This window comes from Centroberyx affinis, unplaced genomic scaffold (genome assembly GCF_046629955.1).
Source record: "Centroberyx affinis isolate AG114_WGS23_722 - 3 ecotype Tasmania unplaced genomic scaffold, CSIRO-AGI_Caff_v1 ptg005091l_1, whole genome shotgun sequence".
Lineage (NCBI taxonomy): Eukaryota > Metazoa > Chordata > Actinopteri > Beryciformes > Berycidae > Centroberyx > Centroberyx affinis.
The window spans coordinates 52,501-108,715 of record NW_027282520.1 but is presented as its reverse complement, the minus strand read 5'-3'; the positions used below and the strand labels follow the sequence as shown (position 1 = coordinate 108,715).

General features: G+C 41.0%; 2 protein-coding genes and 1 pseudogene across 2 annotated transcripts in view; all 3 read left to right on the top strand.

The window, feature by feature from the left end:
- The first annotated feature begins 3,251 nt into the window (after window positions 1-3,251).
- On the top strand, window positions 3,252-14,260 carry LOC139666707 (myosin heavy chain, fast skeletal muscle-like; annotated as a pseudogene).
- An 8,589-nt stretch (window positions 14,261-22,849) lies between these two features.
- On the top strand, window positions 22,850-28,866 carry LOC139666713 (vimentin-like). Its single transcript, XM_071546027.1, has 9 exons — window positions 22,850-23,402; window positions 23,863-23,923; window positions 25,940-26,035; window positions 26,430-26,591; window positions 27,034-27,159; window positions 27,510-27,730; window positions 28,111-28,154; window positions 28,250-28,335; window positions 28,449-28,866. Exons 1-9 carry the CDS (start codon window positions 22,870-22,872, stop codon window positions 28,488-28,490), a joined length of 1,371 nt encoding a protein of 456 aa, XP_071402128.1. The 5' UTR covers window positions 22,850-22,869; the 3' UTR covers window positions 28,491-28,866.
- A 2,205-nt stretch (window positions 28,867-31,071) lies between these two features.
- Window positions 31,072-56,215, top strand: part of pde1cb (phosphodiesterase 1C, calmodulin-dependent b) — a gene marked incomplete at its 3' end in the record, with an annotated part of 73,265 nt that continues 48,121 nt past the window's right edge. Inside the window, exons 1-4 of the mRNA XM_071546003.1 lie at window positions 31,072-31,321; window positions 33,222-33,230; window positions 43,272-43,322; window positions 43,748-43,913. Of these exons, the coding sequence (XP_071402104.1) occupies window positions 31,072-31,321; window positions 33,222-33,230; window positions 43,272-43,322; window positions 43,748-43,913 (476 nt within the window). The remainder of the gene's footprint in view (window positions 31,322-33,221; window positions 33,231-43,271; window positions 43,323-43,747; window positions 43,914-56,215) is intronic.

Below are 56,215 nucleotides of genomic sequence, written 5' to 3'. Positions count from 1 at the left end.
AACATCTGTCTTTGAGTGTCATGATGAGTAAGCAGGCTTCATGTCTGAGCTTTAACACTCTTTATTTGGCTATGTCCAGTCTCCTTGTTGGGTGTCCAGATCAGGTTTCGTTGCGGTACACTCAGTCAAAGTCCAGCAGGACTTGGATGTACAATTGTTGAGAAGATACAGACTTTATGTTCTTTTAAAAAAAACTATTGCTGACAAAAAAAATGGTGAATTTACATACAACAGAATTGATGATTTTGTTCCCTGCTCAAGTCACATGAGATCATGATTTATTTAGGTTACTTAATTTTAAGTAAAATAATGTTTAGTTTTATAGTGTATGCTATGGTCAGTGCTTATATTACAATGTTATTTTCATTAAAAATTGCAAGAGTGAAAAGAAAACACTGAAAAAAGGACACTGCAATGAATATCGTACGAACATGATCAATACTGGTGGATGTAGGATATGCTGAAAATCTGAAATTGTGGCTTGCAGCGAGAAAGATATTGAAGACAAGTCAAACTGTCAGGTCTGGTTCACAGGTCACATGGCTGTGCCATATTTTACAACTGGTAGGAAAATAGTCACTGTTAATGTGACAGATCATAATTCATGATAGATGAAGTGGAGCTGCTGATGATTGAATTATTGCTAACTGACAGCTATTTATAACAAAAAATAAAACTCAAATTATATGAGGACAAGGTGTTGACCTGACCTTGTTTCCACTGATGGAGTCATAAACCCAGCCAGTTAGGGTCCACTTGAAATACGATCCAGTATATTATCCCCAGTGAATAGGTGACATTACCACAGCTTAAATGCCAATAAAACTATCAGCACTCCAGAGCAATTGTTGGCAAAAAATAAACATCTTAGGAAGTATGTTTTTCAACATCAGTGACAATGTATCCTCCAGTGGATCCATACCTCAACACAGACCATGGGCAGTGGCTATATGAGGACAAGAGTGTAGTGGCCTCAAACTGTGATAAGTCATTAGTAGTAATGTCTGGTATATATAACAAATGTGTGCATCCCATTTAATATTCAGAGTTCATCTGTCTCTGATGTTAATACAAATATTTGATGTAAGACTTCATATCAGCTTTAATTGCAAGTGGCTTTTGAAACCATTAACCACAATGCAGTTCAACCACCAAATCTGATGGATTCCCAATCCATTAAGTACAATCTGTAAAGTCAGCTATTCTAAACAAAATATTAAACCATGAAAACATGCAAGCCATCTGTTAACCTATTAACCTTGCTGTCTCTGGTACTTGGAAAACTCCCCCAAGTTGAAATGTGATCCCTTAAGTCCTATGGGGCTGTAAAAGCAAAGTGTAAATCCTCTCAACACTGTAAAATAAATGGGACCTCCATGACTTTGATAAAGTACTATCTTAGAGGAAGAAATGTTGCAGTTATATTCAGATCTATTACTGATACCTAGTGACTGAATGAAAAATGAGCCTCAGAAATAGTGAAAGCCTTAATTATCTATCTATCTATCTATCTATCTATCTATCTATCTATCTGTCTGTCTGTCTGTCTGTCTGTCTGTCTGTCTGTCTGTCTGTCTGTCTGTCTGTCTGTCTGTCTGTCTGCCTGCCTGCCTGCCTGTCTGTCTGTCTATCCACCCTAAATCAAATCCAACAATTGATATAATATCATGAGATTCAAAATATCTGACTAGCTTCAAAGACGTGATAATGATCATGCCAAACTGTGACATGAAAAAAGGCAGACAAAGCTCTAATTTGCATAAGAAAGTTTTTGCCTTTTTTAGCGCTTGCCACTTATAGCATGTGCTTGTTTGGCACATGGAGCCCAGTATATAAGGAGTCCCTACAAAAGCTCACCGCATTGGAGGTGAGGTCTTTTTCCACTGAAGGTAAGGATAGCCTAGAATCATTGCCTTGGACTTTTCTGTGCTAAGGGACACTATGGGGAAATCTGGTTTCTTTCATTCTCCAATTATGCCTGCCTGCATTGTCTTTTTCTCCAAGTAGAGAGAATTGAATTAAAGGTCCCATATCATTTAGGTTTCATGATTTTGTGTCAAATATACTATGGCGCAGGATAAGAATAATGTTCATCATTATGTTTTGCAAATACATGTTGTTTAGTTAAAAGGGTATTTATTTAATGCATTTGAAGACTTAAGTCCTCACAGGCAGAACGGTCACAATACTGTACTGTGCTTGGCCGAAAAATACCAGCTCGTCTAATTCAAATGAGGCAAACCTGATGAGTGGGGGCTTTGCAGTTCAAATGCTTTCCTGATTGGAAATATGTTAGCAATTACTGAGGAGATATTATATTGTGAGGGGAGCCAATCAAGAAGACAAGTTTAGTTGTGATGTGTTATGAGTTAGTCTGAAACTGCCTGTAAAAAAGAATGGATTGTGGAAAATGCAATAACTTTGAATTTAACCACTCAAAATTAAATTTTAACAATGTGTTCATTAAACAGCTTTAATCATGCAGCATAGAGGTAAATCTGAATTCCTATAGTCTGCTTTAAAGGACTAACAAAGAACTTGAAGAATACTTTGTTACTCTCCTTCAAAAACCAAGTGGTTATTGATCGAAATCTCTTATCTGACAGCATTATGACACCCGAATTTCCCCTAGGGGATCAATAAAGTGAAATCTTAATCTTAATCTCTTATTATTTGCAGTGTCCGTTGATCAACTCCTGGATTTCCTACTTAGGTAAGATCTGTTGTACATTAACCTTATTTACGTAATAGCCACCATCATAGTTTTGTATCCCAACTGAAGAGAAAATCACATCTCTCTCGGTGTGAGAACCACCATGTCTGGCAGGCAGATTTTACCTTCGAATTAAGATTTGAAGGTAAAATTCAACTTGTGTATGCTTGGTGTAAATAACCCCATGCAATCAGAGTCAAGAGGCAAAGCAAAATTCTTAGAAAATGTATTCATGTGATTCTGACTCATCAAATCCAAATGCAAGCTGGAGGCGTAAATAGAACTCTTACCAACAGAATGACAATCTATATTCATGTGTATGTGTGTGTGTGTGTGTGTGTGTGTCTGTGTCTGTAGTCGTTTGTGTGTGAGTGCGTGTGTGTGTGTATGTGTGTGCGTGTGTGTTTAGATGAGGTAGAAGAGGGTTAAATAGACTATAGAGATGCATAGGTCATACAATGTTCAATAAGAATAAAGAACTTGTAGCCCATGCCAAATGCTTTTTTTTCTTTAGGAAAAACAGCAGTCAACTGCCACCATGAGTACGGACGCGGAAATGGCCATTTATGGCAAGGCCGCCATCTACCTCCGTAAGCCAGAGAAGGAGAGGATTGAGGCTCAGAACAGGCCTTTTGATGCCAAGACTGCCTGCTTTGTGGCCGATGCCAAGGAGTTGTACGTCAAGGGCACAATCCTGAGCAGGGAGGCTGGCAAAGTCACCGTCAAAATCACAGAATCCCAAGAGGTATTAGCTACAGCCGTGAGAAATTACAAGAGCGAACGTTGAAATTTAGCTAAACTGTAACTAAGCCATTACTATGATTTAAATTTTCCAGACTGTAACAGTCAAGGATGATGACGTCACCCCAATGAACCCTCCCAAGTACGACAAGATTGAGGACATGGCAATGATGACCCACCTCAACGAAGCCTCTGTGCTGTATAACCTCAAAGAGCGTTATGCAGCATGGATGATCTACGTCAGACATTTTTAAACAACTAAATACAGTACATGATGTAAAACATTTGTATTATGTTGATGACAGCTAGTAGTTAGTGTAACTATTCCTGTTCCAGACCTACTCTGGCCTGTTCTGTGCCACTGTGAACCCCTACAAGTGGCTCCCAGTATATGATGCTGAGGTTGTGTCTGCCTACAGAGGCAAGAAGCGTATGGAAGCCCCACCCCACATCTTCTCTGTCTCTGACAATGCCTACCAGAACATGCTCACAGGTAAGGGCTTCTCTTAGTTTAATAACATTTGAAATTCATAACTATATTGATACGTGGACTAAAATACTTTTTGAATATATTCTACAGATAGGGAGAACCAGTCTGTCCTGATCACGTAAGTAATGTGTTGTGCCTCTATTTGTTGAATGTGTTTTCTCATTTCAAACATTGCATTTGACATTTGTGTTTTTCAATATTTGGTATATACTGTAATTCTACAGTGGAGAATCTGGTGCCGGAAAGACTGTGAACACCAAGCGTGTCATCCAGTACTTTGCAACAATTGCTGTGGGTGGAGACAAAAAGAAGGAGGCCCAGAGTGCCAGCAAAATACAGGTGGGAATTAACTGCATTCTGAGCAGTTTAGCAAGAAACATGAAACAAGGCAAGATAACGAGTATGACACATTGATCTTATAGCAATACTGTTCCTCATAGGGCTCTTTGGAGGATCAGATCATTGCTGCTAACCCTCTGCTGGAGGCCTATGGTAATGCCAAGACCGTGAGAAATGACAACTCCTCCCGTTTTGTAAGTCTAATGTAAAGTGTAATAAAAATTCCAATTTGACAGTCTTGAGAAACTATTCCAAATAATAGTTCTATGCAACTGAGGATTTCACTGAAGAAGTTGTCTCTTACAGGGTAAATTCATCAGAATTCACTTTGGCACCTCTGGAAAACTGGCCAGTGCTGATATTGAAACTTGTGAGTAAAATGTAGCAAGTCTTGATGGCTCGAAGTTGTTTTTTAACAACTCTTGTATTAAATGTTGTAACTGATATCTTTCACTATTTATGTAAGATCTGCTGGAGAAGTCTAGAGTGACATTCCAGCTTCCAGATGAGAGAGGCTACCACATCTTCTATCAGATGATGACCAACCACAAGCCCGAACTGATTGGTAAGTCATAGAAATTCTATGTGATTTAGTGCATGATACACTGAGGAAATATGGCACTGAGAAGAAATTCCTTAACATGGCTGATTTCTCAACAGAGATGACACTCATCACCACCAACCCCTACGATTTCCCCATGATCAGCCAGGGTCAGATCACTGTGGCCAGTATTAATGATGTGGAAGAGTTGATTGCCACTGATGTAAGTAATTAGACATGACCAAAAGACATAAATATATCTATCATGCATTGCCATCTCTCACTGTAAAATAATCCTCTCTAGACAGCCATTGATATCCTGGGCTTCAACGCTGATGAAAAGATGGGCATCTACAAGTTGACTGGATGTGTGATCCACCATGGCAACATGAAGTTCAAGCAGAAGCAGCGTGAGGAGCAGGCTGAGCCTGATGGCACTGAGGGTAAATAAACCTGCTTCTGACATAAATGCTCAAACAAATCATCAATTGTATCTATTGTGTAAGCAAAATGTGGTAATGATTATTGCAACGTTATGCATCACTAAATTACAAACACATTATTGTAGTTTTGTAACACATATGAAATGTCACATACTGTAATTCCATATATATTTTTTACAGTGGCTGACAAAGTGGGCTACCTGCTGGGCCTGAACTCTGCTGACATGCTGAAGGCTCTTTGCTACCCAGAGTAAAGGTCGGCAATGAGTTTGTGACCAAGGGCCAGACTGTGCCACAGGTAAACGCTTACAACATGAAATTCACTATGAAATGTGTCACTGTGAGTCAGAATCAGTCAGAGTGAATTATTTATGCAACTGTCTGCTTGTTTTCCTGTAGGTCTCCAACTCAATCATGGCTTTGGCCAAATCCATCTATGAGAGAATGTTCTTGTGGATGGTCATTCGTATCAACCAGATGTTGGATACCAAGCAGCAGAGAAACTTCTTCATTGGTGTGCTGGACATTGCTGGTTTTGAGATATTTGATGTGAGTATTGTACTTGAGTTTTGATGTGGAAGATTTACAATTTCTTCCCCATGGAATATTAAGTGTGCGATTAGGCCTACACCTGACATGCATTCTACATCAATTTCAACAGTACAACAGCATGGAACAGCTGTGCATCAACTTCACCAATGAGAAACTGCAACAGTTCTTCAACCACCACATGTTTGTACTGGAACAAGAGGAGTACAAGAAGGAAGGCATTGACTGGGAGTTCATTGATTTTGGTATGGACTTGGCTGCCTGCATTGAGCTTATTGAGAAGGTAAGTGCAATACACAATGAAAAAGAAAGAAAAGGAAAAAAGAAAATTCCCATTGTTTTACTATTGGGTCTCTGGAGAGCAAAAGTGAAGCTAGAAATCTGGGTGTAATCATAGACGGCGATCTAAATTTTAAGAGCCATATCAATCAACTCACAAGATCAGCCTTCTACCATCTAAAAAACATTTCAAAACTGAGGGGCTTTCTATCAAAATCAGACTCTGAGAAATTAATTCATGCATTTATAACAAGTAGACTAGACTATTGTAATGGTCTTTTCACCGGCCTCCCAAAATCAGCTGTGCGGTGACTACAGTTAATTCAAAATGCAGCTGCACGCGTTCTCACCGGAACTAAAAAGTCTGAACACATTACGCCGGTTCTTAGATCCCTGCATTGGCTCCCTGTCAAAACTAGAATCGATTTTAAAATTCTACTACTTGTTTACAAAGCTCTAAATGGCCTTGCACCTCAGTATATAACAGACATGCTAATTAGATACAAACCAGCAAGAACTCTCAGGTCCACAGGCAGCGGTCTTTTAACCGTCCCTCGTACTAACTCCAAAGCAGGGGATGCTGCCTTTTGTATTTATGCCCCAAGTAGATGGAACGCCCTGCCTGAGGACCTGAGAGAGGCCCCCACACTGAACACCTTTAAAACCAGGTTAAAAACCTTTCTTTTCACAACAATCTATGGCTAAGTTCTTAATGTGTATGTGTGTGTGTGTGTGTGTGTGTGTGTGTGTGTGTGTGTGTGTGTGTGTGTGAGTCTGTGTGTGTGTGTTTTGTATATTTTGACATTGGCATATTCTGCACTGATTCTTGTGTAACTGCACTAACACTTGTTGATGCATATTGCATATGCATACTGTATTGTCTTTTTATGTAAAGCACATTGTGTTGCCCTGTGTATGAAATGTGCTGTATAAATAAATTTGACTTGACTTGACTTGACTATTGTTCAAAATATTGTTCAATATTTCCTTTCAACAGCCCATGGGTATCTTCTCCATCCTTGAAGAGGAGTGCATGTTCCCCAAGGCCTCAGACACTTCATTCAAGAACAAGCTGTATGATCAACATCTTGGAAAGTGCAATGCTTTCCAGAAGCCCAAGCCTGCCAAGGGCAAGGCTGAGGCCCACTTCTCCCTGGTGCACTATGCCGGTACTGTGGATTACAACGTCGTTGGCTGGCTGGACAAGAACAAGGATCCATTGAATGAGTCTGTTGTGCAACTGTACCAAAAGTCCTCAGTGAAATTGCTGGCTCTTCTGTATGCCAATGTTGGTGGTGGAGAAGGTATCTCTCAAGAGGCAAAGCACTTGAATATTACCTTTATTGTTGTTTACTTAACATCGTACTCTTGATGTACACCACAATGCAAAGATTAAAACTTTTACCCTTTCAGCTGAGGCTAGCTCTGGTGGCAAGGGAGGCAAGAAGAAGGGAGGTTCCATGCAGACTGTGTCCTCTCAGTTCAGAGTAAGAAACTTAAACTGAATTCAGTGTCGAAGATATATACATATAGGTTAATATAAATTGTATGGAATTGGGATTACAGTGTGCTAATTTGCATCTTCTGTTCATTTAGGATAATTTGGGCAAGCTGATGACCAATTTAAGGAGCACTCATCCTCACTTTGTGCGTTGTCTGATTCCCAATGAGTCCAAGATTCCAGGTGAAGTGTTTGTTTAATATAAAATAATACAATATATAAATTATAAGTGTGTGTAGAGTGGTACATTGATAAGAGATGGAGAATGTTCCTGATTATTGTTTATCTTTTCTGCAGGTAATATGGATAACCACCTGGGTATTCACCAGCTCAGGTGTAACGGTGTGCTGGAAGGTATCAGAATCTGCAGGAAGGGTTTCCCCAGCAGAATCCAGTATGGTGACTTCAAGCAGAGGTACTGCGTTGCATGAAAATAAAATGTCATCAAATTGTAAGTGATTCTTTAAAATACATTATAATGCTATAATACTAAAATGACAAAATATGCAGGTACAAGGTACTGAATGCCAGCGTCATCCCAGAGGGACAGTTCATTGACAACAAGAAGGCTTCCGAGAAGCTCTTGGGCTCAATTGATGTGGACCACACTCAGTATAGATTTGGACACACTAAAGTAAGAAGATATAAGTACTATTTTTTTCTTCTGCAAGTAAATTTGTGAGTATATTTCCATTTGTGGAATTATTGATTTCAACTAAGTAAATCCATTTTGTCAGGTGTTCTTCAAAGCTGGTCTGCTGGGTACTCTTGAGGAAATGAGAGATGAGAAACTTGCAGCCCTGGTGACCATGACTCAGGCTATGTGCCGTGGATACCTCATGAGGAAGGAGTTTGTCGCGATGACGGCACAGAGGCAAGTATATTTCTTTTGTAGAAATAAAGAACAGCAATGGCTCCAAATGTTCATTTAAGAATTTAAATGTGCCTTTTCTTTTTTTCTCTAGAGATGCTGTTTACACTGTCCAGTACAATATCCGCTCATTCATGAATGTCAAGCACTGGCCATGGATGAAGGTATACTACAAAATCAAGCCTCTCCTGAAGAGCGCTGAAACTGAGAAGGAGCTGGCTCAGATGAAGGAAGACTATTCAAAATGCAAAGAAGTTCTGACCAAGACAGAGGCCAAGAAGAAAGAACTTGAAGAGAAGATGGTTTCTCTGCTCCAGGAGAAGAATGATCTGCAGTTGCAAGTGGCTTCTGTGAGTGGCCTCAAAATTAAGCTGACCATGTTGAGCAGCCAAGCTTTGTTCAAACCGACCCTTTTAAATTCTAGTCAAGATCCCAAGTTTTCCAAAGATACCAAATATGTCATGCTGAATTACAGGTACATAGTATATATGTATAAAATTATGCATTTAGATTTTTTCCATTTGACATAATGGTGTAGTCATAAAAAATGGCATCTTGGGTTTGAATATTTCATTGAATATAAGTATGCTATAGCTTCAATGAAGAGTTGGAACAAGCAAATACAGAATATATATATATATATATTTGACATTGTCGTACAGCATGAAAAATTTAAGCATTGAAGCTACGTATGAGAAAAACTTAAGGGGAAAACCAGGGTTCAAGGGGTATATTATAACAAAGTGAGTATAAAGGAATATAAGAACTATTGATAATTTTCAAGGACAAAGATATTTCTTGTACCACATTTCTGAAAATGTCTAATTTAATTTAAAACTTCAGGGGTCAGAAAATCTTTCTGATGCTGAGGAGAGATGTGAGGGACTGATCAAGAGTAAGATTCAACTGGAGGCCAAGCTTAAGGAGACAACTGAGAGGCTGGAGGATGAAGAGGAAATGAATGCTGAGCTAACTGCTAAAAAGAGGAAACTAGAAGATGAGTGTTCTGAGCTGAAGAAGGATATTGATGACTTGGAACTCACCTTGGCCAAAGTGGAGAAGGAGAAACATGCCACTGAGAATAAGGTTGGAATTCAGTCAAACAATAACAACTAAAGGCAATTGAGCCTATTCAATGAAATGATACATGACATTTTTATTACCCAAACCCTAGGTGAAGAATCTGACAGAGGAGATGGCCTCTCAGGATGAGAGCATTACCAAGCTGACCAAGGAGAAGAAGGCTCTCCAGGAGGCTCACCAGCAGACACTGGATGACCTGCAGGCAGAGGAGGACAAAGTCAACACTCTGACCAAGGCCAAGACTAAGCTTGAGCAGCAAGTGGACGATGTAAGTTTCAGTCATCATTGTACATATACGCTTAAATTCCTATTGAGACTATTTAATAATTTCTACCATGGATATTTAGCTTGAAGGTTCTCTGGAGCAAGAGAAGAAGCTCCGTATGGATCTTGAGAGAACCAAGAGAAAGCTTGAGGGAGACCTGAAAATGGCCCAGGAGAGCATCATGGATCTGGAGAATGACAAGCAGCAATCTGATGAGAAACTGAAGAAGTAAGATCAAATCATGGAAACAATGCAAAAACAACTTTGAAAACAAATGTTTTCAATTTCCTCAACATCCTTTTATTGGATGGATGAGCAGTCTTTGGGTGCTCAGCTTCAGAAGAAGATTAAGGAACTCCAGGTGTGTGTGATGTTTTGTGATGGTTTGTTTGATCTCTTGAATCTTGTTCATGGCATTAACATTTCTCAGTGACGCATGGACAAGTATGTATAACCTCTTTCTTTCTCAATAATAGGCTCGTATTGAGGAACTAGAAGAGGAGATTGAGGCTGAGCGTGCTGCCAGAGCCAAGGTTGAGAAGCAGAGGGCTGATCTTTCGAGGGAACTTGAGGAGATCAGTGAGAGGCTGGAGGAGGCTGGTGGTGCCACTGCTGCTCAGATTGAGATGAACAAGAAGCGGGAGGCAGAATTCCAGAAGCTGCGCCGTGATCTGGAGGAGTCCACCCTGCAGCATGAGGCTACTGCTGCTGCTCTCCGTAAGAAGCAGGCCGACAGTGTGGCTGAGCTTGGAGAGCACATTGACAACCTTCAACGTGTCAAGCAGAAGCTGGAGAAGGAGAAGAGTGAATATAAAATGGAGATTGACGATCTCTCTAGCAACATGGAGGCTGTAGCCAAGGCAAAGGTGAGACAAAAATAGTTGAAATAGCAAATGTTATCCTGTTTTCATATCAAGTCATATTTCAGTATAAAAACATTTGTTTGCGATGAACAGGGCAACCTTGAGAAGATGTGTCGCACCCTTGAGGACCAACTCAGTGAAATCAAGACCAAGAATGATGAGAATCTGCATCAAATTAATGACATCAGCGCTCAGAAAGCAAGACTCCTGACTGAAAATGGTACAGATACTTGAGATTTTGTAATGAAAACTGTGCATTAAATAGGAAGTGAAACATTTGCTTAAGAGTGAACAATGCTTTGAAGATAATGATCCTTGATGTATAAGATATTGCATCCTTGACTTTCCAAATTAAGTGAATTTGTAATGCTATAGGTGAGTTTGGTCGCCAGCTGGAGGAGAAGGAAGCCCTCGTTTCCCAGCTTACTAGAGGAAAACACGCCTTCACTCAGCAGATTGAGGAGCTGAAGAGGCAGATTGAAGAGGAGGTTAAGGCAAAGAATGCCCTGGCCCATGGTCTGCAGTCTGTACGCCACGACTGTGACCTGCTAAGGGAGCAGTTTGAGGAGGAGCAGGAGGCCAAGGCTGAGCTGCAGCGTGGAATGTCTAAGGCCAACAGTGAGGTGGCTCAGTGGAGAACCAAGTATGAAACTGATGCCATCCAGCGTACTGAGGAACTTGAGGAGGCCAAGTATGTACTTGATGTAGCTACAAAGAAAGTTGTGCTCAGTATACCAATCTTCCATTTTTATATCTTGAAATTCTGAATTGCCAAACAGGAAGAAGCTTGCCCAGCGTCTCCAGGAGGCTGAGGAGCAGATTGAGGCTGTCAACTCCAAGTGTGCCTCTCTTGAGAAAACCAAGCAGAGACTCCAGGGTGAGGTGGAGGACCTCATGATTGATGTTGAGAGAGCCAATGGCATGGCCGCCAACCTTGACAAGAAGCAGAGGAACTTTGACAAGGTTTGAAAATCAAAACAATATTAATATTAACAATCTACTTTCATTTATAGAATCTTAATCTGAAACTTTTCACAATTTTTCAATTCAGGTTCTGGCTGAGTGGAAGAAGAAGTATGAGGAGGGACAGGCTGAGCTGGAGGGCGCTCAGAAGGAGGCCCGCACCATCAGCACTGAGCTCTTCAAGATGAAGAACTCTTATGAGGAGGCTCTGGATCAGCTAGAGACCCTGAAGAGGGAGAACAAGAACCTGCAGCGTAAGTCATCAGTTTCAGCAAGAAATCATAGGAAATATATTTAAGTTTGCAGGTTTGTGTACTTTATCATTTCACATGTTAATGTTTTCATTTCAATAGAGGAGATCTCCGACTTGACTGAACAGATTGGTGAGACTGGTAAGAGCATCCATGAGTTGGAGAAGGCCAAGAAAACAGTGGAGACTGAGAAGGCTGAGCTCCAGACCGCTCTGGAGGAGGCAGAGGTATGTCTTGTAGCACATAATGTCTTTTAGGTCTTTGCTTTAACACAATTCATGTTGATAGACCTCACATATTGAAACAATATATAGTTCTAGGATGATAAAAGCAAAAATCTAAATCGATCTACAGGGTACTTTGGAGCATGAAGAGTCCAAGATTCTGCGTATGCAGCTGGATCTGAACCAGGTCAAGGGTGAGGTTGACAGGAAGCTTGCTGAGAAGGATGACGAGATGGAGCAGATCAAGAGGAACAGCCAGAGAGTCATTGACTCCATGCAGAGCACTCTGGACGCTGAGGTCAGGAGCAGGAATGATGCCCTGAGAATCAAGAAGAAGATGGAGGGAGACCTAAATGAATTGGAGATTCAGCTGAGCCATGCCAATCACCAAGCTGCTGAGTCCCAGAAACAACTGAGGATTGTCCAGGGACAGCTGAAGGTAGATTTTTTTAGCTGAATTGAATCTATGGAATATAACTATTAGATGCACAATTAACTGATATATTATTCTATTTTTCTCAGGATGCCCAACTCCAGCTTGATGATGCTATCAGAGCTCAAGATGACCAGAAGGAGCAGGTTGCCATGGTAGATCGCAGAAATGGTCTGATGGTTGCCGAAATCGAGGAACTGAGGGCTGCCCTTGAACAGACTGAGAGAGGCCGCAAAGTGGCTGAACAGGAGCTGGTTGATGCCAGTGAGCGCGTGGGCCTGCTGTACTCTCAGGTGAAAAGGACATTCCTTTTAGAAATTTCACCACGTTGTCATCATTAGCCACATACATTCCTGTTAATCTAACTGTTCTTTCTGTGTAGAATACAAACCTTCTGAACACTAAGAAGAAGCTTGAGGCTGACTTTGTCCAGATTCAGAGTGAGGTTGATGATACCGTTCAGGAAGCTAGAAATGCTGAGGAGAAAGCTAAGACGGCCATCACTGACGTAAGAAAATTCTACTGACTATCTCTGGTGTTAAACAATATTGAATATAACATTTTCTGGAAATTTATGAAAATATTTCATCAAATCTCAGGCTGCCATGATGGCTGAAGAGCTGAAGAAAGAGCAGGATACCAGCGCTCACCTGGAGAGAATGAAGAAGAACCTGGAGGTCACTGTCAAGGACCTGCAGCACCGCCTGGACGAGGCTGAGAACTTGGCCATGAAGGGTGGAAAGAAGCAGCTGCAGAAACTAGAGTCTAGGGTAATTCATATTTGTGTTTCACTATGTGATTGATTTTGTCATTACTTAAAGTGTCTTTGTCTTTTAAATAATAAAAACACCCTACAAATATCACATTAAAATATGCGCAGCTGCGTGAGCTGGAAGCAGAGGTTGATGCTGAACAGAGACGTGGTGCTGATGCTGTGAAGGGAGTTCGCAAGTACGAGAGGAGGGTCAAAGAACTCACCTACCAGGTATGGGAATCTCCAACAACGCAGATGCCTCTGAATCAAACAAACAAAATAAAGTACAACCAACTTGTAAAAACAGAAACTAAATAATTGTTTCTCCATTTTAGACTGAGGAGGACAAGAAGAATATCAACAGACTGCAGGATCTGGTGGACAAGCTGCAGCTTAAAGTGAAGGCATACAAGAGGCAGGCTGAGGAGGCTGTAAGTAATAATCTTGAAATGTAGGCCTATACAGCATTTAGCCATTGCTCAAAATCACAGATAGGCACTGACCCATTCACACAGAGGTGTTGGATTTTGTTAACACTAACAATTTGTACATTTACAGGAGGAGCAGGCCAATTCTCACCTGTCCAAGTTCAGGAAGGTACAGCATGAGCTGGAGGAGGCCGAGGAGCGTGCCGACATCGCCGAGTCCCAGGTCAACAAGCTGAGAGCCAAGAGCCACGACTCTGGAAAGGTAAAGGATGTTTTAAGTGACTTAAAATAATCAGTAACATATAGGTATTCCAGTGTCACTTCAATTTGGTCAGTGTGGCAGAGTGAGTACATGAATTTACTTTGATGAACTCTATTATAAAACATGCCTGAGCAGAGTAACCAAAACTTACTTGACAGTTTTAAAGGGAATGCAAGGGTTTCATTTTGTTGGTGGAAGATTTCATGTAAGAGACATATCCTGTGATGCTCTCCTTTTTTATCTCAGGGCAAAGAAGCTGCAGAGTAAGGAGCATGCAACTTTTCCATAATTTCCTCACCTCTAATGAATTATGAGAGCTTAAACCTTAAAATAAAAAAAGCAAAAGTTTGTTGGTGTATTATTTACTCATGAGCACAACCTATCCTATTATTTTTTTTATTTTATGGTGTCACGTTCTTAGTATCTGACTGGTTATTTAATGAAAGAGGTTTTCACTACTGTTAAAGTTGTAGTGCACGTTTTGCCATAAGAGGATGGCATTTCTAAGGCAGCCAAACATCATCCACTTCATATTTTAAGGTTGAACCTGTTATACAAATGACACAATGCGAATGTTTGAAAGCATTCTGTTCAGAGGGACAAACACAAGCATTTTGCTAGGAGCAGGATCACTAATATTATTTTATAAGAGGTACTGAAAGGAAAAGGGGTTTTGCAAAAAGTGTTTATGTAGGCTACATTACGTGAAGTACATCTAGCACTTACTCTTACTCTGTTTGTGTAACAGTAGCAGGGTGGTTTCTTTTTACTCAACTATGTCTCTTGTTAAATATCTCAACAACCAGTTCATTAGACCGCAGCTTACATACAATATAAGGCTGATAGTGGTAGCAGCCAAAAGTCTGTGTTGTGTTTCATACAGATTCTGATTCAGATGATCGCTCATTCATCAAGTACTGTGCTGAGAATAAAAATGTGCTGTTTAAAATACCAACAATTTAAATCAATGAAACAATAAACCTGCATGGAACATGTATACTACTACTATTTCATCTATTACAATAAAATCATATTTTATTTTGTTCCCAATGAATATTCAGAGTATTCCATTGATATATCTTCATTTCATCCAAAATATACTATAATATATAGAGAGCTTATTTGAAAAGATAATAGTATGAGCTGGTGCCATTTGCTACTATTCATTACCAGACTTTGTTAGATTACCAGAGTTGTGAAACCATTTTGAAGTGAATTGTATATTAGACTCAGTGCACCACTGAGTTTTCTCAAGCTTGCAAGCTTTAGAATTAGCTACAAGGTAGCTACAATAGCTTCAAGAGATCTTTTACAGTTACAGTTCAAAAACTAGACTCTAAATGACTTTCAGCTGTTAACCTATGAACCTTGCTTTCCCTGGTGAAGCCTGCATCCATGGTTGAAGCCAGTGATGTTAGCAGGCTAGCATCTGACTGAAAGATGATCCCATGCTCTTTGCTACCCAAGAGCAAAGGTCGGCAATGAGTTTGTGACCAAGGGCCAGACTGCGCCACAGGTAAACGATTACAACATGAAACGTAAAACTGTCTGTCTGACTATACAGTGGTTGTATCTCCATTAGCCGAAAAAGCTAACTAGCTAGCATTAGCTACTTGATAGTCCACTAAAATCTACATAAACTGACCAGCCTACCTGTCTCCCTCTCTTGTTCAGTCTCCCAGGGGCAGCTGTAGGCGTACTCTCGTTTCAAGATTTCTACATATTAAAAAAATGATAAAGAATCATATTTTAATATTTTTTTTGTTGCAAATTAATGAGATATTGGCACCATCTGCTAATTACCTAATACAACCTTATTACGTTTTACAGATTTTGGGACCTTAAAGGGTATCTTGCTTACCTTTCTTGAGGGAGTGTCACTGAGATTAATACTGGATGACAGCTACATCTGGCCCCAAAGACTAAACCAATAAATACTACAGGTCTGGGAATTGATAGCAGGGGCAACTAGCCTACGTGCGTAGATTGGCGCTCTCTAGTGGCTGGGTGGTGTAGGAAGTAGTGAGAGGCTTAAACATTTATGTTGGCAATGGCAATGAGAAAACTTATGAGGTGTTATAGCAGATTTCAAGGCATGATGCATCATTATCACTGTAATGCTGTCTGAGGCACAGACTGGAAAAACAAAACAAAAGTGGAACATGGAAATCTCTTCCATAGTGCATAATTTTGTTGTGTGATTGATTGTTGATTAGTTAGATCTAGGTAGGCTCATTCTTTGTAAAGTCCTTTTGAGACATGCCTTTGATGGACTATAAATAAATTGACTTCCTGCATGACATGTAGCCTAAAGCCACTACATATCCACATAAAGTCAGTATATGCAATCAATCAATCAATCAATCAATCAATCAATCAATCAATCAATCAATCAATCAACTCTTGCCAAACCCCCTACATGGCAGAGGCCTAATGTGATACTTCTGTTATTTCAGGTTTTGTCTGGATATTTTGGGGATAGGCATAATAAATTTACAGGCTACTGTAGAGGGTTGCAGTTAACACAAAATTTTGTGAGTATAATACAAACATTATACTCACATGTTTTCTGAGCTGAAAGCTCAACCAGCTGTTACAGCCAACATTCAATGAATACCACTGCTTATTAAGTCAGTTCATGATGTTTGCCTAGTAGCATCTTTGGACCCTGTGACATATTTATTTGATGTGGTTATTAACTTTAATATTTACGCACACAAATGCTGAATACGCCTGTCAGTAGTCTGCTTTATTCTTAGAGCTACAGTGCAGTACATTAAGTTCAGAAATGAGAGAAAAGGCCAATTCATTATCTATATTCTGTCCAGTCAGTCTGAAATACTCATCTCAGCCATGCCACATTATGCTAGGTTCCAAAAGCAGATAATTTATCAGAGACTACAATGACAAACATGCAGTGCACAATTGAGTGTCTGTTTTGGGGAAGAGTGGCATAAAATTGAACATTTTCCACATATTGATGAAAGGAGACCGGTTTCACTGCAAAGCTCTGTAAATCCTTCAGTCAACATGTCAAATAACATGATTGTTTTATTCTCAAAAAAGCCTTAAGATGACTTTAATAGGAACTTACAGCGTGACAACAATGCTTTTGCAGGAATAGGCATTTTATATTTTTTTCCAGAATGAGACTTTTCATATTTAAACGACTTGATGCACTCCAGTCTGCTTCCATTCAAGCAGGTGAGGCCCTTGAGGCATTTCAACAGAGAGAGTGAGTGCCATCTGTTGCTGTCATCAGACTGGGTGACACCCCGTGATGCAGTGAGGCATATGCAAGTGACACTTGAGGTAATGGCCAATGACAGATTGGCTTGAGATGTGTGAGCATAGACGAGTTTGTCCCTTGGTCTTGTAAATAGTGAAAAAGGGACACAATATAAAAACTATGACCAAAAACAATAGAAATACATTTGCATAGAAACATAAAGTATAGAAAAAAAAAGTAAAATGCTCTTAGTCATTTGATCAAATGCCTTGGGGATTATGATTATTTTTCAGCATTTAAAGCTACATAAGTTATACATGGCGATTACGCTAAAGACAGAGGCAAATACTGGGAAATTATTCTCTCATGTGTAACTCCCTCACACAAACACACACACACACACACACAGAGAAAGAGAGAGAGAGAGAGAGAGAGAGAGAGAGAGAGAGCGAGAGAGAGGTTGTGAACTGTTTCTATAAACTTGCCATCCTGGATTCCCTCCAAGCGTTTAGTCAGTCACTATAGAGATTTGGGAAAATAGCTCCTGCAGTATAATTCCTCTATTGTGTAACTACGGTCTAAAGGAATCCAGTGGAAGTGCCATCTCACAAAATGACTGTCCTTATTCACCTTATTCACCTCATTTTACTGGAAAACCTAGGGAGGAAAGAAAAGCCGTATGATAATGAGCCTGGAACATCATCACTGTACGTCAACCAGAAAACAAAATATATTTATTGGTGAAATCAAATAAGATATCTTTTTTGAAGAGGATGTAAAGGATTAGGTAGACTTTTTGAGCTTCCATACAATCTATGTTGTTGGTCATTTTTGTGTTTTCAAATGTACAGACTGATTTCATGTGAAGCCTTATAACTTTTCCTTAAATGGTCTCATGCTTGATTTCACAAAGAAATAACCCTCTATGAGAAAAAAGTGATCATCCATATAGAGTAAGTTTGGGCTTTTTCAATTTTTGTCTCCTGAGCCCGGCTGGATTCTTTCATATCATTCACCTGATTGCATTTTGAAAGTGTAATCACAGTAACATGTTGGCTGTGGTAACAGCTTTTTTAGGGGCAGTTGAAACGGGTGTTTGGATTTAGGATTACTAGTCAAAATCAGTAGCAACATAAACTTAATTTTGTTAAACTAGACAAATGGTACCAGACTAATTTAGGAATACTGGCTCTGATTCCCAGAGGTTTCCAAAATTGCAACTGGCCTCCAGTATTGTTGGGAGTGCAAAAAGTATGACAGTAGATAGATGGCATCATTTATATTATACATTTAAAATGTACCGCACAGCAGTCTCTCCCCTCCTTTTCTTCTCTTTGTGTCTGTCCAGGCAAATACACAAGCATGCACACACACACACACACACACACACACACACACACACACACACACACAACTTGACATAAGCTCACTAGGGACCCCCAGCTTGGATTTACAGCCTGTCTTTTTCACATAGAGCTTTACTTCACTCTGATCTACACACACTCACTGGGTGTGCAACCAGCACTTTGTGCTGCAGCACACCCTCTACTAAATCTGCCATGTCATGACCCACAAAGAAGCCCACCAATAAAAGGACCAAACAGTTTTTAAAACAAGCAAGGTGCAAAAAAACAAAAATCCTTGATGTAAGATAGAGACACACTGTTACAAACTGCTCACTACAAACACAATTTTCTGCAAGAGCAACTTCATAAAAAAAATGCGTTACTAATATCCTGTGATAATTCATCATTGTGAGCAGGGCAACCCCTGAATTTGTCTCTGTCTGGGTTTCAGCTCCGCAAAATAATGTTGGGGACGATTGCTATGGCTACAGGGCGCGCGGGCTGGTGATTCACAATCATGGGAGATGAAACAAAGGATGCCTTTTTGCTGCCCAGCGCCTGTGGTCTGGAGCGATGACACCCAGAAACAGGACAACTTATCTATATCTAGTACCCTGTCCCATTACAGGCTGACTCAGACTAATGTTGTGTCTTATTCAATTCTTTTTACAATCCTTTCGTACAACTCTTTTGGAATTAGCTCTCCTGCAGAGCAACAAAAAGAAAGCTATAAATTCCAAACATTGCCAAAAATGGGAAATATTTGGCCCAAACTGTTGCACTGGCAGATACTGGGCTGCAAACAATAATTACAGCCTACTGTCTGCATTCTGTTGCTGCAGTTAGGTGACAGATCAGCGATACACAATCCCTGCTCTGTCTGTGACAATCCCAACCTCCTCTGTCTGTCTCTCTGGCCAACACTGGCAGAGATGGGTGATGATGGGCCTGGGAGCAGGAATTTTTATGCCCCCCCCCCACCTGTAACTGCCTCTTGATAATGTTAATTTCCATAGCCATTTCAAGTAAGGGGGTTCCACTAGTTACTCTTAGAGGGGCCCCTATGTGGGCCCACTAGCACCATTGGACCCGGGTGCCTTTGCACTGCTTGCACTCCCTGTATCCATGTCCCGTCTGGCTGCTCATTTATTGTCTAGTCATTCTTGTTTCCCAACCACTTAGTCTACTCTTATGCCACGTTCTACATATGCCTTGATGCCCTATGCTAAGAAAAAACTTGCAGTTTATATTGGATTTCACAGAAAATCTATGAATTCATACAGAATTTGAAAGAGAGAAAGTGATTTTGGATGATCTACCACATTATGAGGCCTTAGGCAAGGCAAGGCAATTTTATTTATATAGCACATTTCATACATAACGGCAATTCAAAGTGCTTTACATAAATACAATAAAAATAAAGACATAGATAAAAAGACAGTGCAAGAAGATTAGAAAAGTGAAATGTGCAGTAAAATCACATTTAAAAGAAAATATGAAAGTATACTTAAATGTATAGATAAGCCTACTTTTTGCATACCATATCCAGCCTCTTCTGACCACAGACTTCTCTATTATATTATTGTTCCACTCACTGAACTGAGCCGTTTAGTGGATTTGTTTAGCTGTGGATTTGTCTCCAAAATAACTTCAAAGCTGGGAGCAAGTGGCTGTTTGGGTGGCTTTATGCGTTCAGCATGCCTTTATGCATTCCTGCATTCCTGACGCTGTCTGTCTGTCTGTCTGTCTGTCTTTATTGGATCTCTTAATTGAGTTTAGATAAGACATGCAACATTCTCTCTATTTACTGGTGCTTTCCAAAATTATGGCATAGAAAGACTACTAATGGCAAATGGTATATATGTGGAACTGTGGGTTACAAAAAGTAATCTATTGTAATCTAAAAAACGTAAATGTTTTAGTAGCTAATAGTGATGCTACCATGCTACTTTCTAGGATGAAACCCTAACCCCTTAAATTGGCCTCAGTTTTGCTACTAGACAGTGCCACACTGTTGTTCCACTGGACTTTTAAACCGCTCCTCCTTTCAGCAGCCTAATGCATCAAAGAGATCAGACAAGGTCACTGAGCTCAGTTTAGCTTATCCCTCCACACAGTTATCATTCAGAGGCACAGTGCCAACTTTAAATCAATGCACTCATCCCCCCCTGCAAGGCAAAACATGTGAAAAACTCTTTAAAATATTTGTGCATCTAGTTGGGATCTGAGTCAACACCCTTTGCTGAAGTAAATTAAATTACTTTCACGTTCTATTTGTGCACTTGTTTGTTCATGTTTTCTAAAGAGTAAAGTACACTAACTGTTTTTCTCAAGGGAGTTGTTAAGGTAATTGCAAACATTAACTGGACATGCGTAAAGAAGAGGAGTATTGAGGTAGTGAAAGGTTTAGCAGCACCTATGGGTGAGAGGTGTAGAATGTCATTGGCTCAGCTCTCCTGCCCTGCATCTCCCTTCAGAATCACTGAATCTCAGCAACTCAGCAGCACTGCAGCAACTATTGCTCTCAATGCAGTGAGGAGAGAGAGAGAGAGAGAGACAGAGAGAGAGAGAGAGAGACACACACACACACACACACACGTATGATTGGATGTGGAGATTAGTCTCTATCTTTTTTAGTATCCACTGCAGGTCAACCTGAGGAAAGGCCGACTAATGGTAACAAGCTTTTCCTGCATACATAACACTACAACAGTCTGCGGCAAAGCTGGCATTGGATGACTTTGATCTTGTGGTAAAACATATCCCACCCCAGCCTCTCTGTCTCCTTTTTTTCTCTCCCTTTTTTTCCTCCTCTCTGTGAGTGTGTTAGTGTGTGTGTGTCCACCAAAGATTTGAACATATATGTATGCGACAGATTGGTGGGCTGCCTGGATGTGTTTGTGTGCACATGGGGTTGTGGCATTCTCTCTAATGCTTTAGATGTTATTGTTTTTATTCATGCATTCTTCCTTCTTTTCTGTTTCTGTTTGAAGAGGTGGGATGACGTGTGGACTGGATTAAAAAATGTTCAGCTTGTTTCATGCCCATATTGTACTGTACAGCAGTTTAAATGCTAACTGAAGTAGTTTAAATAGATGTTAAACTGATTTTCTCTCTTTCTTTCTGTCTCTCTTACAAGTCACATGCGCGAGTGTGCCCACACACACACACACACACACACACACACACACACACACACACACACACATTGTAGCTGATAAAAACAAATGGCCATAGATGGTAACACTCTTTTATAATTAATTTATCACAGTGTCCCATGACACAATACTTCATAAAATTGATTGCAAAAGAATTACTTGGAAAAGAACAAAAACACTTGGAATTGCACAAAATGCATGTGGAGTGTGTTTGTTTGTTTGTGTGTGTGTGTGTGTGCATGTGTGTGTGTGTGTGTCTGTGTGTTCTAAAGTGAGGGGAAAGAGAGGAAGACATAGAAGTAAGGAGTAAAATATTAATATTTAATAAGCTGCAATATACGTAAGATGGATTTTCTTTCTAAGCACTGTGTTATGTCACATCTGAATGGTGAGGAAGAAACTTGTTGACAAGCCATGGATAGAAAATAGCCCTTCCAGTGTAAATGAATTGCCAATGTTTAGCGTAGTCTAAGAGTTTAACTCTTAGCATTATACTAATTTGTGTCCTTATAGGCACTAAGTTGCACTTAACTAGTTCTGGGAGACCAGATACAGATCTTATAGTCTGGGTGTTAAGGGTTTCAATACTGTAAAAAGGCAGCAAACTCTAACAGCCTCTAGAAATTCGCTAAAAACTATCAATAGCCCACTCTGCATCTCCTGACACCCACAATAGGATGAAAATGTAATTATCCCAAATGTGATTTCAGTTTGTGAGCACTTTCAGTTTGAGGTTGTAGGCTACTCACAATCCGAGGTTGTGCATCAGCATCTTTGTGATGAGGTGGCTGAACATGCCCAACTGACCTCACATAGCATATCCTACTTATGGTGCGCAATAGGCAACAAAACATCCGAGTAGAGAAGTAGGCCTATAGGTTGGTCCTAGAACTGTGCCTATATTGGTATAGGCCTGGAAGATAACTATTTGTGTTATCCGCTTTTTGATAGGATCCTCAAGGTGTCACTCAAGTCCCCGTTAAGTCATTTGCATAAGGAGGAGACTATAAATAACTAATGGTTCAGTAAACGCATTCCTGGTCGGGGGCGCACTGGATGCTGTTGGGACAAGAGCTAGATCAACTCAGAGGAAAGCAACATTAATCTAGCCACCTGTGTGAAAAGACCAAACAGCCGACTGCCATGACGTCTTACAGATCAGGTCCTCATTCTTCCTACAAAAAAATGTTTGGCGGAGAGAGGGACACGGTCAGGTCCACCTACTCAAGCCGCCAGTTCTCCAGCCCGATCATGCGCTCCTCCCGGGTATCCTTCGGTCTCTCCTCCGCCCCGACCATCTACGCATCCAAAACCCACCGGGTCCGAAGCAGCGCCGCCATGCCTCGGCTGGCGTCGGAGAACTTGGACTTCTCCCTGTCCGACGCCATAAACACCGAGTTCAAAACCAACCGCACCAACGAAAAAGCGCAGATGCAGTCCCTCAACGACCGCTTTGCCAACTACATCGAGAAGGTGCGCTTCCTGGAGCAGCAGAACAAGATCCTGCAGGCGGAGTTGGAGCAGCTGCGGGGCAAAGGCACGTCCCGCATCGGAGACCTGTACGAGGAAGAGATGCGGGAGCTGAGGCGCCAGGTGGACCAGCTCACTAACGAGAAAGCCCGGGTGGAGGTTCACCGGGATAACCTGGCAGACGACATCGAGAGGCTGAGAGAGAAGTAGGATGCGGGGTGCCACTCTGTGCCCAATCCAAACTGTGTAATGTTATTACAGAAAGTCCATATTGCTACAGTATTTTTCTTTTGCTGTGTCTGTTAGATTAAATATTATCAACGAATGCATGCATGTAGACCTAGTTATATTATAAATAGGTATATAAACCTATTATATAGCCTACCTATAAAAATTTCTTCAGTTTCTAGTTAAAAAAATGTTTCCCAGACACTGTGTATAAACTGAACTTGTACAGTGTCTATTTTACCTCATGAACTTTTGAATTAAGTTTCTTTTTTTCTTTTTCACTGAAAGGTTTGCATGAATGGGCGAGAAGGGGGAAACAGAAAGGGCAGACAGAGCTGGGGAGGCAGAGAGAGAGAGAGAGAGAGAAGCCATGCCAAGGCAGAGAAGTCCCAAGTGGCTGCTAAAATGCTTGCCTGTATTTTTTTTCTGTCATTGCAGGTTGCAAGATGAGATCGGCCAGCGGGAGGAGGCTGAGGCAACCATGCAGAGCTTCAGACAGGTATGATTGACCTTATGCCAGTTCATACAGAGTGTTATGCCTACTTCACATTGACAGCGGAAGGTGAAACTCTCTTTGTAATAGATAGGATGAATGACAGAGAGAAAGAGGGAAGTAGAGGAGGGATGAACTTTCGTAAGAGGGATGATAATCAGGGACTGTGGGCTCGCCATGTAATTCTCTCATTTTTCTGGACCTTTGCACCCCAAGCCCTAGAAGTCAACAGTAGAAGATGCTCCCAGGCGTGAGTGTGTGTATGTATATAACCCTCCCAAAATATTCCTGCTTAAATACGGTTTAAAAAAAACTCCAAATTGATGACTGGTGGCATCACAGAAATTAGATGAACTTTGATTTATCTCCAAGAGCCACACTTCAAACGACAGTAACTGTCCCGTTCTCTCCTAGGTGTCCTCTATCTAATTATTGCTCATGAGCTGAGAAGAAAGGAATGCGCCCTTCTGATGGCACAACAGCAGATTCGAGCCGTGATCCAAAACAGTGCTAGAGCAGAACTGACCCTAGCCCGGTACAAAAGGCCAAGTTGTGTCTGTTGAGTTAAATCAGGCCTGCAATGAGAGGAGATCTCTTTCAGTCCGACTGGACACACTGAATGAGCTGGACACAAGCACGACAGTGTGGATCCAATGTGGTTATCAGAGCGAGAAGACAAGCCACCATGTGATCTCGCTGTCTCATTTTGGGATAGCCTCAACATCATAGCCTCACTCGTTCTGGTTCTGTCAGAGATCGTTCCTTATCACTGGGTTTCATGGCAAATTTTAAAATGATGGTGAATCCTCAGTATGTTCAAAACTGTTAAATCCACGCCTTTAGGAACTGACAATGCTACGCTAATAGTTGTGGATGGGTGTCAGCTGCAGTTAAATTCAATTTTCCAGCGACTACGCACTTTTCAGGGCATGGAGTGAGTGATCAATAGATGATGCAGAACGACCTTGTGTAGCAGGAAGGGAGTCCCTATGGCCACAGTGGCACATAGACAGCAGGCCGGACAGCAGTCAGGCAGTCAGGCAGACAGTCTCTCTGCCGGCCCCGGGCCTGTGTGGGAAACTCTGCTGAATAGCGCACTTTGTTTTTGGCATTAGAGCAGGGCAAAGCCGCTTCATTTGCTGATACCTCAATTACCAGCCAGCCAACGCCCCAACAAAGCTCACTGTTGTGGGGCCAGCGTGTGAATGCATGAGAGGAAATGGAGTAGAATAGAAACAAATAGAATAGAATAGAGTACAAATGAATAGAATAGAATACAATAGAATAGAATAGAAACATTATCATCCAAATTGCCTCTTGCTTCACTGCAGTAGAGTTATAAAACAGACAACACACAATTATCTAATTAAACACCACAAAACACAGGGATAACATACACTAACAGAGCTTCCAGTATATGTTCCAGGTCATATTTATAAAAAATTTCAATTTCTGGTGAAGGACTGGTAGAGATTCAGGTTAAAAAAGTTAGGTAATAGTTAATGGGATAATATACCTCTTGAATACATTCTTTGTGGTTCTGGGCATTCTATAGTTCCTTCTTTATTGAATCTATTTAATTACAATGGAGATGTAAATGATCACCCAGAATTTGCTGAGAATTTTGCCTAAAGAGAAGGAGAGACAGGCAGACAATATACAGTTTCATTTACTTGTTTGAAGTATCCTTAGGCACTATTTACAGGAGCCTGTCCTGCTGATCTGCCAGTAGCCAGGCAGTGTGGCCTGAAAGATGCTGCATTGTATACAGCATATGACAAAATAACGAGAAAACACCCCGTCCTCTGTTGACTCTGACACTTGTCATGTGTCTACAGTTGGTTTATATTGGATGCATGTGTTCATGACCTTGCCGCACTCACAGTCGGTCCTTGTATGTGCATGGGTGTGTGTGTTTGAGTGTGTGTTGGGGCCTCTGTGCAAGCGTGTGACTGTTTCTGTGTCAGTGCACACACATCACCTTCACAAGTCACCCTATTAAGAATCAGTGTCACGGCACAGGATGTGGACAATGCTGCGCTTGCCAGACTGGACCTGGAACGGAAGGTAGAGTCACTCCAGGACGAAATCAACTTCATCAAGAAGCTGCATGATGAGGTAAGCGTCCTTCTTGTGTTTGAAGGTGACACAGTCTACTGCAGAAGCACTGCACAGTGAATTAAATGCACTCACATTCACATTAAAATTGGGTCAAATAGTGGTTGCAAATATTTCATAGTGTTTGTTATAACTTACTTGGAGTACCAGGTGGGTGGGGCTTAATGCATCACAACAATTCTGAAACTGTCAAGTAAGTTACAGAAAAGTATACAAATGGATTTTAAAATACTTTCCTGTGACAGTGTCTAAATATTCTGGTACTCATATCGTCCTTTATTGCAATCCTCACCCATCTGGCACTTAAGTAGGTTTAAACAAAAATGAAAAGTATTTGCAAATACCTTTTGATCCAGAATTGCCCCACATACCAGTTCTGTCTGTTCCCTTGCAGGAGATGCTGGAGCTGCAGAGCCAGATCCAGGAGCAGCATGTGCAGGTGGACATGGATGTGGCCAAGCCTGACCTGACTGCCGCTCTGAGGGACGTCCGCCTGCAGTACGAGAACCTGGCCTCCAAAAACATCCAGGAGTCTGACGACTGGTACAAGTCCAAGGTACGGATCTTCTAAGAAGTCGGTATCTATTAGGTTTAATAGAAAAAAGAAATGAGAAAAATATGGTTGAAATCAATGATCCATGCTTGAATTACATTTTATGAAGCAAGACAGCAATGAATGGACAGCAAGCACATATATATATATATTTTTTTAAATATAATTCAATTCAAATCAGTAGCCAGGATATCACATGCCACAGGACTGCCTTAAAACTTCTAATCTACTTAACTTTAGTGTGTAGTTTGGTCAGTGGGGACACAAGCTTCAATCTTGTCCATATTCAGCCTTTAATAATTTACACTGCTGCCTCATTCCCCCTCCCTTCAACCTCTGACTCATCATTTATTGAGTGGCTGATGAATTTCACCCTCTCTCTCTCTCCCCCTCTCTCTCCCTCTCTCTCTCTCTCTCTCTCTCTGTCCCTCACTGTGATTGCCAGTTTGCTGACCTCACTGAGGCCGCTGCCCGAAATAATGAGGCCTTGAGAGTGGCCAAGCAGGAGGCCAATGATTATAGACGCCAGGTTCAGGCCCTCACCTGTGAAGTGGATGCCCTCAAAGGAACTGTGAGTATGCAACTTTAGACTGACGTTGTAGTATGAAAGATGCTGATGCAAGTTTAATGATGTGTATCACGCATCACTAGTAGGAATGAGGCAAATGGAGCACAAAAAAGAAAGTGCAGGGATTGAGCTTCATGCAATGTGACAAAGAAAAGGCAAACTGTCAAAGACAATTTTAGCCATCTACTCACATTACTCCCCAAAAAAGTCAGAGAGGAAAATATCCAGTGAGAATTGATTTTCACAGGTCACAGAGCAAAAATAACTTGGCAGTTTTTTTTTATTTGAAATCACAGTCATTTACACTACCACTTGCTAAGTGTCATTTTGTTCCCTCTTGGCTGCCGTCCCAGAATGAGTCCTTGGATCGCCAGATGAGAGAGATGGAGGAGAACTTCTCCATGGAGACGTCCGGTTACCAGGACAGCATCGGCCGTCTGGAGGAGGACATTCGCAACATGAAGGACGAGATGGCCCGTCACCTCCGCGAGTACCAGGACCTCCTAAATGTCAAGATGGCCCTGGACATCGAGATCGCCACCTACAGGAAGCTGCTGGAAGGAGAGGAGAGCAGGTGAGAACACATTTTGTTTATCACTGCTGACAGATGAAAAGCTCTAACCCAGATGCATTTTCTAACTGACAACCATACATTTTTTTAATTGAATGACAGGGTTATAATTGGTTTCATAGGATTAAAGATCTTGAGACTTAAAGTACCACATAAAGCTTCAAGTCAAAACACTGAAAGTCACCAAAATAGAGTTATAACCTTTTACTGTGACAACAATAATGTGAGCCCGCTATGTCAATAATCCCCTCTCCTGCTGAAGTAAAGAACAAGTGGTAGGATGGCTTTCATATGGTAATAAATTCAACAAAGATGCAGATATTAAACAGATGTGTCGCCGGGATGATTTTTTATACTTCATTAATGTCCTTTTCCATTTGCAGAATCTCTACCCCACTGCCAAACTTCTCATCTCTAAACCTGAGAGGTAGGATCGGTTTCTAAATGTTGTTGATGTTAGCATAGACAATGATAAATCGTCAGTTAATACATACTGTTGTTCCCTCTCACTTATGACCATAGAAACAATGATTGAATCCAGGCCTCATGTTGAAAGCACAACAACCAAGAAGGTCCTCATCAAGACCATTGAGACCAGGGATGGCCAGGTAGAATCAACTTGAAGTGATTTTCAATCAATGGAGCAATTTTCAAAATTTTCTGAGCCTAAAAACACAGGACTGCTCATCACATTATCTCTCGCCCCTACATCCTTGTTCAGGTGATCAACGAGTCAACCCAGAACCACGAGGACATGGAGTAATCTCTTCGTCTTTGCCAAACGACCAGCAACAGCAATACGAAGAAATGCATTTCCTTGGGGCAATAAGCAAGCAAACACACCAACCGACAAACACAAAACAAACCGCTTCTAAAAGTGCCTTTATATGTGATGATCCTGTAAGTCTGTTAGTTGAGACAGAATGTATTTTGCTTCCTCTTCTGCTGAAAGTATTATCCTTTGTCACATTTGTTTAGACAGAATTATGAAATCACCACAACATAGAAATACTTATTGAGGTCTATAAAAATCTTTCTTTGTAACCAAAATAGTATTTTTGATCGATACAGCATGCACACTCCCAAGAAATCTGTATGCTACAAGATGTCACAGTTGCCTGTCAGCAGCAATAAACCATTAAGACAGTAACTCAACATTGTGGACTAGGTGTAATACTTTAAGGCAGAATATGGTATTGAACTACCATAAGCGAAAACAATTTTTAATTTGTAAAAACGTTCTTTAGATAGCTTAAGTGGTGCATTCACTGTAAGAATATCTACCTTTGCAAGTATTTTAATTTTGTATCCAGTCTTTAAATCCTCTAATTCCTCTAAAAACATGCACTTATTCACTTGTTTCAGGCATTTTTTTTTTAATCAAATGTTCTTTATTTTGAAAGTGTGTGATCTGCCTTGCTTCAAAGTATTGCTTGCTTCAGGAAGTGAAATTGGACTGGAAACAGATGATCTCACCCCATTGGCAGGGGTGGTGATATTTTTCATGGTTGAAGAAACATAAAATAATGAGAACAAGATTAAATGGCTTAATAGGATAGACATTTCTTTGCAGTAGAGATAATGGATTCCTGTTATTTAGACTGATTTAGACATGGGAAAAATATTACAGAATGGTGATCATTTAGAGTTAAGCAGTGTGCACTCCATGATCTCCTAACTGCATGTCCATCAAGTAATAATGACAATGACAGTAACATTACTTTATTAATCCATGAAGGGAAATTCTCTTTCACTTAGGAAGTCAAAGGTCAGGTTCAGGCACAGAACAGCGACTGGAGCTGGTAGTGATTCAGTGACTTGCTCAAAGACACTTCAGCAGGATGATGCTTGCCTATTTGGGGGCTTGAACCCGGTTCTCTGACTGTAGGGCAATCTCCCTTGTCACTACGGCAACCTGCTGCCCTTAAAAGTTAAACAGCATATAGACTCTAGGCTGAGAGAGATCTCAGCCTAGAGTTCTACCAGCTCAGAGATATCTACCAGCACAGGCCAATTTATATCATAATTGTCTTACAATATACAGTATCATACTACCTGGTGTTCATAACACTTCTGACCAGTCATCATTAGACTGATTGACTTGAGTTACTTAAATTTGGTGGATCTATCTGCATCCCTGAGGAAGAAAAGCTCAACAAAATTAGATCTCAAATTGATTACAATTTCTTGATCTGTCATAGGCCACAGTGTCCAAAGGGATATCAAAATGTTGTCTAATGCTGAATAGTGAGATCTAATGTGGCAATGATTACTGTAATAAAAGTAACAGAAGCTGGTTTTCATCAGAATATCCATCTATACAGGAGGAATATCCTTGATTTGTAATGAAGCGAGAGTGAGGTGTAGTGAGACTAAACCACTGTACTGTTCAGATCCAACCATAAACTGGTTCACACATGAAAGGAGAAATTCCTTTCTGAATTCACTGAGAAACGTGCTGTGTTTGACTGCCATCTGTTGGTGGTTGATGCCACTTTTTTTTTTTTTTTTTTTTTCATGTATTGGCTTTTGCAGAGATCGAACCTGTGACCTCTCATTTACAGGATCTTGAGCACTAGGCCGGCCTGCCATCAAACCTCAGATGCTTTTTCAACCTTAAATGAACAGGAACAGAAACAACAGTGACTTATAACGTTAACCGCTTTTTTTTTTTTTTTTTTTTTTTTTTTGAGTCGTTGATGCCACTTAAAGCGTCTTTGCAAAGCCATTCACAACATTTTATCTTATTTTATTGTATTTTTCTTTGTCAGAATTTGTCTTAATAATTTCACATTTTAATTTCCCAACCTCATCAGACCATGTTTATCGCTCCCTCAAATATTCCCGACACAGTGCTTTAAAAATATGGGAGTAATAAGGAAATTAAAGATGATTTTCACATAAAAGTTTATTTAATTCAGTGCCCTTGAATTTCTGTTCATTTTAATAATCCGGGATACTTGCCAGGTAATTAGTGTCGCTTGTTTTCGCTGGACTGCCCCGAGAGATCTGTTTGCCAAGAGAGCAACTTTCTCCATGTGACGTCTCTTTCGTAGGAAACAGAAATCGAGGGAGATGCAGACATGATTCGTTCAAACTCTGCATTCCGCTTCCTCAAACGTCTTGATAGCTAACTGTTAATTAATTTCGCTCAAAATGAAGTTTCGAGCTATTTTCGCAAGCTACAGTGTGTGAATTGCAGAAGAGGATATTTTTCAGAGTGTAGCTGCCAGAGGTGATTGGAACAAAAATGGAGTCAAATTTCTACACATTTTGAATAAAATGAAAGATAAGCCCAAATACAGTGCAACCAGCTCCGAGTAAAGGCTTTCAACCTCGTGGTGATGGGCTCTGTGACATCCGCCTTGACGAGGACGAGGAACGCGTTGGTGAAAGTGGGTTCAGAGCCGGAGCATGACCCGGAGCGAAGCCAGTCCGCTCCAGAATCGGACCGGGCCAAGAAGAAAAGCGCGCGGTTTAACGTCGCTTCCAGCCAAACCGGACGGCAGAGCGCGCGGCAGTCGCTCTCCGAGGTTCTGAACGCGCAGGACTGCGATGGAGCCAAACAAACTTCGAGGAAAAAGACTCCCGAGTGTCCACCGAGCGGTAAGTTTGGAAGAGTTGCTCATGCAGGCAGCATGCTGAGTTTACCCTCCATTTTGATTTGCTGAATAGAGGTTATTTACCTTTTTTAGGGTGGCATACGCCTTTATGACATAAATTCATGATCGTGATAAGTAGTAGAAAACTGATGTAAGATATATGAGGATAGGGTCTTTTATGGAACAAATAAGCATACAATACTGCTTAATCAAAACTGATTTTGTATAGATTGCTTGGAGGTCATGTTGAAAGTTTTGAATTAATGCTAAAATATGATTATAGGGATATGTAGCTGGTCTGTTAGTGTGTCTATCTGGCACATATTGGACTGACTCATCACGCTTTTTTTTTCAGTGCTTTTTTAACAGAATAAGATATGAAAAGCAAAAGCCACACTGCAATTATCTCATGAATCCAAGATTTCTCAACCTTTGGGAACATCCTGACCAGCCACCTGTAGCCTGAATACACCTGTCCTGTTAGATGTACTGCACATTTCTGTGTTTAGTTAATTTATATGCAGATGAGAGAGACTGGTCACATCAGAGGAATATTGTGAATATGCTACTGAAAAAAAAAAGATACTCAATGAATGCATGAATGCTGAGCTCTTTGAAGACCAGCCTCAATGCAACATATCTCCACTACCAAAGCATCTGTTTGATGTCTGCGTAAAGGTGTCCCCCTGCCTGAAATAAGCAACACTGTCATTCAAGAGAAAATAACAAGAGTCCTATTCATTTTTACATATGAATGAAGGGTTGTGGTTTGTTTTTCATAGGAGATACTTTGCACTAAGTTTTACTAGCAGCTTACAGTTCGATGCTTCTGTATACAGTAGTCAGGTCTGTGTGAAGTCTGTCCAGGCTCTAGTTTATGTGGCAATTCACTTCAACAATCTTGCATATTTACTCATCAAATTCATATAATCTCTCGTGAACATTTCATCCTTTTTCTTACTCTGTGTCCTCTGTATTCCACTCAGTTCATCCTCTTAATCTTCAACTTTCTCCATCACTGCCGGCTGTAGTTCCAACTCCCTTGCATATGTGTCCCAGTGGAAAAGATCCGTCCCTGGCTGGCTCCTAAAATACCACCTGTACTGTGGCGTTTCCATGACCATATGACAGTGAAGACTCCTGTTGAGTTTCCTCCCCGCTCCCCAGTGTGGCACACGTGTGGTGAGGAGTCTCCTCCCTGAGTCTCACCTGTACTCTCCGCTGCTTCCTCTTGAGGAACACAACACAGGCGCCTAACTCCTGTTTAGCCTATCTGGTTGGGTCTCCTTAATGTCAGACTGTCCCAGTGGTGTAGAGGTCTCATTGGATCTGACATCACCGACTCCCTGTTATTCCTCAATTAGGTCTAGAAGTTATGAAGTTAAGAGATTGCACTGCAGCTTACTGGTGCAAGAGACCAGCTATCTACCATTTGTTTTTGCAACTTTAGACAACGGCTCTGATTTGAGCTCTGCCATGCCAAGGCAGACCACTCTCCCAAGTTCAAGAGGTTCCACTGAAATCCTCTTCACCCATACATCCCCACATTTAAGATGGATGAATCCCATTAAATTCTGCTATGGCTCTTTTTTTGCTAACCACAAAGGATGGATAGTGAAGCAGCAGCTTTATGGGAGTGTGTCTTGTTATCTTGGAGATAAGAGTCAGGTGTAAATATAGGCCACTGAAGAGATTCTGTAATGACAGTGATGTTGAAGAGCTGCAATTACCCCGGCGTTGATTGTGTTGCTGGCACAGGAACTAGGTCATATTCAAAGGGTTTCCAATGGTGTACAAGGAGCTGGAGTCTCCTAGTTAATATTAGTCAATTGTGGGACTAAAACCCTGGGTATTGCATTCATTTAATTGATAGCACATTAGATAGGGCACAGCAGAGGAAGGTTGTGTTCAAGGCTACAGTATGACACATTATTGAGGGGAAAGGTCTTATCAGATCTTCAATCTTGTAGGAAGAAATCATTCAGATGCAGTCTCTGTGTCTTCAGTGGAAGCAGATTTGGGAGAGTTTATATTACTTTCCAATAGAGGCTGTAGACAGACGGATATTACTGTCAGCTTTCTTCCTTTTGATGTGTATTTCCTCAGAGAACAAGAAGAAACTGGCTACCGTGCACATGATTTACTGAATTACCTGATTTTTTGTATTATCATCCCCCATGGTGAGTATTTTGATCCTGGCGTAGGAGTTGTTCCAATGCAGTGTGCCCTCAGTGACCAGTGCGCTATAATTTGCACAGTCTATTGGACTTCCCACCCTATTTGTGAGATATATTTCATGAAAAGGGCAGTATTGCTGTGTTTTTCTGACCCAGTCCAAATAACAGTGATTAGCTCCTTGGTCTGTTGGAAGGAGAGTGTCTGGGTGTGAAAGATGCCCGGTTCTAATCAAAAGGTCTAAACTCGTCTGCTCTGTTGACCTAACACTCAGCTGACTGATTTTGCCTCTTTGATCCAGCACCATGCTGGTGAAATAGTCATTAGCTAAACTTGTGTAGTATAGCTCAACCGAGACAGTCCCCCCCTTTCTTCAGGATGTTTGTGTGACAGGACCACATTGACATGACAGTTCATGTAGCACTGTTTTGTCAGCTCATCTCCCTCAGGTTAGCAACACAGGCTAACATTACCCTTAAAGGTGCCTCTAATGAGTATTTAGCAGGGGAAAAGGCAAGCTCCCTGGCTCCCTGTGTGTCTTAATTACATGACAGTGTCACTGTGGTAACAGCGGTGCAGGGACAGACAGTTCAGCCGGAGCTTGAGTCGTTCCCTAGCCTTACAGTCTAGGGGAGACCTCTAATGAGCTTGTTTTTCACTCTGATTGCGTCCTTGTTGTCTTGATAGTGATGTGCTACTGGGATAGATTACACAATCAAAATGTCCCAATACTGATGTTCTGTTGGGATGAATTACACAATAAAAATACAGTGAAATCTTGATCTATCAGCCTCTAGTAGATGAGAAAGGTTACGCCTATATTTTGGTCACTTATTCCAGTGATATTCTACAAAAATCGAATTCGTTCAAGACAAAGGTTGAATATAAATATGCACTACTGATAGAAATGGGATTCTTAACTTGGGATTGATCTGCTGCAAACGGCTATTTCTGATACCCAAAGTTTATCCTCACCTCCCCTTTATCTTTGCAAGTAATGAATGTGTGCTGGTCACCGCCTATGCTGGTGTTTGATGGCCAGATCAAAGGTTGAGCGATAGTTCACCCTCAGTGGACATAATAGCAAGCAGGTGCGTTTTTGTGCTAACGATGCACTGTAGTGTTGACAAAACATCAGAAATGAACACAGGGCATTTCAAATAAGTATAGAAGCATGTGTGGTTCAGTAAAATACAAACAGATATATTAATTGAAAAAAAATCACTACCTGAAGTCCATGTATATAAATTCTAATCTGCAAATATCCCTCAGAAAGTGCCATAGTGCAATTTTTTGTGCTATTAATTGTTAGGTGTCACTTTTTTCAAATTATGATATGTCATTTCGGAGCAAAACTCTTAAACTGTGCAATTGTAAGCGTGTGTCTCAACTGCAATTTTCCCAAGGCATATCATTAGTGTGACAGAAAAAGATGTGCGAAAATTGCAAGTTTCTGTGTCAAAGATTTGATCTTTTTTTAAACATACTTGACACTTGATCTATATCTGGACCTGTTGCTGAGGCCTGCCAAAGCTCAATGATTTCCGTCTCTATTGCAATATACCAGAGATCTCTGACTGTACAGTTGGAGGTGAGGATAATAGATGCTGAAAAATAACACAGCGACTACAGTATACACACTGTAAACATCACAGTAGCATAATGAGTGCTGCTTGGAATATTAACCCCTTGTCATCCTCAGTGTAATGTAAGCAATCTTCACAAAGTGTCTGAAAGGTCTCACCGTTGCCTAGTGACAGTGACGTCAGCCTGGTAATGACCCTTGAAGGAAATGGATCTTGAAAAGGATGCCACAGATGTATGGCCACACGATACATCTCTCCTAGCAGCTGGTGCTCTACATACTGCAGGTTGGAAGGCCTTGCACCTTCAAAACCACCAAACATGCTGCAGCTTTACACATCACGCTTTTGTGTCTTTTGCTTGTGATGTGTTTACCAAAATTCTTGGCTGACTCTTTGAGATTGAAGGTAATGAAGTTGCCATGCTGTTATGTATCAGCAGCTCCCAATTACTGCTTGCCCAATCAAAAAGGCACAGTGGAGCCAGCTGTTACATAACAAAGTAAATTAGATTTGTCCAATTTGCCTTGATCTGATGACACTGACCCACTGTCATATTCTCTTAATTGCCACTTTTAGCTTCCATCTCTAATCACTAAACTGAGTCGAATATTTCCCACTGTGTTGGAAATAACTTATCGCACTCTTCTGTGATAGAGGAAAGGCTATTAAAGCTGTGTGACTGACCGGTGTGGTTTTATGTCGTGTCCTGTAATGGGAGCAGAGGGATGAGTAGAGAGGGAATTCAAATGACAGAATTGGAAGAAAGTGAGAACAGTGTAGCAGTCCGAGTAGGCAAAAGAAAAAAAAGCTGTCTAGCACCTACAAATCACCACAAAAGATCCATGACATTGTAGACCATTCATCATGTAGCATTCTGACCACCATACAACATTCTAGAACACCGCATAGTATTCTAGAACATCATCAACCATGTAGCAGTTGAAAACCTTTTACATGAAAATTAAAAGAGAAAAAATGAAAGGTACACAAAAGCAAGGGCATAAAAACCTTCCTTTACTGAAGTGTATTTATAATATATCATCACTTCTTCAGCGCCTATAACCACAAATGCATTAAATGGAAAACTTTGAGCATGACAGTTGCATAGTAGCTAGCTGTCATGGAACACACTCAAAGAAAATCTTGTTCTGTAACATGAAAACATCCATGAAAACATTGCACCTCAGCGATAAATGTCCCAGGTAATTACACTCATTTTTTGTATTCAATAATGTAGATTGGATTTAACATTGGCGAGGGAATTCTACATTAATATAATAATATAACTAATTATGCACTGACACAGCAGTAGCCACTACAGCCTATTCTTATAGTAGAGCTTAATAAGCTCTATATTGTAACCAATTTACGCCTCTCAAACAAATGGTTGACAGCTGAAAAGATAACAACATTTTAGTATTCCCAAACACTCCCTCTCGAACAGAGACCCTACCATGGAGCAGGCACTTGATGTTGCACAGCAAAATTAGGGACTTTTATAATTGCTGCGTCTGAATTGGAGGGTGGGGAGAGTGGGGCAAAGAGAGCATTCAGCAGAAACTGTTCATACTGTACCTCACAGTGAAATTAAATGAGATCTGGAGTAATTATCTAACAAGTGAATAATATCTCTGTGACTCAAATGGATTCTGTTGTAATTGGATAGATCTCCTGATTGGGATTTTTTCTCAATCCTTTTATTAACAGTTCCATTACTAAAAAGTTATCTGTAAATTATGTTTTACGCATTTGTTTGACAGTATATGATACAACAATTGTGTTGCATCAATTAATCAATTTATTTATTGATTAAATTGCGGATTTTGCAATCGCTGTGCTCATCAGTGCCTTATTTTTGCAAAGCATATTTCTGTGGTAGGGGTTGCCATTGAGATTTGTTGCCACTGGAAAGCTACACATCAGGAGTGTTTACTGTATGGTCTTACCTGGCCTGACAGTGCTTCTAAATCCCCTGTCTCCGCTGTCAAGTACCTTAGAAAATGTGATGTGCTACTGGAGTAAATTGCAGAATTGATTGTGGCTGTTGTTAGGAAGGTGGCTTGGGGAAACAGAGAGAGAGGGAGAGGAGAGGGAGAGAGAGAGAGGGAGAGGGAGAGAGAAAGCTTTGGCTCAAACCCAAAGAGCACAGAGCATTATCACCTGTGATCAATGAACAATAATAAATAAAATGGAGAGAGGAAGGGAGATAAAAAATAACTGATGTGCTATTCCCCCATAGACAGGAGTGTGCAGTCAAAAAGGTGAATTATGTAATGAATAAGTGCACTGCTTGTACCCAAATGGAATATAAAATGAAAATTAAATGTCTTAGCATCAATGCCAAACCTGTTTTCATAGGCACATTTACATGAGAGAAACCCTGAAAACAAGCCGGGAGCCTTTAAAAAGAACAGCCACAGACACTAATCAGAGGGGAACATGAAACGTGAAAAATGCCATAGCTAAATGTCAGATGGTGCTAATAAAGGGGACTTTTTTATCTCCTGTTGCTCTGGTGTGTGTGTGTGTGTGTGTGTGTGTGTGTGTGTGTCTGTGTCTGTGTCTGTGTATGTATGTGTGGGTGTGCATCTATGTGTGCATGTGTGCGTGCATAGGTGCAGAGATGTCTATTGGTTAAAGGAGAAAGTAGTTCCAATAAGCATATAATGAAGAGTGGACATTTCCTGGAGAACACTTGAAAGAATGGAGAAAGCGTTACCCAACCTTTGTTGGTTATTAATTTTTGTTATTAATTAATTAGCATCCATTAACAAGGGGGAAAAAAAAGTAAATGGGGTTTGAGGCAGTTTGCGAGCTCTTGAAAAATGTTAGATTACAATGGGCTATTATATTTTCAATCAATTGAGTCAGTCATTACAATTCAGAGTGGTTATAGAACCTGAAATGTGAGCTCAACCTTTGTTTGGAAAGATCAATATGTATGCCGTCAATGGGCTTCATGTTTCTGCGGAGGTGCAATAACACGGGTAAATAGCTCCCATAAAATGAAAAGCAGTTGCATTGATTTTATAACTAGTTTTGGCTCTGTACACATAATCTTTCTCTTTCTCTCTCTCTCTCTCCCTCTGTTTCTCAATGCTCAATGGGTCCATGGCATGTGTGACATAACAAATGTAAGTGTTGTGTCTGTTTTTGTATGTTTGTGTGTGTGTGAGGGAGACAAACAGTGGGTAGAATAGGCCTGTCTAGTTAAAAACTCAACCCTAACCCTAACCCTAACCCTGCACCAGCAGTGAGCACTGACTGCTTTTACTGTATTTCCTTGATAGTAGGAGGAGTCACGTTCACTTAGAGACCCCTAGAGATGCCCCCCCCCCAACACACACTTAGACACATATACACACACACACACCTACCTCTTGGGAAGTCATATGATATGGAGAGAGACAGAGGGAAAGAGGGGTGGGGTGGGGTGGGTGGGAGCGAGTAAAGAAGAAAAACAAATCAAGAGCCGTTAGCTCCTTGAATGAGCTTGTTGAGGTGTGAGAAACGGAGAGAGAGCGAGAGAGAGGCAGAGAGAAAGAGAAAAGAAAAAAAGGTGTACAGCAAATACAAGGGGGTGGATGTGGAATTGAGAGAAATTCTCCAGCTCGGAGTCTGTCACGAGAGCTGGTGAGTCTCTGACAGTTCTCCTCTTGCGCTGAGACTAACAAGAGTCGGAGGAATACATTTTTCTCTTCGCAAGGAGAGTTCCCCTGTTGAAACAGAAATAAGACGCAACTGAACAAAAGCTATTAAAAACAGATTAAAAGGCGCACGGGTGACTGGAAGGTGCGAGAGCAATGGAAGCTAACTCCAAGAAGCAGCGATTTAAGAAGGGTCGGAGTGCCACCTTCAGCATTGATGGCTTCAACATCACTATAGGTAAGAATTTGGGGGGAGGGAGACAGAGAGTAGGAGAGGAGATGCTGAGTGTGTTTGCATGGGAGCGAGATGCAAGAGAGTGTGTGACAGAAAGACAATGTGTGTGTGCATGAGAGAGAGGGAGGTAGGGAGGGAGAGAGAGAGCAATGAGGTTGAAGATGAGTCTGATGCTCATAAGGTCTTTTGTTGGGGGTTGGTGCCGACACAGTGACATCGTTACACAGAACACATTTCAGCCTCTGCACGACTGGACACATTAGTCCATTCTACCGAAGTTGGCGCTCGTCTCTGTAATGCCACTACACCATGGAAACAAGGGGGCTTAGACTAAAGCTGTGTGCTGCTGACGTCGCCTGGAATTCATTCCATTGTCTTGACAACCAGTGTTGATGAACTTTTGTGCTACTTGCCTTGTTTTTGTTGCAGAGCTTGTGGAAGCTCTTGCAGGAGCGAGGGAGGGATTGGGGGTTGAAACAGTGTTGAAAATAGAGTGATGTGAAGCTGTTCTATGCTGCGGACTGTAAAAGAGTTGCCACTGGATGTTGTGGGTCCTCACATTTGAGAGAAGTGGTAGTTTCTTAGTTCTTCCTTGATAGTTTAGTTGTGCACACTACAGTGTGGATGGCACAAGTCAATGAGTCGGTATGATAAGAAACAAAATCCATCTTGCTGTTATCCTTGTTCAATTTGATAATCCCACAGAGGGAAGTACTGAAAACAAGACTAAGAGTCTAATAGCCCTGTGACAGTGAATTTTGTGGAAGCGTCTCTGCTGGGGATCGGACTTAAGTCTCCCAATTGAGAGTCTGCAATCTAACTACCTGTGGTACACTTTCAGCCATGTGACCAAAAGTGGGGAACTGAGCAACTGACCGACTGACCGACATTGTGATCCATAAAGCCCCCGCTGTCGCGGGGATAAAAAGAATGCTTATTTTTAACTTTAACCATAAAACACAACTTTGTTCACAGATAGACATATACTGCAAAGGAAAATTATTAGTAACCATTGTCAAATTGGAAGTACCAAGAATCAAAGCATGCAACTTTTGCTCTTGATCATAAGCTTGAAGTTGCCTGGATGATATGAACACTTTAATAAGGAGAGACATGTGTTCAAGGGTTAGGGCTTGAGGCAAATATTGACTGTTAAAGATATTGGACCTTCAAGATATGGACCTACAAAGGGAATTAAATAGAGAACATTGCTAAGAAATGTCCTCAAATAATTTCTTAGGTGTCTCTGCAAACATCATGGCACCTCAAAAAGATCCTTTAATACCACAGAAAATTGATATTGTCGTTTCCTCTTCGAAGGACACATCCTCTCACTTCTAGCATCCTACCTCTGACCTGACATCACATCCTTGGTGCCCGGAAGCATGGCAGTTGTCATGGCAACCTGCAAGTGTCACAGTAATCAATTGCTCACTGGGCTTGGGTTTCGGTCTGCGCAGCACTTTGCCAATCAGCTTCTCTGAAGCGTGACTCCTAAGTGCTGGTACCTCATTGACTGGCTGGAGACTCTCCTGTTTAACTCTCAGCTGGTACTGCAGCTGGCAGCCTCTGCTGGGTTTCCAACTAGTCAAAGTCTTTTAACAAGTCATTTAGTCTCATATTTAGCCTTCAGATCTTATTTTTCTTAAACCAAGAGAAAAATTCTGCCAGTGAGGTGACATAGCTCCACTTTCCAATGCAGTTTCAGTTGTTTCAGGAATTTTCTAGAAATGAGTGTCAATATCTTGAAACAAGTCAAAAGAAGGCAGATCACTGCACTACTATCAATAAAATGACACATCTACAAAATTATTGAAACAAGTTTATTTGTATTGGAAACAAATTAAATTATCTCACACCAATGGCAATTTCACTTTTTTCACTTTTTTGAGAAAATTCCAATTTTGGGCTTCAATAATAGACTAAATGACTTGTTAAGATGAAGAGGTGGTTGAAAGAGCATACCGGCAATCTACAGTGTTTTCCTCATTGCATCATGTTGATCTGTCTCCATACACAATGCCATACTCTTTCAGCCCAGTTATATTCAGCATTTTTGTACTGGGTTGTGCTTACTTCGCAGCTCCCATTACCTCCAAGAGTGCATCAGAGGTGCATCTAAAACAGAATCAAGAGTTTTCAGTTTATGTCTTATGTCTTTGAGGCATGGATTCAACAAGGTGCTGGTTGAGATCTAGGGACTGTGCAGGTCACTGGACTAAACAAAAATCACTGTCATGTTCCATCTTGAGACAACATGTGCTGAGTGACATGGAGCATTATCCTCCTGGAAATATGCATTTGGAAAGGTTAGACTGTGGCCATGAAGGGATACACTTGGTCAGCAACAATGTTAAGGCGTTTGACATTCAAACAATACTCAATTAATACTAAAGGTCTTGATGTGTGCCAAGAAAACATTCCCCACAGCATTATATCACCAGAAGCAGCAGCCTGTACCTTTGAAGCAGGATGGACTCATAGATTCATGCTGTTTGCACCAAATTCTCACCCTGCCATCAGCGTGTCGCAACAGAAACCAGGGTCAGGCAACGTTTTTTTCACTCTTCATTGATCCAGTTTTGGTGATCAGGTGCCCACTGTAGCTTCACCTTCTTCTTAGCTGACAGGAGACAGGAGTGGAACCAGGCATGATCTTCTGCTGCTGCTGTAGCCTCATCCGCTTCAACAAGTTGTTCATTCTGAGATGCCCTTCTACATATCACTGTGCTATTATTTGTATACTTGTGGGCCGCCTGTTAGTTTGAATGAGCGTGGTCATTCTCCTCTGACCTCTCTCATCAACAAGGTGTTTTGCCCACAGGACTCCCGCTGACTGATGTGATTTGTTAATCTCACCATTCTCTGTAAGCTCTAGACATTGTACTGTGGGAAAATCCCAGGAGGGTGGCCGTTTTGGGACTGGTGTGCCTGGCAATAACAATTATACCACATTGACAGTGACTTAAATCACACTTCTTTTGACAGTGATTTAAATCACACTTCTTGCCCGCTCTAATGTTTATTTGAATGGTAAACGAACCTCTCTAACACTGTCTACTTCTGTCACTCTCTACTTGTGTTTTATTTATACATGATTCACTGTCTAGATGAGCAAGCTGTTTGTGTAAATGGGAAGGTGTACCTTAACTAGTGGGTATATGTGAGTGTGTGTATATACAAATATTTTTCATTGTCTGAATTGTTCACCATGGTTGCTCACATTGGTTCAAATTTCTAGTCCAAAGATTTATATTCCCTAATGGGGAAAAAAAAATGTTTTGCCTAATAGGAAAGTTGGCCTCTAGCAAGGCACACAACACAACACATAATTACAATAAACAAAGAGATAAAATAAAGAAACATACAGAACACATTCAAATGAAGCAAATAACAACTTTAGTAGTATATGTTTGATTTAGCATGTTGTTGGCTAAAGTTAGGGGTGACATGGTGTTGGCTTGACAGACAGAGGAAAGGGTGGCTGGGTTTGAACAGCTTTAACTCATACTGTACATGTTTAATTGGCGAAAAAGTGATTTCCAAAGTTCAGAAACAGTTTACAAGCATGTGCAGTATTCAACACAAACGTCATTATCACAATGATAGACTATGTAATGTATTTTTCTGTAGCGATTATGAGCATCCTGTGTATATCTTGACTTGCTAGCTTAATATACTCTGTTGAGCTCTCGCAGTCTTCTGTTTTCTATAGGAACTACTCAAATCCAGCAAAAGACACACAGCAGCTTTAGATCCATTTACCACTCTTTATTTGCACTGAGCGCAAATTATATAAAACTACTAGCTCCTGCATAATTAGAACAACAATCTACTGTTGTGCAGACCCAAAGCAGGATATTCAAGTGTGCAGTTTAACAACTGTATAAACAATATATATATATATATATTTTTTTAATTTATTTAACCTTTACTTAACCAGGTAGATCCCATTGAGATTTGAAATAAATAATTAAATAAAGACTAAATGACAACTGAATATACAATCCACACAAACACACAGCTCATGTACAAACAAGTAATCCACAAAGTTTCTGAAAAGAAGGCAATGGGTGACATAAAAGCTCTTGCAGGGAATTTTAAAGTCATTGGTAACCACTGGAGAAAGATAAAAAAAATATATAAATAAATAAAAAAAAGCCGAAAACACTGGTATGATCCTTTAAAACGGGGTTTCAGGGCAATTGCATTTGATGGCCAGGCAGCTCTTATGTGTGAATAACCCAAGCAAGTTCTGTCACTTTACTTGACTCTGTTCCATCAATGTATTCCCTCCAGTGGCAAATGAAGACGGGGAGAGCTCTACCAAACCACTGGCCAGTTTTGCACGTAAGTTTAATGTTCACGCCTGTGTCATTTTACTTCATTATAAGTCAATTCACTTCATTATAAGTCATTTCACTTATTATAATGAATTAAATTATTAATATAATCTGTAATCTGATTGAGTGTGCTGCGACTCTAATAAACAGTAATATAATGCCAGTGTAATAAATGTTATAGGGGGAGAATGATGAACTAGTATTGACATTATACACCCACAAGGTGGCAGCATCACAAAGGCTCTTAATTCTCTTGCTGCCTCTGACTGAGTCTGAGACCCATGCATAATCATAGGAAAGATAACAGTTATGGTTGTTAAGTTTATTCTTTACTGATGTATATAGCATTACTGTCTGGAAAATAGATGAAAGCTTCCTCACTGCACCATACAAAATGACCATAACACTACTAAGCCTTTTTTTTTATCACAGGCTCAAAGTCCCAGAGTGCTTTGTGGAATGCCATCACGGCGGGGATGGGGATCAAAGGCAAAGAGCAGAAGACCCCCCTGAATGACCCGCGTAGTCCTGAGGAGATTCTGGCTGATGAACTCCCTGCAACAGATGGACCAGAGGCCACTGAGAAAACAGCCATCAGGTTTGGTGCTGCCAGGCTAAACAATTAGGCTATTATTATGGTTTACTTATTACTCAGGACATGAACCCAATGCTAGGGTCCAGTAGGACCTCGCTTGCCATTTCCAGCTCATTATACCACATGCAGGTTTTTCTCAGTTGTTGTAAATATACATTTTCAATACCTTTCAACCTCAGAAGCAAACAGATATATGTGATCAGACTTCTTGCTGTATTGTGTGTTGCTTTTGTATTTTGAGGCACTTATTAAGTTGGCAAGATTTAAAGTAGAACCTCTGAAAATGGTTGCTTTCTATTGAGAGGATAATCTTCTATCTGACATTTAAGCATTCTTGATAGACACACACATGCACACAAAGAAGCGCGCACAATTCTAATTGCCATGTATCTCTCCTGACCTCAAGGGACGTGGACATGATTGATTCCACCGCGATAACAAGGACTTCAAACCACCATTAACATAATTTGTTGTCACGTTTAGAATATTGAACGTCACTTAACGCCTGATTCCAATTAACCTGGCTGGCTCAGGAGACCATTACAAATGCCGCAGGTGGCAAAAAGTAAGCATTTGTCAGGGGCTTTTGGCTGTATGCAAAACAGACAGGAGGTTATGGCAAGTCTACTTGGAGAGCGAGGTTTTTTGACTTAAAATAGCAAACATTCACAGAGTCTCAGCAGGGGTGTTTGGTGTGATATTGCGGCAATCTCATTTGACTATTGTTTACCCTATTTTATGTTTCTGCTCTCTCAAAGTCTCATTGCAGGAACGCATTCTTATTTCCGGGTGCTTCTCTATGTTATCTCAAATTGCAGTGCTGTTGTACTCTCCCGTAGCCTCCCCGAGAACACAAGTCCTTTTCCGGTGTAGGGTGGCGACAAGGAGAAAGTGATTTTCCACTTGACTGGACACAGCCTGCTCCTTCATTTAAAAAGCTACAGCCCAGATAGAAAAGAAAAACACAGGCAGTGCAGGACAGCTACCGGAACACAAGGCGCTCTCACCTTTCAGAGAGGAAACGGTTCATTTGTCCACAGAGACAGTGACCTATGTCAATGTCATATATTAGACATGCAGAGCAGACCGTCGAAAAATCCTTGGTGGAGGGTGGAAAATTTGTATAGTTGTGTATTGGCTCCCTTGAAAAAGAGGTTTGTAATCTCAATTTGATTTACCTGGTTAAATGAAGGTTAAATACGCTTAAAAATACCCTACCAACCCCTTTGACTGGTAACTGACCACAATTTGGAGGTCTTCCTATTTGTAAAACCCATTTGACTACTGAAAAGGTGATTGCAGCTGGTGAATTTAGGGATTTACCAAAATTCGACTGTAGCCTGTAGAAAAAGACTCAGTTTCCCTCCCTGTTTTTTCTCATTCACTCTCATAGTTACGAATGTCCGGCCATCTTCTTCCTTATTTATTTGTCTGGGAAGTCCCATGAGGTCAGCAGACCTCTTTGACCAGGCCAAGGGTGGTTAATGGAGGGCAGATCCACAGAGAGCGTTGCAGGGACCTGCGACTGAATGACAAATGGCAGGATTATGGCACATGGAGATTAAATGACCAGGGAGCTAGCAGTCATCCATAAAGTGACGTAACCACTATGTCACCTCCGAGGCCAGAGTTGGCTGTTATCCTCCAGGCGAGCATAATTAGATTTTATTGGAGAATGGAGATAGATTCACGTGATGTGTAGCAAGGGCAGGCACAGGGAGTGAGTGAGTTAAAGGTCAGCAGCCACTGTCATAGAATTGGGGTTGAATAAAGGTTAAATTCAACTGAGTTATGCATAAATACAGGGGGGGTGAAATTTAGAACGTTTAGATTATATTGTATACTATAATTAGAGTCAAGTAAGAGTGGTTTTGGGTAGTGCTTTTCAACAGTTACACAAGTTTGATTAAACTCCACAGTTCATTTCCCTCCAAGTATCCAGACGTCTCACTGAATGTGCTTGGTTGGTTGCATTTTTCTGGTCTTCCCTCAATTTTCACAACGCAGCACAGCTGTTGGAGTGTATTCACACATTTTTCAGTCCATTTCTCAAACAGCTGAATGGATGCCTCATACTTCAGACTCATAACAGCAACTGTAATAGTTTTCTGATTATCATTTAGCAAAGACTGCACCAGTTAAACATGCTTCACAGCTCCAGCTACAGCACAATCCAGTGCATCCTTCGCCGCACAGTGAGGGACAGCAAACAATATGGAGTCATTAGTGTATAAACACACGCTGACTCATTGGTGTGGCTGGTGTCATGCTGTTGTTTACGCTTGTTAGGGGTGCTATGCGCATTTTAAAGCACTGGCTGGCTATTGAATGGGCTGTGGTGAATCCAGCAGTTTGTGAATGGTATTGCTTAAATTCATTAACCAGCTAATAGCATTTTGTGCCCATTTGTACTCTTGTTACTAACACCAAAATAGTCACACAAACACCATGCACACATGCAGAACAAACAAACAGAAACACACTCACACAGACCCACACACACACACATGCAGCTCAAACTCAGAGACGCTCCAGAGGTGCGGTCAGCAGTCTGATTTATCTCCTGGTTAATTGGATGCCATGTGCTGCCGTGAACTTTGCAGCTGATTAAGGCAGCTGTCTCCTTCTTGGTAGCCCACAGTTTCGGAGGCTGACCCCTCCTTTGACTGCAGCCACAGGTTCACAGACCCCCGCTGACTTCCCCTGTGCAGCACCGACCCCCATCACTAGCCTCACTAGCCGGCTAATGAGGCTCCACTGGACAGTGTGACTGGTAACAAAGGGGCAAATGGCAGAGCTATTCATCACGATGACTGAGGATGAACCTTGCGGTGATTATGACGTTAAAGAGCTGCTGTCTGCCACATGATATTTCTGCATTAAGGCTATTATACACAAGGCAATTTTTGGGCGCTGTAGATGGGCAATGTTCCCAGTAACAGAAGCAAGATGAAATCAAATCTCTATTCACATGTTTCCAACTAACTAAATTTCACAGTGTAATCAATGGACCAATACTGAGGCAACTCCTTCAGTGTTGCCCATCAGAATTGTGCAGAGTTGACCAGTGTATGACCTTGTTCAGTGTGATATCACGTTATGGCCATTCTACGACTGTCGTATCATATTTTTACTGGGTGCCCTCTAGTATGAAATGTGAATTAAAAATCTTCATCTTAAGAAGTCATTTAGTCTGTTATTGAGTCCTAAAATTGTAATTTAAAAGTGAAAAAATCTGATAATGCTGTGACATGATTTCACTTGTTTCCAATACAAATCAACTTGTTTCAAGAATTTTGTAGAATCAACTGTCATTTTCGTAGTAGTGCAGTTATCTGCCTTTTTCTGACTTGTTTCAAGACACTAATTTCTAGAAAATTCCTGAAACAAGTGAAACTGCATTGGAAAAAAATGGACTTATATCACCTCACTGGCAGATTTTTTCTCTTGGTTTAAATAAGAAGGCTGAATATGAGACTAAATGACTTGTGAAGATGGGCTTTTTTGCAGTGTAAGAACATCAACAGCTATGGAATGATATGAAGTTGGTACAGTATTCTTTCAAGTGAAAGCAGACTTGGATGTATTAATCAATTTTACCAATACTTTTTACCACCCCTGTTGTTACTTATAGCCTTCAGAGATATATTACAGCCAGCTGTTACAGATATATGTGTTTTAATTTAGGGTGGCTCTTGGGGGATTTGAAGCTGTGACCTTGGTATTGTGTAACTGCACTTTGTTTTCTCTGTTGTGATCTTTGTGCAATAATTTGTCTACAGATTGCAGGCTCATGTTTCATCAAATTTAGTTTTAGATTACCAAATACTCATATTAATGTGGTCCAAGTTATCCATTTATTCACACTGTTTGTGTTCACATTGTCTGTATAATAGCTTACGACCTTGGCTTAAATAACATGCTGTAATCAATATGTTTCTTCCCCTGTGTGCAGCCTACAACCTTTCCAGAATAATGTAACTTTTGGGGTATTGATTGAACTAGATCAATAGTGTTTCATTAAGTGACCCTTTTACCACCCTGGCTATAATCAAAGATGAATTTATATATTATAAAGATGTGAAAGTGGTGAAAGAAAGACATTTTGTTATTTCATTTAAGAGATTTAACGTTAATTGCAAATTGGATACAAAGTTGAGTTCAACACTGAATATTGTAAAATGTTTTTTCTTACATGTGGACACACTAGGATTAAGACATAGGACATATAGCACATGCTAGGTAATGTTAATATCCAAATGTACTTTTCGAGAAGCATAGCCCTGTGTTTGTATTGACATCTTTTGTGATAGAGTAGTCCATTTTCTTTAATGGCATTCATAAATAGGAGGCAAGAAATAGATTAGGGGGATTTCTTTAGATTTGCCCTCACCCTTACCTCCTGCCTCCTGACCTTACTCAAATACAGTGAATTCACTTTGCTCATGTAGCAGCCTTTTAGTACTGAATGTGAATTGCAAACCGCTCACCCATGATTACTTGAACCTGTGAATAGACCTCTACTTCTAGTGCTTTGCTTACATTTTGTGTCTGTTTAATACAGTAATGGATTTAGTGCAGCTACATGATGGAGTACAGTTAATACATTTGCAGGGCTGGTGTGTATTTTGTCTGCGCAGCATACATTTGTTGTGATGCTTGTCACTTTGAGCTGTGTGAGTTACTGTGAGTGTGGCATTTCCCGAGCCTTGACCCTGCAGTGAACTCTGGGACAGAATATCACCGTCTGTCCTGGACTGCAATTTGCCCCCAGGGCATGTGGGAGCCATAGTTTTGCTGCTGATAGAGAAGGAGACTTAAGAATGAGAATCAAACATTTTGACATTAGCAGTTTCATGCACAAATTTTATAGAATTAAATTATGGTGCAGTCCTAGTGACTGGTAATGATTACAATAATTGACTTCCCATGCTATCTTATGTCCGTGAATGTCCGATGTGGTCACACATTGCTGTTGTCATGTGAAAACCTTGGAGCTGCAATTTTGGTGATTTTCATGTTTCAAATTCAGTTGAAGGATTACATGGTTCTCTATGGGTTGAAAACATTTTCTGACCTCTTTGGCTTTGAAACCCTTTCAAAAGCCAATGGATAAACTCAAAAATGCACGGTGCATGCATGGTTTTCACCCAACATCAATGATATAGGCTCTTCAAGGGGCTGACTTTTAGATGAAAATGAGTCAGTAGAGAAAATATTTGCACCTCCAAAATAAGTCAAAATATAGATCAGTGTTTATAAATATTAATATAAATATCACTTCAAGTTTTACTTCCTCATGTTTACGTGCCGCATACTTCCACTTCAGTTTATCAAAAGTGCAGAAAATACATTTCAGAGTGAAAACGTTGATAGTCATTATGTAAACAAAGCCACTATTTGGGCGACAGGGGGCGTTATGCCACTGTTACGGTGTGGGCCTTCAAAACTGTAAGAGAATGCAAAACAGAAAGCTTTGTGTAATAGAAAATGGCCTCCATATTACTCGATATAGTTGAAACCTGATTGCTTCTCTCCTCACCTCGTCAGGTGTATATGTGACCTTCGACCTATAGGAATCTCCCTGGAGGATGAATAGGAAGCCTCTTCACTGAGGCTTTTTTCCACCTCCAACACTCTGCAAATGAATATAGCCAGGTTTACGGTGCAGTGCCCTCAATTTCCCCCAGCCAGCCTTCCATCTCCACTACATCCGACACAAAAAAAGAAATGAAGTATAGATGGGAAATCATATTTTGTGATAGATGATGTTCACCAAAATGTGGTCATTACCGCAAAGCCAAATGCTATTTTGATGCATAGATATCCGTATCAACTTGCCTGGAAATTCAAATGAGATCTGAATTTTTCATGCACCTCCAAATGGCCGGGGTTGTTAATGTCTTGATTTCGATGTGTGAGCTGAGGGAGCCTGAGCACAGTGACAAGAATACCTTAGCAGAGCTTAATTTCCATTAGGTCCCTCCGTCGTAGTCATACAAATAATTCATTTTTGTAAGACTTGATTCATTAGGTATTTTTCTGTGAGCAGTTGTTGTGATAGAAATAAATCAAGCGCATATTTTGATTATCATTACGTGAACGGACATAGCCATTTTTGGCTCTCACTGCTGGTTCATCAATCTTGAGATTAAATAAAAGGTATATCTTTAAATCTCCTTCCTGTTCCATAATCACTCATTCAGACATACTATATTATTGCTTTGTAGTCCCCCAAGGCAAGCTGGAAAGGATACTTGAGTTGCAACAGCCATTTATTTACATTCTGCTATATTTACTTCTCTTCCTTTGAACTCTGTCTTAAGTCTTGCTTCTGTGATGACTATCATATGCTTTCTGTGCAGCCATGGATGTGTTGTGTATATCTTTTAAAATGTGTCCCTCAGACACTAATTACTCTCAGTGTTGCAGTGAGATTCCTTATTAATGCTCCTATGTGTAGAATATATCATTCTCAATTTGATTTTGGCAGCATAGTATAATGGCTGTAGAAAAATGAGACCATCGCCGTGAAAATTGGTTTATTCTTTGTGTTGCTCTCTATGTGTTTATTCTGTGTCCAAGGGTATGATTTCCCATGAAATGTGCAGGATTGACTTATGACACAAAGCTAGAGTCTCAACCAAAACAGGACGAGGACTGTCTCACCCTACTTGTTTGTAGGTGAACAAGTACAGGTACAGATGCTGTCCAGTCCCACAGCGCATATGGTGTGATTATGACTTTTATGTACAATGTGATTTTAAAAACGGAGCTGCTATGATGCATAACAAATTTCATAGAAATCTGACAATAAAGTTCTATCGTGTCATGTCATGTCGTGTCGTATCGTATCGTATCGTGTCGTATTATATCGTATCGTATCATATCGTATCGTAATACAAGGTGAGAGAGCGCTGTTTCGTTAGCAGTGGGAAAACTTAATAAATTCCAAATTAAACATTTGCCGGCAAAATATGTATATTTTTTTGTCATGCATAAATTAGCCACTGCAGTTGCAAAGCTTAGTGAGATTGTAACACCGAGTGAGTGAGCATCCATCAATACAAGGTGAGAGAGCGCTGTTTGACTGAATGATCAACTGACTGACCTGAATTTGATTGAAAATTAACTTGCATCCTTACACAAGTTTATTCCAGTTCCATTAATCAAGTTGCATTATGACAGCCTCATGTCACCCCTTCTAGATATGTCTTCTCTCTGTAGAGGGGGAGAGCAAGCGGAGAGTCATCTTTGCAACAGTGATGTAAAACACTGCTACTATGGGACTCAGGGGGTCACTAAAGTCATCAGGTTTCAGATTCTAGCAGCAAATTAAATTTGGAAATGAGCAGCAAGAAAAAGGCCTCCTAGTATTCCTAATATTTCTTCAAATATTAGCATAGCATCGCTGTATCGTGCCCTCTCTCCATGAACAAATCTAATTAAGCCTCATTCCTACAGTAGTATTTTGTTTTTGGCAAGGTTCTTCATTCATCAGTTGGTATTGTAATTATTCTCTGAGATTCCTTGGTGCTCAAGCTCCAGGCCACATCTCCCTCAGCAAGGCTGTATTCTCGAGCCTGCTATTTTATGCATCTGATAAATTTTGCCATCACAAATAGTTTTGCTGTAACAAATATTTTCTATCAGATGCCCTTTTACCCTCTGGTAATATGCGTGAGCCTGGCGTTCTGAGACTATCAAGACTTGTCACAGAAACAGTTGTCACAGAGAGATTCACATTTTAGGAGCCATGGGAATGAGTCATAAATACTTACTGTTGTCAACTTTCTTTTGAGATCTTCTGTTTAACCAGACAAGGACCCTTATTTAACGGATGCAGGTGGGAGTCCGGTGTCGAGAGCTCAAGAGCAGTTTGACAACAGCCCTTAAGGGAGGACAGAGTTTTATTCTTCACTTCCCGTACCCAGATCACACCAGCTGATCTATGGATTCTAACTGGCAACCATCTGATCATCGGTCCATTTCTGTAAACTTCAAGCTACCGCTGCTTCATTCAGCGTCAGATATTATTGTGTTTGGTGGCTTTTTCATTGGATCTATGTGAACACTGCCTAAAATAACTTTCAAAAAGGAAATGTGCAGTGTTATTTGGAATCTAATACACCTCAAAGTGACTTTCAAAGGCCTTTGAAACAGCCTTTCTCGCAGGGCTTGTTCAGTGCCGCACTCACACATACAGCTGACATGGTACATCAGTCCCAGAGTGCAGACCTGTGAACACGAGGCAGTGGAATGTGAAGTTACTGTAGAGGTTGGGACTACAGATATTATGGTGAAAGTCAAGGGATGAAAAAAAGAAAGCATTTCCTCTCAAGTTGACCTGCCGACTCTGCCTCTGGCCTGGGGTCTCCTGGGGGCCAGCACACCTCCACAAAAGCCCAAAAAAAACAAAAAAAACAATGATGAAGAGTGGATTGGAGTGAGGCAGTGAGAAAGAGAGAGAAACTGAAAGCAAAAGACAAAGAGAGAGCGAGAGAGAAAGAGAGAGAGATGGGGTAGATGAGTGTGCCTTTGAAGAGAACATCGGCAGGCATCGTGGCACACAGACAGACCTCTCTCCTTCCTCCTCACGGAGGGCCCATCTCAGCAGATGAAAGCGGGGACCTCTTTGAGGCGGCGCCCTGGCATTATCCCTGCCTCCTACATCAAGTAATTGAAAGACCTGAGGGTATCGTGGGGGGCTGTGGGAAGGGGGGTTGCTGGGCTGAGTCATCCATGCAAGTCTTACGACATGGAGAAAATGAGAAGACGGAGCCCTAAATTCTCATGGTTCTTTACTGGGAGTTCAGAGAGGGAGGAAGAGGAAGATGTGAAGAAGATCAGAAGAAGAACCTCAAAAATGTTGTAGCTATTGCTATTGAGTGTGGTCATAAAATACACCATCTTAGGAGTGATTGAAATGCACTTAAAAAGCAGCTGCATGTTGAGCACTACTATATTGAATACAGTATATACTCAACAGCCACAACATTAGGTGCACCTGCTCGTTAACGTAAATAGCCTGCTCCTCCAAACAGCGAATCTTGTGGCTGCAACTCAATATATAAAGCATGCAGACATGGTGAAGTGCTTTAGTTTTTTGTTCTCCAAACATTAGAATAGGCAAGATGCGTGATCTAAGCAACTCTGACCGTGGCTCCAGCATCTCAGAAACAGCTGCCCTCCTGGGATTTTCACACACTACAGTCTCTAGAGTTCAGAGAGAATGGTGCGATAAACAAAAAACACCCAGTGAGCGGCAGTTCTGTGGCCGAATACACCTTGGAGAATAAGCAGAGTTGTTCAAGCTAACAGAAAGGCCACACATACTCAAATAACAGCTCTTTACAACAGTGGTGTGCAGAAGGGCATCTCACAACACACAAGTTGTTGGCCCTTATGATAAATGGGCTTTAGCAACAGATTACCAGCTGGTACTAGATAGGTGTACCTAATAAAGTGGCCAGTGAGTGTATAATCTGTAATTCCAGACATGGTTCCAGATAGTCAGCGGCAATTTAAAATGTTGAAATCAATGAACTGGCATCTCATTCAAAATATGGAAAAATGTGATGGCTTGTAGAATAACATGTGCTCCTTGAAAGAGAAAGTAAATACTTGAATACTCAGAATTGCTAAAGTTGCTAAGGTGGATACCATGTAACCACGATGATCTGGGTTCACATGTAACATGGGCACTCTGTCATATGTCATCTCTCTCTCTCTCGCTCTCTCTCTCTCTCTCTCTCTCTCTCTCTCTCTCTCTCCCTCTCACTGTTGACTGCCAGTTGAAGTAGAAAAGCCATTAAAAAATAATGAAATAAACCACAGTAGTTGAAATGAGGGTGATACATCAAATTTTCTGTTTGTTCCTAAAGATTTAGAGGACAACATTGTGGCTTTGTGATGCTCTGGTGTGTGTGCGGTAGAGAGGGAGGGAGGGAGGGAGAGAGGGATAGAGAGAGAGAGAGAGAGAGAGAGAGAGAGAGAGAGAGAGATCTGTTAATCTCATTCAATAGCGCCCTCTGAACCTCCATAGAACTGATTCACACAGAATTTATGCATTGCAATACTTGTATTTGAGGGGATTGAATATGGGATGTTCCAGAATGCACTCATTGGATCAGAATAATCTCAACCAAATCAGTGACAATACACTGTCTGCACGCCATGGTATTTAATCCTCTCTGGCATGACATTTAAATATGTTGTACAGCAAATGTATTATCTGCATTTTCAGACGAGTGCATTATAGACCTAGTGGAAAGTGGTTGTGCATCGCTTTAAATTCTGATCCACGTCTCTAATGAAGTGCGTCTTATAATGCGCCAGATAATATTCACCATTTTATTCCTGGTGACATGCAAACCCGAGTGTATAAGTGTGCATGAGTGGGACAGACCGGAGACAAAAAAAGAGAGAGAGAGAGAGTCATAGAGAAAAGCTGTGTCACTATCTTTAAAATCTTTTCTTTAACTGTGATTTACTCTCAAAATCCAACTCACTCATGCCTGCATCCTTCCTTCCCTCCAGTCTTCCAATCCACCCTCCTCATCATCTCCTAAATGTCTCTCTCTCTCTGTCTCTCTCTCTCTCTTCCATCCCCACTCATTTTCCTCCCTCACTCCCTCACAGTCCAGTGGATGAAACAGAACACGGTTTCTCATTATCAGCCAGACTCCTCCCTCTCTTTCACTGGTAGTGTGCCCCCCCCCCCCCCCCCGTCTTTCCACCCTCCCTCCCTCTTCTCTGGAGAGCTCAGCAATGAGTGTTAATCCCGGGTTGCGCTGCCCTGCCGTCTGCATCCCGTTGTTGCTGGGAGAGCATGGCACGGCTCCAGGACCCCTGCGCTCACACAGGAGAGGAGTGAGCGAGTAAGAGAGACAGAGGAGAGAGAGAGAGAGAGTGAGAGAGAGAGAGAGAGAGAGAGGGAGAGAGAGGGAAAAGAAAGAGATACAGTTGTGCCGTTTCACGACTGTCACAACCACTAGAGCGCTGCACTGCACAGGCTACTACTGAGTTTCACTGACACTCACATACACAAGGTAGAGAACAAAACAGAAGAGGGGGAGGAAAAGAGAGAGAGAGAACAGAGAGAAGAAAGAGAAGGATGACGGCTGGTTTGTCGCAGCTGCGGGTGCAAATGTGAAGGGAGCGAGAGGATACCTTTGCCGCGTCCCACGTCCCGCCACAACGCAACCTCTCACCGGTGTTGCTCCTTCCTGACTGCTCACACTTAAGAGGGATTAAACTTTTTTTTATCTCCTGTGGGCACATCCGGCCCTCTGCGAGCTTGTGACATGGAGTCTCCCACCAAAGAGATCGAGGAGTTTGAGAGCACGTCCCTAAAGTACCTCCAGCCGGAACAGATTGAAAAGATTTGGCTCAGGCTCCGGGGACTGTAAGTACACACTTTTACTCTGTTTTCAACAAGTGTGTGTGTGTATGTGTACCTCTATGTGAATGACTTGAGTGCTTTTTTGGTGTTTTGTGCTTCATATTTATGTGTAAATTTATAGTTCATTGGCTCTCTTTGTGTTCATGAATTTGTTTGTTGCTCCCTTTATTCATCTAAATTAGGAAATCCATATTAGGATATAGGAAAGAGCAAGGGTTCACCTCACAGTGGTTTTATTTACAGTATGTGTGTGTTTATGTGTGATGCTAACAGGGATAGACAGAGTGAAAACATAAAAGAGAGAGAGAAACATAGAGAGAGCTTGCAACCAATCTCAGAGCTCAAACTGAATCCCTTTCTTACTGCATGTTATATCTGACTGGAAATCACTGTAAATTACTGTAAATGTCCACATGTATAGAGTTAGGGTTAGGGTTTGGACAGAATGAAGACCATACTGAGGTTTACAGAGATGTGTGTGTGTGTGTGTGTGTGTGTATGTTTGCAGGTGGTTAGGTGGGTCAATGGGGGAGTCTATTCATTTTTCTCATTTTCTTCTTTTCTTTTCCCTTTTGTCAGGTCAATTCAGTTATGTTGCTGCCTGTCCCTTGTATGTACCTATGGTGTTTTCTTTGAATATTAAAAAACACAACCTTGAGCCTTAAATTTCTAATTTCTCCCAGTTCCTTTAGGCAGATAATTCCCTTAAATAAAATAAATACTACAATATTACCTACTTACACCTATTCCCCAATCACCACCTCCACCAAAGAGAGTCCAGCATATGCAAGTAGGAAATATTTGTTATGTGTTTTCAGCTCACATCATTCTTCATCGGTAGAAGGAAGAGCTGGTAGTGGTGGTATGTGCTGGTAGGGGGTCCTCAAAAAAACATCTCTGT

Coding starts and splice junctions, on each gene's coding strand:
- LOC139666713 (XM_071546027.1), top strand. CDS start 22,870: ATGACGTCTTACAGATCAGGTCCTCATTCTTCCTACAAAAAAATGTTT. Junction 23,924..25,939: donor CCATGCAGAGCTTCAGACAG/GTATGATTGACC, acceptor GTCACGGCACAG/GATGTGGACAATGCTGCGCT. Junction 27,731..28,110: donor CTGGAAGGAGAGGAGAGCAG/GTGAGAACACAT, acceptor TTCCATTTGCAG/AATCTCTACCCCACTGCCAA.